Raw genomic sequence first — 62,315 nt, 5'->3', positions numbered from 1 at the left:
TTTTTCCTCCTTGATCCTCCTGGCAGATGTAGATATGCAGTTTGCCTCCAGGCATAAATTTGTTTAATGGGCCCTCCAAATGCCAGGTGACTTAAGGATTTGTGCTGGGGGTCAGAGGGCTGGCACAGCAGGGAGCAAAGCAGCCTCACCAGCAGGCCTGCGATTGGTCATGGGTTTGGCAGTAAAGCCAAAAGCTGCAAAACCCACACGGCCTATGTTTTTCCAAAATAGCCTATGAGACTGCTCCGGAGCAAACCCTCTTCACTCCTGCACTCTTCCCCACTGTCCCACATGGTACCCGTTACATCTCTCAGTGAAAAGAGAGTTTCTCATGAGAGAGTTGCTCACTGCCAGTTTCTTATCCTCCTGGAAGAGGAACTACACAGTTCAGAAAAAATCACTTTTCACCCCAAGATAACACTAACAGAAAGAGCTGCAGTCACACTTCATGTGAAAGTTGCAGGACATGCGTGATCCAACCGTGTAGTATCAGCAGCTTCTGACCTTACCTGCTCCCACCTGTGTGGGCAGTGACCTATGTGGGACATTTTCCACCTCTGGCTGCATTTCTAGAGGAGAATTATAGCCAGCTGCTATTGCAAATGCATTGCTTCTGCAGCTGGTTATTAAAACATATGTCTATTAACTATTACTTTCAAATATATTGTGTGTCTGCAGCTCATAAACACAGCTTTACTTTGGCAAGAGACAGCTTCCTTACCACTTCAGCATGCAGAAGTCCACCCAAATTTGCCAATTTTTGAGGCTTTGGAAGGACTTGCTCAGCAGTATCTCCTCTAGGAGCTTGCTGCAGGCATGAATCCAAACTGCACAGCGAAGGGGCTGTGGCATGAGGAAGCTGTATTTTAAGGGCAGTGGGAACCAGCAGACACATAGTCAATAGGGCAGGAAATGGCAAACCATTTTGGAATTGAAACAGCACACCATGAGGCTGAAAGATTCTCACTCTCACCACTGACTCTTTCTGGAGACTCAGTATATTACTTAACCTGTGGTTTTCACTAGTGCTCTGAGCTCCTTACTTTTTTTCTCAGTATTAGAAAACCTAATTTGCAGAAGCTCTAAGCATCCTCTGCTGCTGTGCAAAGCTACACACTGCTCACCTGCACTTCTGCATAAGCATTATGTTGGGAAACCATCATACATTGCTGTTGGAGCAGGTGCTGGGAAAGCTCCTCTGGCTCATAAGCAAGCTGCGGTCAGGCCACCCAGGAGCACGTGGCAAACCCCACATAAAGCCTCAGAGGAATGTAATGTTCATGTTGGCAGAACAGGACCCACAGGGCATGGGTCGCAATGGGTGGAGAACAACAAAAAAGGTTTCTTGCTGCTGCCACAGGCTGATGCTCCCCAGCCCCAGGGGTTTATAGGTAGCCTCACAGGTTTATAGGTGGCCCCACAGGCCAGAGCAACCTGGCCTTAGGTTGCTCCCTATTCCCAGGTCCTCAGAAAGAGCTGGGGAGCTGTCTAATGTAAAAGGGTAACTTATGAGCCCAACTCAACATATACTCATCGAAAAGTCAAAACGCGATTGCCCAGATGACCTTTGTGGAAATAACTGATAATTGCTGCAGCTTAATTGGCAATTATCTGAAGCCAATTCACAATTAAATATTTAACTTTGCACCTTTTTCTGTAACTTTATTTTTTTTTCCCCTGCATATACCTACATAAATAGGATTTCTCTCCTATCAGAGAGTGTGTTGACATGCTTATAACAAATAGCTTCCGCTAGAGCAAGCCCCAGGAAGGCTCGCTGCTTTGCAGGTGTTTCCTAGCCTGGCTGCTGGCTTGCATACCCAATGCTCAGCTCTATGCTCTTTTCCCAGCAAAATCTCTTTCTTGCTCCTCTCAACACTGTGTAAATCTTGGCACCACTTACTTGGGGTTTTGCTCTGGTTGCACAAGAGCTGCAGTTTGCCCCTAGCAAAGAGCAAATTAAGGACTAGTAAGTGTAAGAATACTCATTGTAGGACAGGGAATTTTTGTTGGCAGAAGTGTAAAAATACTGTTTAACACTTGTCTACCTTGCAGGTTCCATCCAGCCATCTCAAGGTGCTGCAACTTCTACAACTGTAAAAAATGTTATCATGGCACATTTCTGTAATGGATTTCTAAGACTTGAGGAGTTGAAGGTATCTGCTTTTCTGCTCCTGAAAATTACTGTGGGATACCACTGCGGGGTGGCAGGAACCCCTGCTGCTACATACAACACAAACTCTGGGTCAAGAACGTGTCCAGCTGGGCATGGCTCTGTCATCTGTTCACTGAAGGGGCTGCTCCTTGCAGGGGAACTCCAGCAGCCAGTGAAATGGGAATAAAGCTTACAAGATGGCCAGTGGCCACCATATACGTGCTACTCCGGTCCATAACTATCCCTTTAACATTAAAAACTGACCTGGGAAGGTGGCGCACCTAAAGCTTTAGCAATCCTGGTGGTGAAGTTGTAACAGAGATCTTTTCTATCAGATGAGACCTGTGCAGGTAACCCACACCAATAACAGTGACTCCACCAATTTGTCTGTTTCTGGTGTTTTTTGATAAGGCAGAATATCAGCAGTTAGATGGCCAACAAAGAGCAGTGGGCAAGACTTGACTTTTTTTAAAAACAAGTGAAACCATAAGGATTTCTTTCATTTAAATACTCTAGTCTTGATAGTGTAACCATGTCCTTAAGATTTTTTCCTCTCTCTGGGTGCAGTACTCCTTGAGAGGTACCTGCCTGCTGCCCTGTCAGCTGGCCAAGGGTAGGATAAGGCTGATGAGCTGCTCCTTTTCCTCCAAAGGACCAATGCAATCCTCTCCTCCAGCACACTGCTGGAACAGGCAAGTACTGTCTGCCTGGGGAATATCTCTTCCCAGCACTGAAAAAATTATGCATGCACTCTGTGATGCAAACCCCCCAAGAAAGGCAGACAGCCTCATGCACAGCAGAAAAAGAGAAGGAATAATGGCCTTTCCCAAGAAATTCATCTTTATTTAAGCAACTCTGAGTCACATGAGCTGCCAGCTGGCCTGAGAAATAACAATAGCAGTGGCCTGGACGGTACAAGCTGGAGCTCACAAGGGAGATTGTGTCTTTCCAAATATCAATATTAGAATCTATATAAGTGATTATTTCCCCACCACTACAAACTGCATATGCTATCAAGAGCATATCATCCTAAATCCCTTGCAGACTGAGGTTTGTTCGTGACTGCCAGGAGGTAGCTTGGGTACTACACTGGAGCAGTTTGAACTTCATCCTACTTCCAGTGAAGTCAATGGTGAAGCTCTGCTGGTTTCAAGGGAGTGGGATGTGAAGTGATAGCCCTCCCTCACCCCTTCACAATGCAATTCCTTCTAACACAGGGTATTTGCAGCCATGTTAAAATGCCAACCAGGTGCCATAGGCTCTACTGCTGTTCTTGCACGTGAAGCAGCCTCTGCCTGAGGGACAGAACCCATCTTGAACATCATCATGGGAGCTTCCATGTTCATCTCAATAAACACTTGCTACTTACCATTTTTCATGGCTGAAAGCCACTACACAGGAGAGGAGTGAAAGTTGTTGGTTCAACAGACATTTCACATAGCTGTATAATTCACAGCAAGTATTACCTCCATTGCAGTGATGGCTTTCAGCTCAGAAGTGGCTCTGACTACTCACAACAAGGGCAAGGCATGCCAGGAAGCTGTTTTTTCAGCTACACTGACAGCCTTTTAAAAGTTCTCTTTATTACTGGTAATGTGATGCAAAGAGTACATGGAATTGGACTTTGTATTTTTTTACCTGGCTGGAGATCACTCCTGTTCTCTTACAGATTTAAACTTTGCATTTATGTTTAATCTCAAAGTCCTTTGGCATTGCCCTGCAGCACAGTGGGTTATTGAAGCCAAATAAAACAGAGCTGGGGTTGGAAGTTGAACAACCCCCTGTGAATCAGGGTGTCATCAAGGTCGGGGAGGATGACTAAATTCTAAGAACCAAAAAATAATATTGTATTTTATTAGCAAGGAGGACTAACAGAGGAATATGTCCTTCTGCTGGTCAGTTGTTTCAAAGCTCATGTACTACTTTCTAATTTTTCTCCCAATTTCTACCAAAAGCTCTGTGAATCTGACAATGTTTGAAAATAGAGGAAAACTAATCAATGGTCACTGGATGCCTACGAACTCCAACAAGATCAGAAACATGTCTGAAGTGAATCATTGTGAGTGTCCACACTGGGAGAGCGTATTTCCCATTAGCAATGACACACTTTGTGTCTATTTATTTACAGATGGCACAAGATTGATCCTGGGCTGCGATCCAAAACCATCTTCCTAGAAACTGTGCATCCTTGGGGGTCACAGGGAACAGCTCAGATGACTGTGATTTTTGCTCGTCTTTTTTCTCCATTTTTGTCCTAGGGTGCTCTTTGTATTCTACTTGTGGAGCTACAGCCCGTACACCTCCTGACAGGGGCACCTGCATCTCTGAGCCCAGGTGCATATCTCAGTCCTTGTCTGTTTGAGGCAAAGATGTGGGATTTCTCCTCAGACCATCATCTGCTCTGACCATCTCAGAAATGCACAAAATCTGGTAGTGCAGGAAAGGGAAACGTGTGACACATCCCACTCCCTGATCCCTGCAATACCTTGCAGGTGATTTATGGGTGAATTCCAACATTTTCCTGTGCGTAGAGCTGGCTAGGTAGAGATGCCCAGGCATTGGGTTTCTACCTCTCTCGCAGGATGTATTTGCCTTTCCGCTCCAGATTGCTGCTGAAGTGGATGGAGAACCAAAGGAATGAAGTTAAGATCATCCCATAAACCTGAAAGGAAATAAATGAGATAGGCATACAATTAAGTGCGTATGTGATTATGATCCTCTACCTGTGAAAATAAGCAATCATAGATGTTGCATTTGGCCATTTGGCACTTCTGAATTATATATCAGGGTGGCACATTTTTCTTAAGAGAGGTGCTTTTCAGTAAAGTGAACTCCAATTCTGACATGGGAGAAAAAAAAAACAAAAACCAAACATGTGGTTAAAACATCTGATTGGAATTAGCACAGCAGAGCTAAACCTGCCCTAAAAATACCAAGAAATAAGATGAAAATAGGAAATTCAGATTTCAAATTCCTGCCATAAAACACTCCTCTGTGCAAAACAAACATACATCTCTCATAATAATAGCCTTTTGTAAAGATATCATGGGGGGAAAACAACACCCATGTATTGTTTGGAGTAAAAAAACAACATAACAAACAAATGAAACCATAAACCAAGTCTAAACCCCACCCCACACACCTGCATCGTTAGGAATGCAGATGACAGCATGGTCCCTCTCTATTGTGATATTCTGCCTGATATATCACACATCAGGATTTACACAGGGAACATATCAAAGGTAAGGCTTCAGTAGGAAGGATAATGAAGGCTTTAACAACATGCTCTTTCCTAAAGTATGCCCTAACGTGAAAGTGCCTTTACTTGCAGCTTGATCTGGGGATATGTGTACATTGTTAGATGAGGGATAGTGACATCAGAGCAGCTTATAACCCTCTTCACGTGCTTCCTTTGCATCCTGCCATCACAATAGTGAACCATGCAGTGAAGTTTCCTCTATCACAAGCTTCAAAGATAGCTGCCTTATCTGGCTATAGAATCAAGCTGTGAAAAAAGGATATATATAGTAAAAATGCTCCCGCTTTTATCTGAATACAGCTGCAGTGAAATTTTCCCTATACCTGAGAAAAACTGGAAAGTGATACCAAATATTCACACGTGATTTTACATTTATAGCTCCAGCCTGATGCTTTTCTTAATTTATTGATAGCAGTATAAAATAAAAAAAATGTTTGTTTCTCTGGGTTTTATTTAGTTGGAGAGGATCTTCTAATCCATAATTGCACTAAGGGGGACACAAGGAGTAAAAGGATCTTCAAATACACTTTTAGTCAGGAAAGGTCACGCCAGCTGGGGAGCAGCATGGAGATAATACAGCAGACCAAACTTTCTTCATGGTGAAGAAATGAGTCTCCTGACACGTTCTCTTTTCTGGTGTGCAACACCACATATGCAGAGCTCTTGTGTAGTGGTAATTCCAGTGATACACCTCTGCCAAGCAGTGCGTGGGCATACAAGCAGGCAGGTTTTAATTAGTGGTCCTCTCCAACTCCACAGAGACTGCCCCCATGTAGTCACTGAGCCCCCTCACCACTAAAAGATGTGCTCCTCTTGCAGCATTTTGTTTTTCCTTTTTTCCTCCCCCAAATAACAGTCACAAATTCAGTGCACACCCTTTCTACACAAGCCATCCTTCAAAGATTATTTTACCCCTCCTCTGCAAGATTTCCCTTCAAAGACCGAATCTGGAAGCCCAGCCAAAACACTGTTTCTTTCCTTTGCAGCCTGCTCCTTACAAGCCCATGATTTACCCACTCACTGCCCAAGATGAACCTTACTAGGTTCATTAGCGGTCGGTAATAGAAAGACATCTTCCCTTTCTGCCCAGCTCTCCAGCTCCACTGCCAGTGCCCAGTAGCTTTCAAGACCTTCCAGCTCTAGCTGCACAAAGTGACTTCCCAGACTGAGCTAGGAGGCAGTAGTTTTCCTAAAATATAGTGCTTTTACTGCATATCCTTTTCTACCACTTCTGCTGTCTTCCTACTTGATCCGCAAGCCTCCAGCAAGGTGACATGGACTCTCACTTGCACGAGAAGACACGCAGGCAAGTCTGAGTGAATGAAATGCAACTGCTGCTGCATCCTGCTCCCCATACCCAGCTGCCATGCCTCATTTCGGCAGAAAAACTGTGCCGTGAGCCTCTTCCTGTAGGAAAACCACTCCATCAATCAGCCTGGCAAAACAGATCCTGGCCCTTTCCTAATTTCAATAGTGGAGTCCACAACTGCTTGTTTCTCTGCTGCTGGCCTTCAAAAGCACCCAAAATCTTAGCTTTTGGGGGCTAATTTAGAATACACTTTTCCTGCTGGAGCCTGCCTTTCAGGGCCAAAATGCAAAAGTTCAGACACTGTTACCATGAAGCCAATGGTGATTCCCAGGAGCGAGAAGACTAAGTCCATGTGCTTCTTCAGAAAGAACTGGATCACTTGCAGGCAGTCCTGGGAAGAGAGAGACACCCCTTGCAGCACATCAGCAGCTTGGTGGGGGACTTTAAACCTCCAACACCACTTGCCACACTTCCAGACAGAAAGGAAGGCAAGAGAGGGGTGCAGCATTGCACAGCTGGACAGCTCTCCCTTTTTCTACTGCTGCTGCTGCAACTTGGAAAGACAAACATCTGTGTTACATTTTGTACTACTACAACATGCCTCTGCTTTTCTTGGTGTGATGAATTTTGGACTGTGAGGGATGTATGTTTAAGTGTGTTTATGTGAAAGCTTTTTTCTTTTCACCCACTGGAAAACAGAAAGAGGGAAATGAAAAGATGGAAAAGTAGAGCACACCATGATGCTAAATGCATTCCCCAAGGTTACTAATGAACAGCTCAATTTTGCAAGGTGCTGCAAACATTAATATACATTAGCCTTAACCATGCCAGTGGCCCCACAGAAATCCAGGAGGTGTTAGCCAAGAGAACCATTTCAGAAATGCAAGAGTGTGCCCTTGATGAAGTGATTTGCAGAGTGAGCTAAGAGAGCCCAAAGCCAGGAGTCCATGTAGTGCAGCCACCAAACTCTGTGGTTTCCTGTGTTATAAAGCACATCCTCCCACTCACTTCCCCAGCTCCCAAGCAAAGGAAATACAAACAACTAGATGGGAGGAATGGAGTCACCCATATGGTGCCCAGCTTTGTTCTACTCTCCCTTCCTGCTCTTTGAGCTGAGTTCAACCCTGACTCAAGATGTGACAGTCCTGGAGGCAGTGCTTTGAAATACTGCTCTGTGGGCTGACATGTGTCTGCACGTCATGGTGTCTTGTTAGAGCTTTACATTTTTATCTGACAACAGTGTGTTTGTATAGTTGTAGAAACATGGTTTTATTTTTCCTAGAGACAGCATATACTGATACTGGTGGCAGTAGCTACTTCAGATGATTTGGCTATTCCAGGGGAAGAAAAATAATTGTACAACAGATTTGCTCAGATAGTATGAAGTCTACATTGTGGCTTCAGTGTAGAACAATCTAATACTGGTGGCTTTTCTATCAGTCTCACTGAGATACTGGAAAAGAGGAGGAATGAAGTGTAGTTGATGAAGCATCATCAACCTGCTTCATGAGTTTCTCATTTCAATAACTCTTTAAGGCCCCAGAGAAAAGGAATTACATCAAATTCTACATTTGCTCTTAGTGGAACACATTTTAAGCCCCACAGACTCCTGCCTAGTGGAAAGTCAAACAGTTTTTTTGCGCTCAGATACATGCCCATGATATCACACTCTGCGTGCACAGATGAAGAGAAGGCTGGAGGGAAGTTACAGGCTGCAAACGTAAGCATTTTGAAGGCTTTCTAGAACTGCAAAGGAAACCGCATCTGCAAGTGTAAGACCAGCCCCACCAGGGCTCCTCCTCCTAAATCACAGAATCATAGAATGGTTTAGGTTGAAAGGAACCCTAAAGAGAATATAGTTGCAATTTTCCTGCCATGGGTGGGCCACCTTGCACTTGACCAGGTTTCTCAGAGCTTTACACAATCTAGTCTTGAATGCCTTCAGAGGCAGGGCATCCACAAATTCTCTGGGCAACCTGTTCCAGTGCCTCACCACCCTTACAGTAAACAATTTTTTCCCTAATGTTTAAAATAAACCTATTCTCTTTCAGTCTGAAGCCATTCCTCCTTGTCCTGTCACTACATGCTCTTCTGAAAAGTCTCTCTCCATCTTTCTTGTAGGCCCTTTCAGGTATTGAAAGGACACAATTAGGTCACCCTCTAAACCATTTCTTTTCCATGCTGAACAAACACAGTTCTCTCAGTCTTTCCTTGTAGGAGAGGTATTTCATCCCTCTAATCATCTTGGTGGCCAGCCCTCCTCTAGCCTCGCTCCAACAGGTCCATGTTCTTCCTGTGCTGGGGATCCCAGAGCTGAATGCAGCAATCCAGTGTTGTTACTGAAACAGAAAAACCTCAACAAAACAAATCCTAACCCATTTCAACCCCAAACCATGAAAAAGCCACAGTTCTCATCAACACTTTAACTTCAGTGAGGTTTTGACAGCCAGCAAGTTGTGGCACAATCCCACTGTTGGGTAGAAGAATCTTTTACCTTACCTGTCCCACATCGTGCGCCTGGCTGTGTGGGCACGTCTTGAGCTCAACGTTGGTTGTGTCCCCAAAAGGAGAGTGCTTCCCACAGCACAGGAACTGGAAGAGAGGGAGAAGTCTGCCAGCCACTTTCCAGGGCTATCCCCTTGCCATCAGCTGCTGGAGCAGGAGGTGCTGGCAATGGGCCACCCTTCCTCTGTGCTGCCGCATGCTGGGCTACCCAACTAGGGGGTCAAGATGCAAAGCACATAGGTGTAGAATCAACATCTGCAGCAAGAGAGGCTAAATTCATAGGAGGTAGATGGATGTGGCCCCAAACTTGCCCGTGTTCCTCCAAAACTGCTCCCTGGGACTGCCCTCGCTCCATGGGCATACCAATGCTCACAGTGACTGCTCTGGAAAACCCAGGGATGCACAGATTCGTGTTTCCAGTGATTGTTATGGGCTGGGGGAATCACACCCACTATGGAGCTGGTTTCCTATTGCCTTGGTGTGCTGCCCAGTTTGGAGGTCTGGCAGAAAGAAAGAAAATAATAGGAGTAGAAGGATTGTTTCTCCATCAAAGTGGCTAAAATAAGGAACTGATGAATCCAGGTATTGTGCCTGGTTCTCCTTGTCAAGTGACACTCTGGGTGTGCTGCTCCACAACCCTGAGAGCAAGCACCTTCATGCCTGGTCATGGGGCCACCACCATCACTGTAATGAGAAACATGTGCCCTTTTCTGTGTTTTGAGAAGCATGGATGGAAGCAGGTTTGGAAAGTACTAGTTACGATGATTTAAGAAAACACAGAATGATAAAGAGAGTTGCATGGGAGGTGTCTGGAAACTGGCAAGCAGAGCTGACCTTCCCATCCAGACAATGCTGAGTATCATGAATTCACTACCCAAACAGGCCCTGCTGTGCAAGAGGACAACATCTCCTGTACTCAGCAGGGACTTAAGAGTTTCTCACCATGGGGGACATCCTCACTCATCTCCTGAGGCTTCAAGGGCAAGTGTCTTCTCTATGCACTGAGTAACCACCCTTGCCCACATACTGAGCTAGAGAGAAGTCCCCTTCTCCAACAACATGCTGGGTGGTGATTTTTGGGAGCTTGATAACAGTCTCCAGTTCTGTAAGAAATAACCAAATCCAAATACTACTGCTAGGCTATGTAGGATTCCTGCCCCTCCTCTCTCCTTGACCAGGGGTATATCCATGTTTGTGTAACACAAATAGGGAGCAGGGCAAAGGGTGGGCTGAGACAGACAATATATATATCAGCTGCAGTGTGGAAATTTTATAGATCTTGCACCGCAGTGATGCTCAGATAGGTGACCCCTTCCTCCTGTTGATAATCTGTTTTGTCAGACCTGAGAAAGGAAGAACAGGAAGGAAGGAGCAGACTCCACAGCAGGCTGGAGGACTCAGTTCCTGAGGGAAAATGGTGTCTCAGCATCCACAAGGCAGAACACAGTTGTCAGCCCCAGCCTGCTGAAAATATCAGGAAGATATCCCAAGGCAAGGTTTTCTACTGCTGCTGAAAGATAACTTACTGCTTCATGGATGGCAGTTAATTCATCCCTCCTGAAGTTGGAGGAATTCCTCCTCACCTCCTCATACACAAAATCATACACATCCATCATGCTGTCTTCCACCTGCAATGAAAGCAGAGATCTGTACATGCAAAATACTGGTCACAGTTGTCTCTGGAGTGAATTATGCTGTTCTGGCATTCCCCCAGAAGCTCTCCCAGGTAAAGCAATATAAGCAGTGCAGCTACTAAATGACCTCCACACAGCAGCAGGAGCTGGTGTATGACCCACCATGCACCAAGGGGAAGTTATGGCATGGTGAGTTCCATGAGAGAGGCAGTGGCACTGCAGGCGTAACACCTGCTGCTATGTGTGGACCCTTCAGTGTCATGTTGGGGCCTCACTGGCTGATTGCTGGAGCTTTTGGCCAGTTTTGGATGTAGCATCAGAGAAGAACTCAGGTGCTTGTGACCACTGTGCCTCTGAGTCCCTCTTCCCCACAATCTGATGGGGGGACTGTGAGGACAGGCATACATGACCATGAGATGCTATAATACAAAGGCGAGAGGACCTCAGGGGGCTGGTGTTATCCCAGTGACAGAGTAGTTTTTCCAAACAGAGACAAAAAAATAGCATGAGTGATTCAGTGTTGAGTCAGACCTTAAATATTTCCCAGTCATGTGAGAACGTGCAGATTGACAGATCCCAGCCAACTCCTGCTCGGGTGTCAAAGGAAAAAAAATATGACAATCGCCTTCAGTGCCTGGAGTCAAAGCCTTATTTCTTCCTTTCATTTTCCCTTGCTTCCTCAAAAACACTGATCTGAGTGGGCCTACAGGCAGTGCTTGGCTTTCAGGAGGGAAAATCGATGGGTGAGACAGGCATAGCAAGTGGCTGCATGGGGAAGGATGGACACTCTGGGAACAGAGACACCACTCAGCAAGGCTTTGCAGCTCAGTCTTAAGGGCCTGCCCTTGGAAATTGCTCTAGGGAAAAAAAAAACCTCCAGCACTGTCTGCTCAGGGGTGAAACTAGGATTATTTGATGTGGTTACATCTATTACTGCATTACTGCTCTGCTCTGCTTGGCTGCCCAAAATGAAAGCAACAAATGGAGGGTGATAACCAGAGAGAGGGGAGAGGGAGGTTGAGAAGATGACTTGTATCAGACTTGACTCTGTGCCTCCAGGGACAGGGTCTAAAGCCACAGATCAGAATATTTTCCATGGCTATCAACATGTCATAAAAATGGAGGGGCTTGTGGGTTTCTCTGCATTTCTCTGCTGCAAAGCTACCATTGCCCCAGGGTGCTCCAGCATCCATCATGGAGCAATCAGAAGGTGAGGCAGGAGCAACACAGCTTCAATAAGAGATGTCCAATGACAGACAGGGTTCAGATATTCTGAGCCAAGGAAAAAGTCCTTTGCAGCAAAAGGAGTGACACTGAGCTCTCCCACACAGGTGAGGAAGGAGGATGTTCATTTTGTCCTGTCATATATCAGAGTGCATCAAGTGGGATGGGTGCAGCAGACTTCTGCGTCAACCTTCCTCTGAGCAAACCTTAAAACCCAACAAAAAGGAAAACATTCAGGCTTTTCTAACTTCTTGAGGGCCATGAAATAGCTTTCCAGCAGCAGTAATTAGATTAATGGATTCAATAAAAAGAACATCCATTTCCACTGAAGAATTGGATTAAGAATAACAAAAAAAGAATAATCTTTTGACCTCCTCTTGTGAAGGAAGGAAGAATAGAACAGGTGGCTTCTTAACCCAAGAGATTATTACCTTTTGAATATCAATCCCAGTCTAAGATTCAGGAATAAAAACTGGTTTGTGCTGTGACTACATACATATGCGTTTTTGCAAGGTAACAGTGCTACGTGTGCAATTTATGCCTTTTAATATTTATCATTAGGCTCAGGATGCTGAGCTTTTCTCCAAAAGGCCTAAATTTGGATAACTTAAAAAAAAAATTTAAAAGGGTGAAAGCAAGTTGCTGGTTCAAGCAGGAGTTCAAGGGTTAAAAGCTATCCAGAAGTTTAACTACTTCTAAAGGTCTCTGGAACTCTGGGACAGGAAATGTTGGGACAGGTAATTTTGTACCATTTCTGTGCTAGCTCATGAGCTGACTTCACAGTTACCTACTGATTTTTTTTAATTTTCATTTTGTCAAGCAGCCTCCAAGAACTGAAAACACAAGGGATTAAAAGGAAAATATGTAACAGCAATAATTTCCTCTTAGAAGGTGTGTCAGGGCAGGCCTAAGAGTAAAATTTGTTGATTAGTCATTCTCATCATTTCTATCTAGCAATTATATCAAGCATTTATATCCAGACATTATCTGAATATGCTGTAAGGGAATGTCAAGCTATAAAACCATTTTCTAAAGAGTGAATTGCTTGTAGTTCCTCCACATCATCTTTTTCATTTTCACTAGGATCATTTGATTTTGGAGGGGAAAACTGCTGTTTTTATACAACACAATGGTTTGTTTTCAAAGATTACTGCGGACAACTTTCTCATTTAAATACTTCAGAGGTAGGTATATAGTACTAAATCTCAGAATTTATCACTGTCTGTTTCTTTCTGCGCAGAAGACAGTGCCACAGAGCATGAGAGGTCTGGTTGAATAAGAGAAGACATATAAAAGCCACACATTGCACTTTGCTGCCTGGGATCTGTTTATGTTTATACTCAGAGCTGCAGCCAAGCTCTGAAACACCAGTGATGCATGGCAGCATCTATGCAGCCCAAAATGTGCTAACTCATGCATGCCTGATGATATAAAAAAAATAAAACCAGAAAGTGTGAGACAGTCGCCCAGTGGTTTCACGACCTATCCTCATTTGCAACATTGCTTCATCCAGCAGACACAAGTTCATCTCTATGTTTTCCTTTGATCCAGGACCTAACACAGTGAAGATCTAGACTGCAGCACTGCTTTGTACAAAGTTGTCATCCTCAATAGATTCCCACTGAACACTCCCTTGATGAGCAACTTCAAGTCTGTTGCCTCAAGACAATTTTCTTTTTCTGTATCTTACACCAGGTGTTGGAAGAAAAAATATTAAAAATAATCAGGGTTCTTTTTCTCATGGTGTCCTCCTTACAGCAGCCAGGACCAGTATATGACTGTGTGGGTGTAACCCAAACTGTGTATTCTACACCCTCTATGTCATTTCTCATGAACTGTTAATGACAGATTGTTGGCAGCAGTTGCCTAGGGCACACCTGACCCCTCAATCTGGGTGTTAAAGGACCCTGTGAGATAGAAGGGTGTTCTTGTCTTCACACCAATTACTCAGCTGTGATAACTCCGCTCATTAGCACCTTCACACCCAGCCTGAGGAGTTATGTCTGCTAATGGACTGTCAAGGATTCCAAAAATATCCCATGATTCACAGCATAAATCACCCATTGTGAAACTCCTGGTCCTGGGGGAAGTACTGGGCACTCCCCCAAGTGAACCTGAGCATATATAATACTCGAGTTTTGAGGGCTTCTAGTACTACTTGTCAGATTCAGAGGATGACCAGAATCCCCACAGGACTGCTACTGCCACTCTCAACCAGACTGCGACCATCATCCTCAACAACAGGTTTTCCTTTTATGTAAGTGTATTTTCCTGCTCCTAGTGACTTGCTGTGACCCATTGCTGGAGGAGTTCTGCTGGACCACCTCTCCCTTGGAAGGAGACTGCGTTTGCAATGCTGATCAGTAAGAAACATCAAGAGCTGAAGATAAAACCTCAGTTGGGCTTAAGAAAAATCTCCAGGTTAAGTGATATGGAGTTCACACCTTACAGTAATTCTTTTCCTGGAAGAAGTTGGGTGAAGTGTTCCAGGTCTAAATTAGTTAAATAAGCTGCCTACCATTTCTCTCTGCATTCCTTAATGCAATATTCATTTAGGGATGATATTGATGGGTTGCTGGATACAATAAATGGAAAATCTCCACTGATATTGATGCATCCGACTCCAACTAACTCAATAAGTAGCATTTTTCACTTAAAGTAAAATAAAAAAGGAATTTTGACATTGTTTATCATCCTCTAAATCTTTTATCCCCCAAGAAGCACGATTTATCATTGCTGGAAGACATGTGCTATAAGCTATTATTGTTCTTGCCCTTGGCTATTAAAAACTATAGCAAATTTCAGTCTTACCTCCTCTAAGAGGAAAACTGACATTTTTTACTTCAGTTATTTATCAAGGATAATTTTTACCTGTAACAGGACTTGGAACAGAAAGATGAGACAAGAAGGTCCATCTTCAATTCCCAATCCCTTTGGAGGCCAAAGGTGCCAATGAATCCCACTCCTGCTGCCAGTGAATACCCATACTTAGGCAACTTGAGAATGTTACTTAGGTTGAAACTGATGTAGGCTTGTACCAAGAACAATGATCTGAATCTCAGTGAACCATCATTGTAACTGCTGTTTGTAAAAAATCCCTCTACAAAGCTGAAGTTCAAGGGGAGTAATAGCAAAAGGACATGTCAGGATTACCTAAAGACAAGTCCACCTTCCTCCTTTCTGAAAAACAGGAATACTCATGATATGGCAGAGGAGGAAGACAAGCACAAAAAGCAGGAGGAGAATCCTTCTCTTCTGTGGGTCTTTGTGCCTTTGAGGTACCAAACCAAGCACATGCAGTGCAGCCTCAGAAGAATCTGCAACCTCAGCACTTCATGATCCTTGCGTGTTGCCAAAAAAGATGTACTCACTGGCATCACCCAGAAATGCCCCATCAGTGGTGACTACCGCAGACTCCCCCACTTAGCTATGAACTGCAAGTTAGTCAGTTAAGATGTGAAACTGAAATAAAGTGATTAGCTCACTCAAAATTCTTCCTTGCTCCAGCATGAAAAACACTTCTGCATTTTGCTGTCTCTGACCTTCCTTTCCTCCCTGGTGTCCAGAAGCGCACATGTTCACAGCATGTCAGAAACAGCAGGGAGGTAGATGCAACATCCTGGGTTTGGGCAAAGCAATACTGCAACTCCAATGAAACAGGAGAGAAAGCCACGCTGGTTTCATTAGCCAGGTTGCAGAGCAGCTCCCACCATATGGATTGAGCACATGGTAAGATGAGCTCCCCATCCGTGCTCAATGCACCCATCATTGCCATATCAAAGTCATACAGCTTGCTGAAAGTTTATATATCCTTTATTGCCTGTCAGCTTCCCTCTTCTCCTGCCTTCCTGCAGCCAGTCATTCCCAGATGCAGAATACAACCAGTGCTGCAAAACAGAGCAGCCTTTGAGGGCCCCCACAGAATATGGCACAAGATAGGAATGTGCTGCCCCTTTCTTTGACCAATAGTGGTCAATGGAGGCCGCCGATGTGAGGCTTTTAACCAAATGGTTTTCACCAGTTTTTTTTTCCAAAGTCTATATATAGATTTTATACCTATCTATATATACATATATAGGGTAGGGGAAGACACATGCATTCCCACCCACTTTCTAATATTGCCAGAGCACCAGGCAAACCTTGACCATTCTTTGCATCATCATTGAGGAAACACACAGAAGAAGAGAGACTAAAAACTATTGCAGAACAAAGAACATAGGAAAAGTGAAGCTTTACACAACCGTTTCTCTCCAGTCTCGGTACTTCCATCAGGTCCTTGCATAAAACACTTAAAACATGTGAAAGTGCTGAACCGTTACACCGCTAACCTCCTCCTCATTTCCTATCTCCACATCCTGAAGAGAACAGCAAAAATCTAGCTATGTAGGTGCTAAACAACCCTCCAGGCCAGTGGGCAGGGGGGCATCAGATCCTCATGCTCAACTAAGCTATAAACCCCTAAGGCCACTGCTCTGCTACTTGGATGCAGCCAGGAGCATTACTTTGTGTCTGTGGCAGACACCAGATGCTTTATAGGGAAGCACAGAAAACCTGGATGGGCAGTTAATCAATATTAACAAGGCTTTTTTCCTAAATCCTCCAAATCTGGGGCTGCACTCCTTGTGAGTGTCACAAGCCTCAGTGTGTCAAGGTCTCCTTGGTTTTTTTAATTAGGTTTTTAGGTTGTATCATCAACAGAACCAGACCCAGGGCAGCCCTGTCAGCCCTTGGAGCTGGTGGTGGCTGTCCTGCTGTGGTGAGCATCCCACAGGTGCATGAAGGTGGGATGGCAACCATCCAAGCAGCCTCAGGTACCATGGCTGATGCTGCTGTAGTGGGTGCTCCAGCTCGCGCTCTGCCACAGAAAGCAGCAGAAATGGGGCCGCGTGGGTTCAGCATCAGGGCAGCAATAAATTATATAACCTGTGAGTGCAAATGCCTGGGTGGAGGCTCAGACAAAGGAGAGCAGTGTCTGGCTCAGGGGAGTGGGCCGTTGCTGTGTAATGAGAACATAAACACTGGGAAAGAGTCACAATATTTAAAAACATTAAGGAAAAGGGAGGAGTTTCCCGCCTCTTTTGTTTTCCCCGTGTAGTTCAGAGACTGGGAAAAGCTTGGTCCTTACCTTAAAGTGATTATGCCTGGTAGATTAACAGCAAGAACAAGGAGCACATCAGATTATTCACAGTGTTCTCACAGCCAAACCACTGATTTTAGAAAATGCTCTTGAAAGACTCCTTCCTGTGAGCAGCTACAATCCTGATCCAGCCCCACTGAATCAAAAACTTGTTTTCTTTGGGTCTGGTTTCAGAAAGCACATGAACACAACTTCGGTTTGTTTTTAACTCCCATTAAAATCTCTAGAACTTCATCCTCCATTTAAACATTGCCCACAGATGAGACCAACTGGACCCTGCAAGACTTTCCCCCAACATACACCAGAGGCAGCAATGACAGACACAAACACACCATGGAAAATCCACTGACTTGATCTTCCACTAGAAGGACCTCTACAGTTCCACATAAGAAATTAACTGGGAAGTGCTGAGTCATTCCTTGCATACCTGCAGAAACAAGAAACTCCTGAGCTGTTTTCACACATGCAAACACTGATTTGCCAATTGGAGACCCAGGCCATGTTGTGTCTGTCTTTGCAAAAGTACTGGTTGAGAGACGGAGACAAGAAGACCAGTGCTGGTCCCATATGCCAGAAAGGGAGAAGGGAAGCTGCTCTGTTCCAGAACAAGTCCCAGGTGTGGAAATGTTTGTTATTTAACAGCGGCAAACTGTTAATTTCAGCTGTACACTCCAGGCCCTGTTAGAAAATCACCATCCTAAAAGGTATCCCCTTGCTTGCTAACAAAGTACAGAAGACTCTGTTTCTACTTCTAAGACCCAGAAGGGGAGACCAAATAGGTTCCTTTGGAAGAAGGAGAATTGGGGTGTACATGGATGGCTTATGTTCTCTACCCATAAAAAGCTAAATCCTCACATTTATTCTCTGAGTACTAGCAGTGTAACACGGAGGGGCTAATGCCTTTCCACTTATGTAGAGCCAAAAGCCACAGATGAAACATCCTTTTGAAAATATGTAGAAATACTAGAAACTATTTGATAACTAAGAGATCACCATATCATTGCAGCCAGTGCAAATTCAAGGAACTTCTTACTCCAAAGGATATGGCGAATCAGGCCTTTATGTCAGAAATAAGGGAAACAATTTTCACCAGTTTCAAAATTTCCCGAGTTGGGAAATCATAATTTAATCCATTTTATGCTTTTACATGTGATTTACCTGTAATTAAAATGCTCATTCTTGTTGCAAAACTTCTTTCCTATTGCAGCGATTTTACTGTTGGTGGCCTACCCTGCCATTCTGACTAGCTTAAGGGGCTGGCACCACAGAGGTGCTGGAAGGACTGTCTCAGCTGCTGCAGAGAAGAGGATCAGCAGAAGATGGCATGGCATAGAAACTTCTCTGGCCCCTTTCACAGGAGGGCCCAGAACAAAACCCCAAACCTCAGGTTGAACAAGGCAAAGTGCCTGGTCCTGCACTTTAGTCAAGTGAGGTCAACAACCTCATGCAGCTCTACAGACTTGGGGAACAGTGGCTAGAAAGGGCCCCAGTGGAAAAAAGACCCGAAGGTGCTGGTTGAAGGCTGAACACAAGCAAGCAGTGTGCCTATGTGGACAAGATGGCCAACGACACCCTGGTCTGTATCAAAAATAGTGGGGCCGGCAGGACAAGGGAAGTGATCGTCTCTCTGTACACAGCATTGGCGAGGCCACACCTCAAGTCCTGTGTCCAGTTCTGGGCCCCTCACTAGAAGAAAGGCATTGAGGTGCTGGAGAGATTCCAGAGAAGGGCAATAAAGCTTGTGAAGAGTCTGGAGAGTAAGTCCAATGAAGAGCAGCTGAGGGAGCTGAGGTTGCTTAGTCTAGAGAAAAAGAGGCTCAGAGAAGACCTTATCACTCTCTACAACTACTTGAAAGGAGGTTGTAGCAAGGTGGGGATTGGTCTCTTCTTTCAGGCAATTAGTGACAGAACAAGAGGACATAGCCTTTAGCTGTTCCTGGGGAGGTTCAGGCTGGACATCAGGAAGAACTTCATCAAAAGGGTGGTCAGGCATTGGAACAGGCTGCTCAGGAAGGTGATGGAGTCACTGTCCCTGGAGGTGTTCAAGAAATGACTGGACATGGCACTTAGAGCTATGGTCTAGTTGATTGGCTGGACTCAATGATCCTGGAGGTCTTTTCCAAACTTAATCATTCTGTGATTCTATTTTTGTGTCGGTTTTAAGCATACCAAGTCTTCTATATGGCAGCTGCAAGGACATCTTTGCTCCAGCCTCTGCAGACAGGTTTGTAAAGTAGCAGTTAACAAGTGAGGAGAGAAGGGAAACTGGGGAGGAGGAAGCAGCAGCCCTCCCAACCAGCTATGCCAGATGTGGCATGCCTTCCCTACATCCCTCTCTGCACCCCAGGTCCTAGCTGCTTTCAGCTACACTGTGAATGACTGAGAGATCACACTTGGACAGTGGTTTGTGGAAAAGGAACTGTCATAAAAATAGCTTTGGAAAACAAGACTCAGCTCTTCAGCTTCAGGAACCAAGACTTCATAATGTGGCTGAAAACCATCTGAAAACCACATAATTTCTGTGGTTACCACATCTGTTCCATCAAAGACACTTGCATAGAAGTCATCCTCTCTGCCCTCCCATGTGTGTTGGTCTCTCACTTGCTTTGCACCATCACTGTCCTTCCTCAGACAGATTTACAACACTTTCCTACGAAGACCATATCTCCCACTGAGAGAAGGAATAATTGCAATGCAACCTTTTAGAATAAAGCACGATAAATCTCAGGTTCATGGCTGCTACATGTCTGGCATACATTATTTTAAGAATAAAGACTATGGTGACATTGAGTCTATCTGGAATGCAGATAACTTGAAATGAAAACATTTGGCATCTGTATGAAAGAATCTGCTTAGAAGCTACAGAAGGTCACAATAGCAGAAAAGAATGAGAAAGGAAAAGTTTCACATTTTGTTTACAGTGCACAGGTCTGAGAATATCAAATATTTACAAATAATTTCTTCCTTTTTCCCTGCCCAGCTTCTCTGTAAGAAATACTGTAAACAGGTCGCTGAAAGAGCCACACAGGCAGAAAGGACAACTCACTTTCATCATGTTCAGACAAGGTTTCTATCTATTTTTGCTTGATAATAACTATCAAAATAATTTTTCAACTGAATATTGGAATTTTCTGTTTCAGGTGATTTTCTGCTTTATGAAGAAAATGTAGGTTGGAGGGGAGGGCTCTTCTTTCAGTGCTGCCTGTGATCGGCATCTTGGCCATGGGGAGAGAGGGGACAGAATCTATCACCAACAGCTCCCAGCTGGCATTTCCAAACAGAACAGGCTAATTTTCTGTCTGGCTTTTCACTGGAAACTCAATGTATTTTGCATTGGAAAAATACTGGTTTTGTTTTAGCCATGATTGGGATGGGCGGTAGCCCCTTGATGCTCTCAGGGTCAGTGATTCAGGCACAAGTAATGGGCATATTCTCATCCATATTTAGTTTTACATCCTCCAATTGTGTTTCTTTCTTGATAGTTGTCTACATCCCATCAGGCTTACAAGACATCCACCATCTTAGCTGCATTTGCCTTTCCCCCCCCAGATTACCTCAATTAACTACTTCTGAGAGTACTGACGTGAAGCAGGCAGTGGAGGACACCTGCTTTAATTTGGTTCTTTATTTTGAGAAAGTCAGGCAAACAAACAGCTCTATAATGAGACTTCAGAAGTCTTCCCCCCACTTAATTCAATTTTCTGTACCACTGCACTACCTGCCTTTCTGTCCTGGAGAGGCAGTCACATCTGCATTTCTCTGTCATCTGCCTTTCTCTCTCTAGTGAGACAGGCTTCTTTTCAATTGAAACTAAACTTCCATATGTTTTGCAAGTGATACTTCTAATTAAGTCAAACTCATTTATATGCCCTGTTTCTCTTTGCATTTTAGGAAGCAGAGAAACCTAAGATGGTCTCTAACAGTACTTTAATTTTTCTGTTGTCAGAAACACTGCTGGTTCTCCTTAGCCAGAAAATAAAACTTTTATAAAACCCCCTTGTTTTGCTTAGTGGAAACTGTTTTGCTGTTTTGCTCACAGAAGCCAAACCAATTACTAAAGCTAACCATAACCATGGGTGCATTTGTGGGCAGAGCACTCAAAGCAAAAAACCCCAAGAAAATAATTTTAAGTAAAAACAGATGTAGTGATTAAGAGATATACAAAGTAATTCTCCTTTAAATATTGTGAGCAAAATATTTTTGAATGTCATATCTCTGTATTAACCCAATGTACAGCTTTTTCTTACAGACTTTTTATGCCCTACTCTGCATATGTGGATTAAAGTATAACTAAATAGTCTATTTCAGTAATACACTTTCACAAGACCAACCAGACACAGTTTCTGGTGCCATTTCTCCTTTACTGACACAGCTTTTGTGTCAATCTATCATTTAACTTCTGCAGAAGAAGGAGGAAAGTGTGCTCAAGGCCTCCCTTCTGTGTTGATAATGAAAATAAAATTATTTCCATATTAAATTGTTAGTATGAATGTAATAAATTTTGATAGTTTTTCCTGAAAGGAAGAGAAAAAAATACAGAGGTTGTGGAAGTATTCTTTTTCATGGATGCCTCATCTCTGATTGAATCTGCTTCAGCCAGTTAAGTGTACAGATAAAAGGTGCTGCTGTGCCATCAGCACTCACCCTAACATTTCTAAAGCAGTTGGACAAATTTGCAGAGGAAAAATCCACTGAGAACATTATAGGCAAAGGCACTAGCAGGTGCCACCAGCAGACACCTGAGCCACAAGCTGTTGTCATTTGAAAAAGCATTGCTTTGTGCTTGCTGGGGTTTTATGCTGCTATGGTGGCCAACAGCAGGTTGGCCAACAACCTCCTTGGCCAACAGCTCCTACCTTGGTCAACAACTTTAGTCTGATCCAGCATTGCCACCTGCACATTTCAAAGGATTTTCAACTACTATGGCCATTGGTCAGCTCTGGACAAACTTTCTAGGGAAGCAGGACCTTGTCCATCATCTTAGTCTTGACTTTTGCTTTCGGAAGGACTGGATTTTAATTTATGCACAGCACAGTGAATGATTATGGGACAGGGCTCCTTTCCCTCAGGAAAAGCAATTGACACATTCCTAGTATAGACTGAGATTCCAGGATTTGATGAAGTCGTGCTACACCGTCACAAAGGAAAACTCACAGCCAGCCTTCTGGCACACTGGTCTTTGATTTTCCCAGTATCTGTAACCCTAAAGAGATGAGCTGGCAGCATCAATCCCTAATCCACTAGGATGATGTTTCACATCACTCACATCCCCACTGCTGTCTGGAACATTGCAGGTTACGGCACATGCCTGTGACTGGGGAGGAGCAAAATGGAGACAGGGATTGACTCACTTCATGACACATCTATCAAAGCCCCAAACACTTACAGGAGTTACTGTCAGATAATTTAGATTCTTGCCCAAAATATCAGTGTTCTGCTTTCAAAAGAAAGATTTCATGATTTTTTTTGCATTCCTGAGTCTCTTAAATCTTACATTTTTTGAATGCAGGAATGCAAAAAGGGGAATCAAGACCAAATAGCAACAAATCCCTCTGAATGGGAAGAGAAATAAGTATGCCAAATGCAAATTGTATCAGATTAGGAAAGGATTTTTTAAAAAATATAGAATTCTTTAGATTAGTAAATATTAAGTTCAATTTCTGCTTTCCCCAGCAGACTGATACCCTGGTCTTTGGGGCATCCCAGCCCCAAGGCATGCTTACCCACTGTGATGCACATCTCTGCATGCCTCAAGTCAACTTCCCTAGCACTTGCATCTCCCACACCATCCATCTGCCACAGCACCAGCAAGCTCTGGGTTAACAATTCAAATCCCAACTTTCTTCCAAATTCTCCTACAATCTTTTCTTTCTGATCCAGCATGATAGTGACCCAAAACACTGTTTTTCACTCTAGTGTTTTTCCTTCACCACTGCTGCTTGTTAATATACACATGTCCCAGTTGTTTCTCCTGGCCCCTGCCAGGGACAACCTGAACAGCCACAACCTGCCATTGCCTTTGAATAGAAGCTCCCAATTGACACTGGCAGGAATTAGAACCAGCTGGAAATTACTCGTCTGAAGTCAAGCATCTGATTTAAAACAAAACAAAACAAAACAAACATCCCCTGCAAAAAAATCCTAAAGCTAGTTACAATGAGACTTGCATTTTGTTTTGCCTTTAGGACAAAGAATTTGCCCTGCATGAGGGTTTCCATGGCTTCTCCCTTCAGATGATCCCGTTGAAGAGGCAGCTGATGAAGGCATCCCTGTTCTTGCAAAGGACAGATGAGACAGAGCCTGGATCTGATAGACCTCAGCATGGATAGCTTAATTACAACCAGATGTCCCTTTTATGGAAGAAATAGTTGCTACCAAAAAAAAAAAAAAAAAAAGCTCTGATGAGATGCTGGTGGTATTTTCTAGCAGCCAACATTTACCTCCATGCTGTGTGTGTATCTCCAGCAGGCAGCTGGGATCAATCCACAGAAGGCCAGAGCAAAACAGAAAAATCCCTGAGGATAAAGAGGAAAAATACCATCAGTTACAGCATAGGGAGAAAAATACCCATTAGCAAACACCATCAGGACATATTTAATATGCTTGTTTGAGCAAGTTTCATTAAAGTTTAAATATCATCTTCTTTTAATATCCCTCATAATGCTGGTTACTTAACAGAAATTAGATGGACAATAATGTGATTCTCCAGCAGAAGCCCTCTAATTACACTATGGCAAATTGAAGAGATTGACCAAAAAGGCAGGCAGCTTCCTGTGGAGCAGTTAATCTATACTGCCCATATTCCTCTTGGAAAAAGGAGGGGGATAAAAATATTGGATTTATGGTATGCTCCTTTTCTGCAGGACAACTGTGCCCCAGAATAGCATCTCCTTACTCATGGGATTCAATTCCTTGCATTTAAAACTTGGCTATTGGCTTCAAAGAGAGGAAAACCCACACAAATAGTCCATAAAGAAGTGAATAACCAGGATAGAGAGCAACCCGCTCTGGAAGAGGAGCTGAACTTAACTCAGTGAGCAAGGTAGCAGCTGTATGGCCGAACTGCCTTCCTTAAATCATCACCATCCTAGTTAGACAACAGGATGACAGATATAATCAAGGCCAGCAACTGACCATGAAGTGTCTAAACAATAACGGCAAGAACACAGGAGGTGTCTTGTGTCTTCTTTCCTAGGCTTGTAGAGCTGGCAGTTACATGCTTTGTCTCTTCCTTTAAAAACATATGGACTTAAAAAAACCCAAATCTTGATGTAAACAGCACTTGCCTGCTGTGACAGCTGGACCAAAGGAATTTTTCACATTAAAAAAAAGTGCCTATGAAGCATTTGAAGGCTAAATGGGCTCATCAAATGTGAATCCACAGCTTAGTCTTGGAATGACAAAAGATAGTGAATAAGTACAAGTGGAAAATTAATGCCCTTACAAGTTCCTCCATGAAACTGTACCTCTTCCAACACATACCATGGGAAGGGAAAATTACCCAACTGACTGCACATTATTTTGATTTCTATTTTTAGTATGACTGTTTTCATTGTATGATATAGCAGAAATAACTTGAAAAATATTAAATCTTACATGAACTTTTAACAAATTCAAGCTTAAGGGGAGGAAGAAAAGCATTGCTTCTTTCACAAATAAAAATTTGCCTAAAAGGTATAGCTTAAAATAAAAAAGCTCCAAATTCATCCATATGCAGCAAGAAAGGAAAATGTGTTACTTCAAAGCCTAGAAATAAAAGTGAACATGCCAATAAACTGCCTTTTGCTGGCTTTTGTCCATCTGCCATGCTTCTCTGCCTTGTCCACAGGCTTTGCTTGTGGAACAACACTACCATCGGCATTTCACCACTTTTTGGGGGGCACCTTGTTCAGGCTCTGCATCAGACACTGGATAAAACCCTGTTACAGTTCTTATGAAAAATCTTCAATTATGTATGGCCAGTCTCTCCCTTATTTTATTTTTTTGGCAGCTGCCTGGCTGTATAGCTGATGAGATCACTCGTTGTCTTGCTAGGAGCTGAAATGGAATTACAGAAGACCCTAAGGGGGATGAGAGGAAAAGTTTGATCAAACACTGACATGACAAGGGGAACACAAGTAGTGAAGAAAGGCTCGCAGGGCAAAATGTCACAGACTAAAACCCAGCTGGAGTGGGGATTCAACCCCTGAAGGTACAGCACAAACCAGAGGGAGGAGGTGAGGTTACACAGGCATTTCAGGTTGCTCCTCACTAGGACCAGAGGCTGCATTTTGCACTTCCTCCAACAAGTTCCCCACCAAACAAACACGATAACAAAGTCATCACTTGCACCAAAATTAAGTTCAAAACCAAGTAAATTAAAAAAAAAGTCAGATGAAAAAATCAGGACTGATAGCAATGTGAACATTCTGCTGCACATCGCTCAAGTAAGGTTATAGTTGAGAGGGTCCACCATGAACCTGGTGAATGTGAACAACAGCATGCCAGTGACATCACCCAGATTTCTTCCTCCGTGCTCTCCCTTCCTCCCCCCACCAGCTCCAGCACTTATGACATCTCTCTGGGACCAAAATCCTCACAGATTAAAATCCTCCTTCTCTTCTTCCTTTCCCTCAGCTGCACCGCACATCTCAGTCTTTCACATTCAGCATCAGCTCTCCCTTTATTTCTGTCTAGTTTCTCTGGGAATACCAACATGCCAGCCCCTTGGGAAGCTCCCCCTCCATCCAGCCGGTGCACAGCAATTACATGACTCCAAGAACATCTTATAAATAAATTATAGCCTGCTTTTTCCCTTCCCAGCCAAAAGGCTTTTGGAAGAGTAACTTTCTAATTACATTAGAAGACATTTGGAGGAACAAAGAAAAAGGCAACGTGCAGTTTGCATACAAAATGTGGAAGGGTTGAGGCTGGTTCACCGTCTCCCAGACCCTCGGAGCTCCTTGGAGACAGCCACAGGCTGCTGCCTGCTCTCTTTGTGGAAGGCAGCCACATCAGCCCTGTGGAGGGCTGTCACCAGCCAGATATCCATTACTCTTTTATGAATGACCTTGTTTCCATCCTTGTTGCAAGGAACAATTTATCACTGACAGACTTGGCAGAATCCACTGAAACAGCATCCTGTCTGTTGGCTGCTGTTTCTTTTAATTCACGTTTCTGGTACTTCCCCTTTGGTTAAGGGGGTCTGCTTTGGATGAGGGAAGGATCCTTTAGCTCAGACTGGGTTCGGTAGCTCTGCCAAACTCCCACATTCCCAGGAAAGGAGCTGACCTCTGCCCTGCTCATCTCCAGCTGCTTTTTGATGCTGCTGTGGTCATTGCAAGGGCCAGCTCCGTGCCAGACTGCACAGGCCAGGGGCAGGGAAAAGGGGGAGCTAATTTCAGATTGCATCCATCAGGTTGTGTTCCTCCCTCCCTGACCCAGTTGATCCAAAAGCACACAAGGTTTTTGCCTTTTGACACAGCAAACTCAAGTCAGTGATCTCAGCCTGAAATAGGAATCTCTCCTCAGCACCAGCTGAGCACCCAGATGCCTCACTCAGAAGTGTTCCACCATGAAGGAGAGAATAGGAGGCAGATTAACTGTGAAAGAAAGATGCTGATGTGCACTGCAGTGATATTAAGGACTCTGTACACACTTGCCTACAATGATACACCGGGGTACAGTAAAGCAACAAGCCTGTGTTGTATGCTGGCCTTACTGGCACATCATTCTTGATGAAAAACTGTGTTATATTGGATATTCTCTAAGGCTTTTTATGACAGAATTTTGGAAGAGCTGCTCCATCCTGAACACAAATTTTCCTCTAAACAAGTGGGTTTCTAAGCTGTAAAGTTCAGACATCAGAATTTCAGCTGGGTTATTATGGTTTGCATGTTGCTCCCTGCTTTTTTGTTCTTTCCCTTTTTATGCTTGACCAGGTAACAACACATGATTCCTTAAACCTTGACGGTGGGTCTGTTTTCTTTCCTTTTCCTCCCCTTCAATAGTGACATGGCCTCCAGGGCTGTGAGAACTGCAGGATGTTTACATTCAGCACTGACTGCATGACAGACCACTAAAAAGTAGAGTTTGCCTGAGATGGAGGACAGTCAATAAACCTGTTGATATTCTCCCTGTTTAAGAAGAGCTTCAAGGATAATATGCCTGGACTTTAGAACATAAATTTTTATCCTTAAATTCTCAGTTACTTTCTTGATACCAGCTTTTTTGCAAGCATCATTGGATGCACATTAGCATCTCTCTGGTCTGGTGTGCTGGTAATGCAGCTACAAGACAACTTCCTGAGATATGCAGGCTTAAATGAGTTTCAACTGTTCTGGTTTCTAAGCACTGTGCATCACTGTGTACTGTTATTAGAATGGCACCAGAAAGGTCTGCAAAGACCTGAGACCCCTCCACGGTATACACACAAACCTCCAGATAGCCAGGCAGCTAACTACAGCCATGCCACCCTGATGTCTGATCCCGTCAGTTCTTGGAAGGTAAGCAGGGTCGGGGCTGGTTAGTACTTGGATGGGAGACCTCCTGGGAATACCGAGTGCTGTAGACCTTAGTCCTGAGGACTTCACTGTCACTGTCCAAACCTGCTAGACCGTGGCAGATGAACCTCAGGAGCAAAGGATGGAGCCAGTTTCGCGCATGCTGTGCCTCACCTAAAATAAATCCACCGTTCAGGCTCGAAGGATAAACCCACGTGGGTAGAGCCCCTCCCAAAATCTTCATTCGTGAAGCCTAGCCATGATAATGATAAGCATTTATAATTCAAATGGACACAAAAATTACTCCTTTAAGCCCATCTGCATCCTGGTTAGCTTTTCCCCTGGGTGGCTGGTTTACCAAGTGTCATTGTGGTGGATTAGCCACATTGATACAGACATCCCCTGAGTCTGACTCGGTTTCATGTACAGCCACAGATGTCAGACCAATAGTCTGGTGTCTTCCCTCTTTGATTAGAGTGAATTAAATGCCCTTCAAAACAAGACACACTCTTTGCAGGGAAGAGAAGTCCTTTAAAAACAATAGCCGGGAAAAGTGAAAGATCATCTCTATTGCAGAAGGAGGAAAAAAGCTACAACCAGTGGGTCTGATCACTCCTGCGAGCTACAGCTCAGCAGGGATCAGCAGGGCTGGATGCGACACTGACAAGAAGTTTTGGAGCCCCACAAGGCTGACCCCTGCTCTGGCCTCCGATTACACCTCACCGCAGCTGTCAGGATCGGCTCTTCCTGCCTTTCCTTCTTCCTGGCAGATCAGAGATTAAATGTGCGCCTTGGGAGGGGGCAGGAGCTCGGGGGAACACAAGCAGCAGGCTGGCCCTTGGTGTAAGATACAGTTAGAAGTGGCGGGAGGCGATTCACAAGAATACGCAAAATTCCCGTGTGATTTAAGGTGCTGATAAGCTGCTATGAACAAATTGTAGCGGACACTACGGTTGCTGGTGGCCAGCTCTTGGGTATTTCCCACGTTCCCGTTAATTTCTGAAGGCCTGGGATGTTCCGCCACCCTACAGGGATTACGGGGACTCCTCCCGTTACCGGCGTGTTCCCCGGCACCTCCCGGTGCGAGTGGGGAGCGCGGAGCGGGTGGCTGGCGGTCCCACGGCCCCCTCCAGCGGCGGAGCGCGGCGGTGGAGCGGCTCCCCCCTCGGGTATCGCCCCTCGCCTCCTGCCCGGCGCTTTGACACATTTGCGGGCCCCTCACGCTACAGGACATGGTGGAAACGGAGCTTAAAGGCAACCAAGAGTCACCATGTTATCTCACGTGAGAGATGCGTGGGATGATGCCTCGTCTCCACAGTTTCTGGGAAGGCACCTCGCACCCTTCCCGTTATACAGTGTCTCCCTGCAACAGTGCCCGCAGGGATTCAAAATGAAAGTGGCCACATCTCCCAGATACCTCAAACTGAAAGCGAGAGCCAAGCCAACAGGATGCACAAGGAGCCACAAAAAAATAAATGGCCAGTTAGGGTGTTCTGACAGCCGGAGTTTTCTTTGGTAGCCAGAGCTTGGCTGTGATACACCAAACCAAACGGGCTAGAGGAGCTATGTGTGACTGGAGGAAAGGACCTGCTGGTCCCTGCCCACAATACAAAGGGAAGGGAGAGCAGCATCGTTTGGCAACTCTGGCGTTCGCTGGGTATGTGCTGGCACTCTTTAACTATCGCTTCAGTAAACGGCTATAATTTTAACAGCCTGTTCTAAATAGTTACATGGTCCAAACTATACCAGAGAGTAAGGCAACAAATAAACATTATAGGGAAGGTTGACTGTATTTTCAGGCAGCCATGACAATCTTCACTACTCTGTACATACCCACCTGTTGGTTTAGAGGTGGTAATTACAGCCACACATCAAATACACTTCAGCAAAAGAGAGGGGAGTTATACATATTCTGCTAGAGATATTCATGGGAATTGTGTCACTCAGGCCCCTGTGAGCATCTCTAACAGAGAAAGGAAGACTGCATATTGAGAAGACGAAAACATTAATCAGTAGTTGCTTTGCACTGAATTTTAAGGTTGCAGTGTCTCATTTCTGCCACTAGTATCATTTTCCCCAATTACATAGATTACATAAATCTCTTTAAAGTTAGTTTATTTATGACAGCAATGCAATTATTTTATATTAAGGCACAACTTCTTGCTCAACAGCCTGTTGACTCCTGCCCTTCACTCAGCATGGGAAAATATGCAGTAAGCAGTGCCTTTCCACTTATCCCTCCATCCCTGAGGCTGGCAGCTGCTCTGTGCAGACAAAGCCCTGTACGTAGGCCATGTTTTAAAACTGAGCTGAGCTCACAGTTTAGCTTACTACTGTTCATGTGGTCTAGGCCCAAATACATGCTTAACTGTGGATGATGGAAAGGAGAAACGGGAAATTTCAGCTACCTCTCCACCCTCTCCTTGTAGGCTGAAACTGAGGGTCCAGCCCAAATCCCCCATGGCTGTTGCCATGCTTTGTATTCCTCACACCACCACTGTGGTGGATGTTTGCAGTGAGGGCAGAAGAAGGGAGGCTAATTTTGCAGTCACAAGTCAGGAGAACAGATCTCAAAGTTGCACTGCTGAAATTTCCCCACATAAACCACTGTTGACTTTGTGAGAAAAAAGTGCCCTGGGAATTATCACTATAGTGGCTTTGGCAGATAAGCACCTTCCCTCTGAAAGCTGCATACACAGGACCTTGGCAAAAGAAACAAGGTGCAGAAGGATGCAGTCCTCAGCCTGAAGAGATCTGAAAGGTCATGCTTTTATAAAATGTCCCTTTGCAGTACTGGGTGGAACAACAGGGCCTCCTTCCCCAGGCATGCACGCTCCCAGGCATAAGCCAAAACAGCCCCCAGCACCATATTTATAGGGCACCAGCCCAAGGTCACAAAGGGCCCCTTCCAGCCAGTCCCTCTGGATACGCACCATGGCGGTGAGACACTGCGATTCACGCACCGTGGCAGCAGAGCTCAGCAGGGCTGCCAGGATCAGGGTCATGCTGAGGCAAATCCCAAAGTAGAAAGCTGGAAGGAAGTCAGACATAGGAGTTGCAGTCAGATGCTAAGTGCTAGCAGAGGCCTAGTGTGATGCTTTCACCCAGAGAGGGCCCCAAAAGTGCATTTAGGGTAGCTGGCCCAAAAGGACCAGGTTGCAGAACTGAAATTGTTTGGTAATTTGTTCAATGTCCCCCATCAGTGGGGATATGCTTTGCTTATCTGGCAGGATTGTAAAGCTCTGAGTGGTTCCCACAGCTCCAGAAGAGTGAAGCACTCTAAAAGGGTGTTGGTCCACCCAACAAACCACAAGCTGCCAATTATTTCAGCACTCTGATAAGGATCCCTCCAAACGGGGAGTGCTGGTGTGCAACAGCTGCCCCACAGTCCTTATCAGGACTCTGGGCACTGCTAATCTGGTGCAACACTTACACTCCAGTTTCCTCCTGGCTAAGGCAGGATCTCAGATGGTACCCTGGGCCAGGGCTCAGAGACCACAGCACTGCAAAGGGCTTTGCTACCCTAACCATGCAGAGGTAATGCTTGCAAGCAAGGCAAGTGGAAGCATTGCTGGAGATGAGTGGCTGTGATGGGAGAGCCTGCGAGGCTGCAGTCAGGGCCAATATATAACCACTATGTGTGTAGGAACAGGGGAGAACTGTACCTCAGCTTTGGACTAACTTAGTTCTTACACTTGACTTGTTAAACTGAAAATGAGAACCAGGATCTAGAAAGGGTATGAGCATGTTTAAGCCTAGAGTACAGCTTGGAAGAAGCAGCAGATACAAGTGCAGCAGAGGCAAGCAGGGTATTTCAGTATCTGGCCTATCTTTGCTCTAGCTGTATAGCTGAGACTCGGTTTATATTTGTCCCTTGTGAAAGGGAAAATACCCCATATTTCCTCAAAAAAAACCCCAGGTGTTTCCATGCATTTCTCCTCCCAGCCTCAATTTTCTGTGCTCTGCTTCAAATTCTGTAATAGTCCCTCTCCAGCCCTCTACCTTTAGGTTGTCTGTGCCTGAGGAGCTTCCCTTGAGCCCTCAGCACAGGGGGAAGATGAGAAGATGGTGAATAGAGGGACAGGCGCAAACAAAGAAGCACCTGAGCACTCTGTGCTCCCACAGCGGCCTTTGGTGCCAGGCATGCAGGTCTGATAAAGGGAAAAAAGTGACTGTGGGACTGTATTAGTCCTAACGCAACCTCCAAAAAACAGCCCCTTCCTCCTCTTGAGATACCTCTGCATTTCCTTCAATTGCTTTAGGGAATTTTTCAGCTCCTTGTATCACCAAAGATCTCACTGAGATGTAATCACAACATACCTTTGTAGTGGATAACTCTGTAGGAGTTGCCATCCAGGGAGATATCGCTGATGAGGGTGAAGTGGAGCCCATAGTGGGTAACTGTGCTCAGTGTGGCAATTGATAGCCCCAGCAGCTGGAAAATAAGGGTTTTAGAAAGGTATTTACAAGGCATCAGCTCTTGTTGAGTGCACACAAAGCTTTGAGGTGTATCTGGATTCTCCTGAGCCCCATTCAAATGCAGACAACCTGGTCATCCAGAGATCGCCAAGTATACCCCAAAGTACACATAAAAGGACAAACCCCGGACACTTAAGAATACTAACGCTCTTTTCCTCTCTTGCATAATGAGTGCATGTGACATTGTGCAGCCCACAGTCTCTTGGCCATTGCCTGTGGATTAAATTCCCACCATGTGAAGAACACCTAGAAGATCGATGCTCTTGCAACACACCTGTGCAGTGCCACCCCACTCTGCAGTCTACATACATGTGGTTGTGAGGGCTGCCAGCTTCAAGAGTGGTTTTGGGCAGGGATGACATTGTTTGCTTTGCTCTTTGAAATACTAGTCCCATTGCCTGCTGTTGGCTCTGTTTCCTATTGCAGAGTGCAAAGAGATGACTCTTGTACTTTTCTAAGTTATCTGTGCTGGGTTCTGTCTCTGTGTTATGTTGCTGGCCTATCTGTTTCTGTCCCATCGCTGAAAGCATAGGTATGCCTAAGGCATGGGGCAACTACTAGCACATCACCCTCCACATTGCCCAGGGTAAGTCCAGGTGATGGAGAGGGGACATTTCTGATGGCACCTGGCTATAGAGCAGAGCTCCTGCAGCATGACTAGTGGCAGAACTGGAGAAAGGCACCACCAGTGGGACAGTTAAAACCAGGTTCAAATCCACTATAATGAACTTAGAAAATACAAAATGCAAGCCCATTCCTAGCTCCTAAGATAAGACTTCATCTTCTTGTGCCTTTACAATAGGGAAACACAAGGGAACTATACCTGTGCCAAATGTGACAGTGTGGTAACAACATAACTGTGTGACATTTTATAGTAACTTTTGCTGGAGTATTACAGTTTCAGAGACTAACTACATCCAAACTGTAGCATTTTGTCCAACCTAATTTGTGGCACCTTCTGACCCTTCATACTGTGCATTACTGTGTGTATCTTGATCCATGCCCAGCAAAATGCTAAGTGCAACAATAGTTAGCTCAGATTTCTAAGAAACACCAGTCTAAAATCCTCAATACAGCAATAATGTGCTTCTAACCATCCATAGCAGCTGTGCCTTAAAGTTTCCTCTAATCATGCTTGGTACCAATCCCATTTGATTTTCTCCTAATGAAATATTTTGTTATTTGGAAGCGAGAATGACCTTACAACTGCTGCAGCCAATAGTCTTGGAATGTTGAAATTTGGACAAACTATGAAATTCATGTGTGGCTCAAAATAAGGTATTACACTCTTTCCAAGTCCTCAACCCTCTTTGAACTAAATACAGAATATTAGTAATAGTAGCACTAGTAGTAGGAGTAGTAATAGTGGTGATAGTAGTAATAGTAGTAGTAATAATTGTAGTACTAAGCTGGCAAGTTTCAATGAAGGGAGAAGGCAATAAGCACATACAAGTCCAAAACATCCAGAAGTATTCTCCAATTTCCACCATTTCTCATCAGCTCTAACAGCAGATGTCAAGAAACTCCCCTTGAATTTGATTAAAAGCTGATAAAAAGAATCCCTAGAATTGCTTTCGCTTTGCAGTGCTCATTCACAAGTTTCTCACATACACTTCCATCAAAGTCTTGCTGTTTCCACTGATCCCACCTGCAGCCAATCACCCTCCCAGCAACAAGCATGACTGTAGAAGGTCCATCGGCCTCTTTTGCCCTAGAGAGACAGGTGCAAATATATTTTTGCTGAAAACTACCCATTTTGCCAGCAGCAACCATTCCTTTCTCTTTTGAAGTGGCTGATGAGCTGTGAAAGAGCTGCAGTGTGGTGGCAGCCCTGAGAAACCAGAAGTCTATCACTGGAGCAAGAGGCAATGCTGCTGGCCAGCGATAACCACCCATGGTGCAATGATATCTCAGGCCGTTGTCTTTGCTTGCCCTCCACCCATGAAAAACAGAATGTGGGAAAACCTGACCCTCTTTGAGCAGGGATGGGAAAGGCAACAATTCACTTTGGCTCTGCAGAGATCCCCCCAAACATGCCTGCTCACCATGACACAGAGGCTGGTCACCAGCAGCTGGCATTTGGTAGTCCTCATCCCGCACTTCAGTCCCATGGTAGCTTGCCCCCAGAGAGAGCTGCAGTTGTTCCCTCCAGCTCTTGATAAAGCCTGGGTTTCCTCCAAAGGGAGGCATGGCCACAGCGGTCCTCTCAGGAAGCGTAGTCCCCACCACGTGCTGATGGACCTCCTCCTGCCTGATTATTAAATACTGTTTGGGGCAGTTACTTTCTGCACAAACTCTCAGTTGGCTGCTGTCAGCCAGCTAGGAAACAAGGAAAGGCATACAGGAAAATAATCTTTCATGAAGTTTGGAGTATGGATCCTTAAAAATATTTTTTTAACTGTTCAATTAAGAGTCTGTATCAAAATACGCTGTTTTTGACTTTCACTGGGATGCAGCTTTGCTTAATGAACACTGTCAGTAACTGTCTTTTTTTAATCTGTGTAAACAGTATCTTGGGGAAGGGTTTAGAAAAAATAATCTGTTGTTTAAAGAAGAGATTAAACCCCCAAAGAGATCTGCATAAGAGTCTTCTGTCCCTGTTTAAAACCACCACATGGCAATAAACTTTGACTGAGTCTCCGTTAAAACTTTTATTTGCAGACAAGAGAATAAACCACATTTGGTAGTATTTTATTCAGGAAATGGCTATGTGTAAATATAAACCTCTGCTCAGGAGACCCTCGCTGTCCATGGACATTTTAATTCTGTCCTTTCCCCTCTTCTATCACCGAAGGCTCCATGGATTCACAGCTACAGAAGACTCAGACTTCTTGTCTTCAAAACCAGCTGTCTCCTAATGCATGTTTCTCAAAAGTAATCACAAAGAAGCCTCAGGAACAATCTGGCCAAAGTGAGCCTGAAAGACTGAGTGCCTCAATCACCCTTAGTTTCAGAGCAAGACTGGTGGAAAACATGTGTAACAGAATAATGAAAAATAGTTGTCCTTCTCCCAGATGGCAAAGAAAGATAATAAAAAAGTAAAACCATCCCACATTAGTAACTGCAGTTACAGAAAGATGACAAAGAATGAGAGAAGTTGAAAAAAGGAAGGAAGATGCATTTTGTAGAGTAAAGAGAAGTAAGAGAAAGTGAGTTGCACAAAGCCATGTGCACAGGAAAAAGTGTGTCATGATTTTCTGACTACATCACTAGCCTTCTTGCAAGGTTTCTTGCAAAACGTCTTGGTTGCAACCTCCCGAGATGCCACTGAGAGCTGCCATGGCCGTTGCCAAAAAGAGGTGTCCCCATGGCTCACAGGTCCCCGCCCTAGGGGGGCGGTTCCTGGTGGCCAGCAGGAGAAACTGATGTACCCGTGTGCAGACAGAAATCTTCCTTCTCCAGACACCAGCTGGAGATCACCTGAGAAAAACCAACAGATGGACAACAGGGAAGGAGGGTAGTGGGGAGGGGACAACAGGCCAGTGAGGCAGCTGATGCCCAGACACCCGTGTTTAGCAGCAGGACCTCTGGGGACAGGCCAGGTAGGGAAAATGCCCTATAAAACAATGTCAGAGTTAGGACTGCATCTGAATGCAGAGCTGTGAGCACCTATCATTTCTTCTAGTACTAGGGGACAGATGGAGGTATTGCCACCTGCATTTTCAAGAGGAGGAATGACTGATATAAAGGCAGCACAGCCAGTCCACAGGTGAACTTACAGGCTAAATCTGGAAGGGCTGCAAGAAGGCCTGAGAACAATTCTGTGTTTAACACCAGCTAGGGCAGCCCAACCATGAGCAAGGGTCCAACCGTCTCACCTGCCCTGAGCACATCCGGGGCCTGTTTCACAGCGAGGGACAGGAGAAAAACCATGGAACCCATCTTTATTTCTCCCTAGACCCCAGTTCCTTTCCCCATCCTAAACGCCTGCCACCACAGCAAGACCTGTGCGAAGCCAGGTCTCACACTAGAGGTCCCCATAGGCCAGCATTCACGAAGGTTGGGATGATCGACGTGGGCTTCCTGGAGGGCAGTTCCCTCTCCAATTCCACAGAGATCTTCTCTGTCCCTACAGGAGCCTCGCACCTCACCTCCAGTCCACCTGACAGGTCACGAAATCCTCATCAACACTCCTTGGAAGGGCTCCTAGTTTTTCCACAAAATATGTTCTACCTCCTTTTGTCTCCAGCCATAAAAACAGGTATCTTTGCTTACTCACAGAGCTTTGAAAGCAGGTCTGTAACTTTAAACACTTGGTTTTAAACAGCTGTTTCCTCTGTTTTGGTTCAAAACACCTATTCCTGACTAGCTTGCCCATGTCTTCTGATGCTTCTCCCACCTCCAGTGCTTGGTGTCCTGCCTTTGTTCCCACTCCCTCCATTATAGCTGCTCTGCTTCGCTGGGCTTGGGGGTGGAGAGATTTTCTGCTGTTTCTCTTGTCTCTCTCTTACTCTCTATCACATACAGGTATGTATCCCATATAATTTTCTGTTTGGGGCAGCGCACATATGGATTTCTAACATTAGAAAAATAACAAGAGCACCCAAAAAAGAAAGCTAAAAAGAAAGTCAGTCCTTCACCCAAAAGAAAACAGGAGCATAAGTAGAGCTGGGATATTAAGAGGTTGGGATCTGATTGAGAGAGGCACATTTGGTACACAGAAGGGCACTACTGAAGGGAGCACAGTGGGAGTCCATGTGCTCATCTTACCTGTGTCCATCAAAATGGCAATCTGTACAACTTTGTGTGGGATTAAACTTCCTCTGGGTGCCCATCTGCCTCAGCAGCTCCCTATCCAGGGAGCAGTAGTGAGAAGCAGGGTGTCCCCCCAGCCTCATCCCATCGGGAAGAGAGGCAGGGCTGGTGGCATGCTGGGGAACCATTGTCACAGTCAGCATGTGAACTGGATGGGAGCATGGCTTTTCCAGCAAGACTCAGCCTCCCGCCCACCCTGCCAGGTTTTATCAATTGGTCTACTTTGCAAGAGCACAACTTAGCACTCTCAAATGCTGTGCAAAAACTACAGGTGACCACAGTTCCTGCCTGTGGCTTCCTCCCTTATCTCTGGTTATTAGCTGGACCATGGAAACACAGTAATGAGTCTGAAGATACTCCAGAGAGGACAGATGGCTCTCTTCTTCTAGCCTTGTGGCAGCTTGCAGATTACTGTTATGAATATATATACCAGCATCCCCAGTTGCACAGGTCTCAGGACATGCCACCTCATCCAGACGGGAAGGACTGATCTAAAAAAGGGAACAGAGCCAGGTCGTATTTTTTGCAAAGCTATAAACCTCCAACCCTCTTCTGAGCTAGGAGAAAATGATGGTCATTCCGTCAGAGGGATGTCCTGAAAGAACCAGGGGATTTGGTGCATTAATACTACATGGGGTGTACTTGGGACACTAAACACAAATGGAGGAGAAGAGGCTGAATTCATGGTAGTGCTTTGTCAACATCCACTTTTCTGGCTCTCTCTCTGTTGGTGCAGGCACCAGTGATGAAACAGCAGCACCCCAGCCTCAGTTGCTTGAACACTGTCAAGGCAGCAGGTAAGAGAAACTTGGCCTTTGGCTTTGGGACACTGCTACTCATGCTCCTGAGAAAGGATGGGCTGGAGGCAAGGAAGAGGATGTAATCCAGGAGTCAAAACTACACCCATCATCCAGACAGGATACATCTGTGCCAGCTCCCTGATGCCTCTAAGGAGCCTCTTTCTTTTCCAGCCCACAGCACCATTAGGGAAAATACCTCTCCTGCACAGTAGAAAACAACTCCAAATGTAGTAAATTTACAAGTGTCAGTGGATCTGCCCATTTGGTCCCTCAGCCCTAACATGGCTGTATTCACCCTACAGCTTGGTCATAAATAAAACATGTCCATATCAAACCACACCACAGCCATAGGAATGATGGGAAGTCAGGGAGACCTCACAGCCCATGTCTGCCTTCCCAGGCACATCACAAGGATGCATTGTAAAGGCTGCTTAGTATTCATACAGCACATACACACAATCAAAGCTAAAAATCAACTTTTAAACCCAGGGCAATCTCTTTTCAAAAAGGGAAGGAGAGGAGAAAAGGGGGAGGTGCTGGGCTTTGCCAAGCTTCAGATGCACCATACAACTCCACTGTGAATTGAAACAAGGCTGGCTGGAGGCTGCCCTGGAAGAGACAAAACCAGAGAGAAATCATAGTATCTCCAAAGAACTTTTTTACCTCTTATTTTCAACATGTGTGTATGAAATCCTGTAGTGATTCCCAGGCAATTTGAAATTATTATAGGTGATCAAATAAAATGTCAGAAGAGTTATTAAAAATAGTTCATCAATTCAATGAAAAATTATATTGGAAAAGAGCACGAGCTGAAGACGGGGAATTCCCTTCAAAGAATAAACTCAAATGAACTTTTTTCTCCACTGAAAGCAGAAGAAGTGTACTCATTTCCTAAAGCACATCCCCTACTCAAACTAAATTATTTTTTCTTTTCCACATGTTATCTAATTGCAGACTGCCCAGGAGCCAGCTGTGCAGATGATAGGCCTGAAGACACAACACAAGCCCTGCTCCATCTTGCCGTGCTCTCAGCAAAGCCAGCCTGAACACAGGCAAATGGGGGTTCACCTGTTCACCAAGAATAGGGGTGTTCAACTGCCCATCACCCTTTGTTTCTGGCATTCATCCTCTCATGCCTTATTGCAACAGGACATCTATTGTTTTCCACTGGGGTCCATAAAGTTTTAGCAAAAAAACCTTAAAAGCTCATGTCAGCTCATTTGTACTGACCAAGCACCCCATCTACAGCCTTTCCGCTGACACATGCCAAGTCAGGCAGGGGCAGCACTTTCCTTTCACACTTGGTACATGCAAGAACTAACATCAGGGCATGGCAGACCTTTATGGTCTCTCTCTCTGAGAATAGTTTGGGCACCTTGCAGCACAATGGCCAAAGCCACACAGGGCTACAAGTTGCCCACACCAACCATGCAGTTACCATTTTTGCTTTACCTGCTCCAGGTGAGGAGAATCTCTTCTTCCTACTCTCTGGAGATGGGTAGCACAATGCTGGATGCTCTCTCTTACCAGATTATGATCAGGAAGTTGATTGTGAACACAGACAGTGTTTATGATGTCTTGTTCTACTGTATCTTACATAGTCATTAACTTTATAAGGAGATTTCAAATAAGATTGCACTTCTCTGAGTATGAGATGTACCTATCCAGCTTCCTTCAGACTGTCAGGAAGCAAGCTGCATTGTTAAAAAAATGTAAGCAGTTGCTGTGTGTTGTACTTAGGCCCAGACCCGATGGCCACATCTGGCTGGAAATGTGTCGTGATCAGCAGCCCTGAAACCAGTTTGGACAAGTCAAGTTCATCCCTGGGCTGAGTGTGGAATCACTGTGGCTGGAGGCTGCACACTCTCCCTTGAGACTGGGTTTACTGGTGTTTGAACTGCACATTATTAATGAAAAAATTCCCTGTAGTTATTTTTGTATGATTAAAATCCAGTTATTACTCTTGAGTGTGGCTCTTCGATACAGAAGGTTTTCTGTTGAAAAGTTTCAAGGAAAGAAGCTTCCCCTTTTCTGTGAGAAAGACTTTCAGCAGAAATTAAAAGATGAGGTAATAAAATAACTTCGATATTATTCCACTGCAATAATGCCCTAACTGACTAAACTATGATTGACAGTGAGCACAAGGGAAGCCCCCCACACCAGCCAAGACAGCTTTGTGGATGCTGAAAACAAGTGCATTACATGGCCTGAGCTGAGCAAGTGCATTACATGGCCTGAGCTGAGCATGTTTGTGAATGCTCACACTCACAAACATGTTCATAGGCACAAGCAGCTCCCCTGTGCTGCTGGGAACCCCCAGCAGATTAAATGCTCCCATCTGCACCTCACTCCATGAGCTGCTTCTCTCGGGTTAAATTGTTCAGGGAAGCTCTATGAATGCTCATTGGTTTTCCCCCAGGCCTACAGCACGGCCAAGAATGTTTCAGAAGCCACTGAATTTGGGTGCTAAACCTTATGCATGCTTGAGTGGGATTGCAAGAAAATCTAAGGGTTGTAAGGCTCCTTCCTGTCACTTCAAGGAATTTCAGCCTGGCTGCCTGTGACACTGCAGTGGGGCTGGTTCCTTCAACCCACTGCCATTGCAACATATCCCTAGGAAAAATATTTATCTTTCAATGTGGTAGAGCCTTGCTACTCCCTAAATACCCACACAGGTACAAAAGAGCTTCCCTGTGTCACATCTAGAAATCATGGATAGCTCTTTGAATTCCCAGTTTTGGCTTAGATACACCCAAGGAACAGCACCAGGGAGGTTCAGGGTAGCCAGGGGAATACAGACTCTTACTTTGATACGCAAATCGTGCTGCAGAGCCTTGCTGTCACCTGTCTGTGCGATGACAGCTCTGCCACAGGCATGCATAGATCCCCGCCACCAAGTTGCTGCCAGCAACACCAGCTCTGAGCATTTTCCTGAGGCGGGGCTATGATCCCTCCCCAGAACTGAAGCCCCATAACTGAACTGCCTCCAACCTCTTGCCTGCCTGCCTTTGGGTGGAGGGAGACCTGCAGAAGACAATTTACACTCCAGTTACTCAATTAGCAGCTTATTTAACCCCTCAGTGGATGAGCACCCTCCACCTCCTGCTGAGTCACACGGAGGGGCCACACTAGCACCAGCTTGACAGCTGGTACAGGGGACATGGCTGGTTCCGCTGAAGCCAGTGAGAGGGGCTGTTTTAGCATCACATGGTTGGATTTGTTTGTTTCTTTGGAAGTTTTTTTAAAGCCTAGGCAGGATCAAAGGCCTGAGGACAGCACATCCTGAATTTGTACTGAATCTGAGAGTTGACAGAGCCCTTGGGCAGTGGGTTCACGTATCCCCCCCTCCATCCACTGTTTATTTAGCAAAATACTGTGCAAGTTACTCTTCATATCCACCTCTAGGACTCCAAGAGAAAGCTCCTTTCTCCTACCCGTTCAATGCAGCTATCCAAAAGCACCTTACCCAGCTGCTCTTCCCCCCAGAGCTGGAATCAAGGCTGGCTTGATGGAGAGCCAAGAGGGACTGCTTGGCATGGCAGAGGGAAGCTGGTGCGCAATCTCTGAGCCACAAAAGCTCTACATTTTCCTGCTCCTCTCCATGCCTTTATCCTTGAAACTCTCATTGAAGCCCAAAAAGCCGGCCTGTGAAAAACAGCCTTGATAAGATGACTCACACCCCTACTATAAATTTTTGTTATTATACTTTTTCGATGGATCTGACAGCAGAGCCTCTTTCCCTCTGTCACACAAAAGCCGACCTGCACTCACCGCTCCGCCGGGAAAGCCCTGGGGGCAGCCGCGCTGTTGGGCCACCGCCTTCCCGACACTGCCACCCGCAAGGCAACCGGTTTTGGGAGGGGGCAGGTTGGTGGGACATTTGAAGGCACAGGACCCGTTCTTCCACCTCAAGGAGGGCAGGGGGAATCCTGTCTGCTCGTGCGTGTCCTCTGAGGTGTGTGCAGGAGGCGGGGAGGGGGAGGGCGGAGCGCCTCCCACGAGTAATAATAAAAAATAAACTAAACTAAAATGTTAAAAATTCCAAGGGCAGAGGCGGTGATTCGAGGGAAAAGTTGCAGCAGTGGGGCAGGGAGAGCAGCCCGAGGGGCAGGGGCAGGGGCAGGGACAGGGACAGGGACAGGGGCAGGGCCAGGGCCAGGGACATGGACGGGGGCGGTGGAGGGGAGGAATTGTTGGGGCCGGCGGCGCCACGCGCCGGGCGCGCGCGGGGGCGGGGGCGCGCGCGGGGGAGGGCGCGGGCGGGGGCGCGGCGGCGGCGGGCGCGCGTGGCAAGGCGTGCGCGGCGCGTGCGGCCGGCGGGGGCTCGCGCGCGGCGGCGCGTTGATAAGGAGCCGTCCGGGCGCGGGAGCCGCCGCAGAGACGCGGAGCGGCGGCGGGAGAGCACGGGCATGGGAATAAGCCCTCGCTCCGCGCTGCCCACCCCCGCCTCTTTTTTCTCACTTTAAATTTCGTTTTTAATTTTTTTTTTTGCCCGCCGCCGTGGCCGTCCGGCGATGAACAGCGGGGCTCTGCCGCCTCTGTCCCCCGCCGCCCCCCGCGGCCGCCGGCGGCCCGCATCCCCCGAGCTGCTGCGCTGCAAGCGCCGCCTGGCCTTCGCCTCCCTGCCGGGCACCGGCGCGGCGGCGGCGGCGGCCGTGGCCCGTCGGAACGAGCGGGAGCGGAACCGCGTGCGGCTCGTCAACCTGGGCTTCGCCGCCCTCCGCCAGCACGTCCCCCACGGTGCCGCCAGCAAGAAGATGAGCAAGGTGGAGACCCTCCGCTCCGCCGTCGAGTACATCCGCGCCCTGCAGCGGCTCCTCGACGAGCACGACGCCGCCGCCTCTTTTCCCGACGGCCGCGGGCGGGTGGCCGTCGGGGAAGTAGGCGGCGGCGGCGGCGGCTACTCCTCTGCTTCGCCCTCTTTCGGCTCCTCCATGCCCGGCTCGCCGTGCTCCTCCGAGGAGAGCGGCTACGACGCGGCGCTTAGCCCCGAGGAGCGGGAGCTGCTGGACTTCACCAGCTGGCTGGGGAGCTACTGACCCGGCGGGAGGTGAGGGGGCAGCCGAAGGGGAAGGTGGGCTGCTTTCCCCTCCGGCGCTCGAGGAGCGGGGCACGGACCTACCGGGGCTCTCACATCTCTCCGCAGCCGCGCTCAGTTCGCAGCACCGCCGCGCCCGCAGTCTCCGCAGCAGCCAGCGTCCCCTCTGGAAGTACTGACCTCTTCCCTGGCGGGACCCCGCTGGCTGCTTTTCTCGCCGGGTTCACCTGTCGTCTTCGGGTCGTGGAAAGTGCAATGGTTGGTGTAACTCACTGCGGGGCCTCGCTCTCTGCGCCGGGGTAGCTTCTCCTCCTGGCCGCTTGGAGCTGCTGATCGACGGAGAGGATGCCCGAGCGAAACCATTTCCCCCCGCCGCCGCTGCTGTCTAGTGATGCTTTGGAGTGGTGGAAAGGAAAAGAAGAAATTAAAAACACTTGATGCTTCCTTGTTTCTGGAGGGGGAGGGAATTTTTTATCATGTCAGATTCTATTTTATATGTAACTTGAACCGCCTGTGGGGACACTGGTGTATGAAGACGTATTTTTGTACAAGAAACCTTAGGAAAAAAGGGTGAAGAGATGGTTCTATTTTTAGCAAGTCCTATTTACTTTTTCTTGAACACTGCCAGCTAGAATGTTTTGGGAACATACACGGTGTAGATAAAAAGGTGTTTGTTTGGGTTTTTTATTATTATTATTCTCTTCAAACACTTCAGTAAAAGACTGTAAAGTTATGTTTCAACGTGGTGTCTGAGTTTGCCTGCTGTGAAGGTCCATCTCTTTGAAAACTGAAGTTTGTTTTCTTTTTTAAATAAATGTATTGAAGGCATTTTTGTATGCACTTGCTAGGATTTCTTAAGTTGTACATATGCAGTTTTTAAGAGAATATCATATTTTATGGAAATTGACTTTATAAATAAAAATCTATTTATAAATGGCTTCAGGGCTATAATATATATGTATTTGCCAGAAATGCCCAAGGTAACTAACTGCTACCTGGAGGAAGAGGAGAGTAATGAGCGACAGCACAGAGAGGCAGTTCTCCTGGACCAGGTTTTATATGCAGAAGGGAATAAGGAGTAGCATAACAATCTCCAAGCTGGGGTTGTTTTTTTTTTCCATTCAAATTTTATAAACTCAGCACTTGGAGCAAGTACTGCAGAGATGATGTATGAGGAACTGCAGATCTGTGTAGGACACAAGGCAGGTTCAGAGCTGATAACTCCTTTCCTGAACATGCAGAAGGTGCTGCTGCAGGAGACTGTGTTGCCCTTGCCTACAGTGATGGGAGAGTCATGGAAAGGTAAAGAGGAAGTGGGTATCTGAAGTTTGTTTGTCTTGGCAGCTACTCTCAGGAGGTAGGTTGGGGTGCTTTTATTCAGGGGAGCAGCATCTCCAAGAACAGTGTTGTCATTCAAAACCACACATAACCAACAGTGTCCCACTCTGTTCTACTCTAACTTCAGTTGCATGTACATATTCTTTATCTAAAGGAAATAAGCAACCATGAATTCCTCCTTAGAAACTACTGTCAGAGACTCATAAGCTCTGTCCATTGCTTTTGGGCTCATGCTGAAGACCTTCTTCAGTGAAGGTGAGCCAGAGGTAAGACTGTGTGTTTAAGGTAAGACTACTGTGAAAAAAACCACGGTGGTGCTGGCTTGAAAAACCATGGCAGACATTGTTAATTCCCATAAATAGCTCTAGTGAATGTTACAAGCTGAATGGAGCAAAATGGTCTGGCCTGGAGAACATGCTGAACAAATATAAAGCAGAAAGGGTTATTAAAATTGACCTACTTTACAGGACTGTGTGTATAATCTCTGCTGTCTTCGTACTGGGAAGGTAAAACTTTTCAGGGGTATCACTGAGCAATCCAAGAGTCAGTAAATGCAGTGGATGCTCTGTAGTTCAGATCTGAAAGGGTATTGTACATACGTGATTCCATTTGAAGAGGGAAAAAAAATCCCTAAAACAAGCCATGGGAAAATGAAGGCTCTAACAGCAAGTAGCATTTAGGAGCTTGCAATCAAGAGCAGTAGTTATTGTGCTTCAAGTTCATTCCGTAATCAAAGTTGCTCTAATAAACAGTCCCTTTAAAAGGCACAGGGAATTAAGTGCTTAATAAATTGCTTGCAAAGATTTTACCCTTTATGGCTCTTCAACATTCCCACAGGTAGAAGTGAGAGCCGTGAGCTTACCTGGGGACTAAGTGATCAGCTATGCTTGGAAGCAGAGGTGGGGCTGGTGGAGTGGGGTAGTAATGTGGTACCTTTCTCCAGGGTGGGTTTAGGGGCTTTATCCTCACAGATGACCTCCAAAAATCAGTCAGACATAAACCCATGCAGATTCCCAAATACTTACTCTCAGCCTAGAACAACACCATGTCATCTTTTCCAAGCAGTTTAGAAATGAGGACTGCTGCATTCATCTGCACAAGTGTCCCACTATGGTGGGACACTTTGTTTGGAGCATGTTACTACTGCTTGGCAGGGTGTTTGTTTTCCTTCCTTAAGAGCACTGATCATTTTTGTCTTTCCAAAGCAATATTTGGCTGTCAGTCAAGTAACTCCTAACATTGTTACCATGTTCATCTAATCACCGAAGATACTGTTTCAGCTACATTGGAGCAGCACCATCTGTAACTGTATTGGCAAGAAATTAGCTGCAAACAGTTTTCACTTAAGCAATATTAATATTGGGGGGTGAGAAGAGCTTTGCCAGCATCACAAGTTACCTTAATGTTGTCAGCCTGTGTTTCAGTAGAAACTAAACGGAGAAATCAGGAGGGTATAATTCTCTTTAAAAAAACCCTCACAGTAGTCATGAATCTTCCAAACAGATGAGGGGAAAGAAGGTGCAGTGAGAAGGATGTATGCCTGTTTTATAAACAGATGGACGGAGGGACTCCTTCCCCCAAACCTGGTCATAGTGACAACTCTCCAGCAGATTCTCAGATCAAGCGGGTACACCAGAAAGAAGGGTATTGCATCATTCTGCCGTTTTAAGAAAGCATTAGGGAGGATGCAGGGGAGGTCCTTTGGCAGTGGCAGAGACAGCAGATACCTTCAGCCAGCCCAGCTCACTCCTCTTCAGTGGAAGAAGACTGCATGGACCCTATTGAGCAGACTTCTGATCCTAAAAAGTCACACCTAGATTTCTCTGCTGCCTTTATGCAAAATAGTGCCAGTGGACGTGGAGACAAAAGCCCTTAGACTAGGAGCAAGAGTAAGAGCAGACCTGTCTTCTCAGCCAGGTTCTTCCCCTGACTGGAGAAGCCACCTACACTTGACGATGAGACCTTCAGTATCTGAGTTAGCTGCCATCAACTAAGAGCTGCCATGAGGGCTTCCAGGAAGTCCGAGTCCCTGGCCAAACTGCTACCTGAAATGCTTGTGGCAGGGATGAGAAATGCCTCTGATGAGCACATAATTTCTCTTTAGATGTGTAACTAGAAGCTCAGTGCCTAAAATGGAAACTCCAGGTTCCCAGCAAGACACAAACCTAGGCCTATGGTACAGGGCTGCGTGAGTCTCAGATAGTCAGATTTAGGAAAATAAATATGCTGAGTTATTCTGAGAGTTAAGCCAAAAAAAGGACTGATGACATGAGGAGGCAAAGGCTTGTCTATGTACAGCTACAAAGCACATTTCTGTAAACCTCTCATATCTACATCCACCCATGGGTTCCTATTTTCCTAAGCAGCATTTCACAGGTCACAAACATATCTAATGAAGCAGAAACAAGTTGCAGGATGGTGTCAGCATTAGCTGCCCCCACCCCCAGGCTGAAAGAACCCTTCAATTTTCAAGCATGGTCCCCTCCTTAGCATTTTTTTGTTGCTCAGACTGAAGCTTTTCTTGTTACCCAAAGAAGGTCCAGCACATGCTAAAAATAGTTCCATGCGTTATTTCCCGGTACTGTTTAAATGATAATGTTGCCCCTCATGGGCAACCTCAGGTTCTGTTCCATGGCTACACTCCTTCCAAATTTCTTCACATGCTATTAAAAATAATTTCGAAGAAAAAGCCTACTCAGCCTGCTTGAAGGCTTGTGCACCATGGAAAAGGCCTAGGAAGCAGGCAGCATCTCCATGACAGGGTGGCATTGTTGGTCCTTTCAGGGAGAGTGGCTTCAGCAGAACCCCAGCACCACAGTACCCTCCAGGAGAGCCCAAGGGAAAAGGGCTTTCTCCTGTTCCTACCACCACAAGGTATCCCCAGCAAATACCTGCTTCACCACAGATTGTCCTGCAGAGAATAGCCCATGGTTGGTTTCAGTGTATAGAAACTGACTTTTACCTTAACACCTCATAAAGATCTTGTTAGAGACCAAGCAGGACAGACAGCGAGCGAGGTGAGCTCCTGCAGATCAGCTTGCTGCTGCCTCCCGTCCTGTCTGTGAGGAGCAGCTGCCAAGAAGATACTTGTCCTGCCCAGCCTTAGGTGTGTGTACCAAGGCTTTTCGCCTGGCACGGTTTGTGGGCAGATGGTTGTGTGCCGAGACTAGTCCTGAGGTCATTTCACTCTTTTAATGCAGGTCACAGAATAGCTGGCTAACCGTAACAATTTTCAGTCATTTCTTATCTGGATTGGATCTGGGCCAGAAGGCTGGGAGGATCTGTAGCTAAGAGTGAAAGGCAGCCCCTTGCACAGCTGATGGCAGGCAGAGCTGGCCTGGCTTTGCCCAGTTTGGGCATTGGCCAGCAAGGGTTCAATTTTCTTCCCAGAAACTACTATCAACAAAGCATTGGCCAAAGGCATACCTGGGAGTAATGGTACTAATAACATTAAAGTAGCACCACCTGTAATAACAAGTTAATGTCACACCCTTGAGAGGCTATCAGGCAGTATGACAAATGACTTAGAATTCCAGGGACACCATGAACCCCCAGCTCCTTTTGAGCTTGGTGTGCACCCTGGTACACATGAACAGAGAAGCTCTGCCAGGTGCTTTCAGAATAACCTTGGGACCTCACCAAGGTCTTCTCAAGCTGGGCCCTGGGGCTTGCTCTTTGGAGAAATGAATGGATGCTCCTGTCTGAGTCTGAAGACGTGGAAGGGCTTTAAACTTACAGGTGTTCAGTTTTTTTATCATATCCAACTACTTTCTTCCACCCATTATTTTCCCATGTTAAAGATCTACTCAGAATAATGGTAAAGCTAGTACAAGAAAGAGAGAGGTGGTGTAGTTAAGGCACTTCCCAGTGAGAGGGGTTGGTTTGCACCTCTGCTGCCACCATCATCAAGATGGGAAAATTGAAGGGGAGCATCAGCATCCTTAGCTTAGGGAAAGTGTTGCAAAACCATCAGAGACTGAAATTTCTGTTGTATTTTAAATTCAGAGTCTCCCCTGCTCTTGATAGCCTACAGTCAGACAGAGATCATTGTTCAGACCAGGATGACTAAATCCTCATTTTCTGCAGGGTACTGCATGCCCACTCACTCCTGTTGACACCACTCTTTTGTCCCAGAGAACAAACAGGTGGCAAAAGAATAAATCTGTTGAGCCCCACAAGTCCTATCATGGCTATGCTACATACAGGTAAAGCAGGAGAGAAATCCTCAGAGAAAGCCCAGCCCGATGGTAGGCTCCAACACCAGCATCCACACATGATGAGTGGGAAAAACCCAAGACAAGGCAGACATTTATTATCTGCCCAAGTTATCAGTGTTGTTATACAAAAGATGAGAAATAAAAAGTTATGCAGAGAAACAAAGAAATTAAAAGGAGAAGCAAGTGTAAGAAAGTGGCCATTAGTGGAAAGCATAGTGTATTAAATCAGAGCAAGAAGCACTGAGAAATTACTTCAAGTATTAGTCTGTGACACTCTCACTCCCCTTTATAAATGCTTTTGTTTATGTGTAGATGGTAATAACATCAGAGCTATAAACATCAGAAAAGGAGAAACTTGTGGTAAAGCAATTGTTTGGCTGCAGGGACCAGGGCAGTGCTTCAGGCTTTGACCTGTAAGCATCCACCTTGCTGCTGGAAAAGCCTCAGTTCTCTCCTTTCTTGATCTCCTTTCATCTCCTGGCCTCAGCCCCAGCACTTAAAGCCTGCAGTACAACAGTGATGCAGTCACCAGACCCAGTAAATTGTGCTTGCTTTTTAAGTTGTTTGTTTTTTTGGGTTTGTTGTTCTTTTAAAGTGAAGAAAAACCAACAAAGAGGCATGATAGCCCCAAGGGGAATTTTCTGTTAGTCACTGCTAAAAGAATGACCAATTTTTAAGTGAAATGTTGACACTTTTATAACACAGCAAATATCATTGCCTTGAGTGAAGCACTTCAAGATTTTTTTGTAAAAAAGATGAATTTTGTCAGAATGTTATACACTAGTAGGAAGTGTTGCAATACTGTAACACATTTTCCCTTTCACTCTGTTTCCTGCATACAATTCCTTCAAGGCTCCACAAAGGAGCCACAGTCACTTTAGAAGAACTATACACAGAAAGAGCAGGTGAAGCCCACTCGGTAAATAAAAATCTAGCTTAGAAGCAGAAGTAAATACCATGGTCCTTTTACCAGCAGAGAACCTGCAAAGCCCTCTGTGCAGGCTGCTGACTCCCACATCACTTGCACCAGCCTGCCTTCAGCATGGGCTCACTTATATTGAAGGGAAGCCAGCTGGTGTCAGTGGAAGCAACTGGTCCCCTCAGTGAAGCACCTGCATGTGATTCTGTGCCAAGGGTACTTCTGTGTCTTCTACTTCTCCTCACCCAGGAAACACCTGGCACCTGAGAAAAGTGGCCAGTGGAGATGGTGAGATGTGATTTAAGGAGCTTGAAGTTTGCAACACACACTGTCTTTGGGTCTGATTTGAATGGAGATGAGGGTGGGGACCAGGTCTGGGTGCACCCTGGCACAGCTCAGCACTGTCTCCTTGCCTGATTCCCGCTAAGCCTCTCTCCAGCAGCCTCCATGCCTGTCCCACAGGCTGCATCCCTGCATGCTGCATGGACCTGCAGTGCTGCTGAGATAGTTTATACCCTTTGGTCTTTGGTCTTTCTAGAGGACAGCCAGTAAAGAGAGGTGAGAGCAGAGATGCTTTTGAAGTGGGTAGACCACAAAGTTCATTTAGGATGCATACATCACCGAAAAAAAAAAAAAGAACCCAACCACCAGACAGTAATAACTTCAAAACAGTGCTGACTGGAGTTGAAAACAGCGATGTACTGGCAGAAAAACTAGAGCTTACGCCAAGTTCAGATGTGATCTAAACTAAATTTGACTGTTTATGATGCTGAAGAGAGCAAATTGTTGCCAGCAGGGAAATCTTGCTGTTAAAGAGAAGCACACGACTTGTTAAAGGGACCTCCGAACACTCTTTCAGACCCAGCAAAAATCATAACCAACCCCCTCTCTGATGGAGAAAGCAAGGGCTGTGTCATGTTTTGCACATCCCATGGATGGTTGGGCCTGAGCTACATGGACAGGACCTTTGGTGGGATCTGGGATATAGGACACTGGCTGCACTTGGTGTGCACATTGCAGAAATCATGCAGAGAAGGAGCAGAGAGGTGGAGAGGGTGCAGAGGAAGTGGGCTTCTGAGGCTGCTGGGGATGCAGACTGGGGCAGGAGGCCAGACAGATTGCCTGCAAGTTTTTCTTCTGCTGCATTTGAGGGGACAGGATTTGGGACCTTTCCTTGTGAGTAAACCATACAGCCATCCACACTATGCTGCTGCCTTGCCATCCCAACTTTTCACCACTGTCAGTTTTGGCTTGATAAAGTAGCATCACCACCACGTTGGTGCACCACTGTCTCATTGCATCCTTGTATGGGATACAATATTCAGGACTTGCAGCTGCTCTTTTCAGGCACTGTGGAGACCACTCAGGACACAGACAGAAAGGAGCAGCTTAGGCATCATGAAGATGCTGGGTGTAGGCAGCTTCGTCCTGCTAGAAAGCCATGCTGCATGGCTGGATTAGCCCTCTCTCTAGAGTGAGCTTCTGCATAGCCAGGTCATGGTTTGTGGTGCACACTGGCTTGGACACAAACAATCCTAACAGCTGTATAGCTCTTTTCCAGCAAATTGTTATCATCCAGAAGAGTTAAGCACAAAGTGAATTTCTTGTGTTAATCTATTTGGGCCCATTTAGATTTGTTTTATTCTATTTTAGTAAGAGAAGTGAGTTGAGATGCCTGTTGGAGAGTTAAAATAACTCACTTGAAGCATTGCTTGTTAGTGCATGACAAAGAAAGTTACAAATTTCCAATAAGTTCTGAACTGAACATTATAGAAACTATTATTTTGTCAGAGCTGGTGAAGTTATTTATTGAAAATAAATTTAAAGTGGAGAATTTGTTTCTGCTTTTTTTCCCCTGATAATTTATTGCCTGAATTGAATTTTTTCCCATATAGCTTTTTTTTTTTCAGTACAAAAGCAGGTGGAGTTAAGAAGAAGGATTTTAGAAGTGCAGCATTTGTGTTATGAAATAGTCCATTTTAGAAGTTGTTGAATGGAATTTCATTCCAAAATGTTGAACATGTTATTGAGACTGCCAAAGTTCTTCATGGTCAAAACCTACAGCAGACCATTTGCTGAAGTAGAGACTCCGCTTTGGGTGAACTTTGTTTAAAGTTTTGCTTTTCTGGAAATTTTGAGGCACCTCTAAATTACAGATACAAAAAAGTATAGTGATGAAATTGGAGCTAACATTAAAATTCTGGTCTCTGCTTCTATCTTAAAGAAGTGCTAGCAAGTCTGTGTGAGAAAAAGTCAGGTGTTAGCTGGAAAACAGCAGGTTGGAAGAAATAACAGCTGGGGCATTTGTGGAGGTATGGATATGTGGGACAGCTTGCCCCCAAACTCCTCCAGCCATGGGGGTAGCCTTGATGCTCCAACTTTATGCTCAAAGCATCTCAAAGGGCAAAATCTGTATGATGTTAACAGCCCTGAACACTCTGCCTAAGATCCAGTCCTGCCACAGGATTTGCAACATACAGGTTAGGGACCAGAAAACTGCTGAAACACAGATGCCATGGCTTACGTGTAGGGAGGGCTTCTCCTCAGAGTCTCCACCGCAAGCCCATTTTTCTCCACTGCCTTTGGTCTTCCCCTGTCCACTTCTACTTAAAATTAACTTTGCTTCATATATCACCTCACTTTCTTTCTCAGTGTTGTCACCTAGGGGAAAGCTGGAAGTGGGAGGTGGAGCATGGCGAGCAAAGAAAAAAAAGAAAATGGAAAATATAGAAGAAAGTGAGGGGCTGGAGAGGGAGGGGAGGAGAGGGGAGGAAGGGTTTAAAAGGATTAGTGAGGGACAGTGGCAGAGTGGCCCCCTGCTGCCTCACATTGTGACTGGCTCTACCATCTACATAAAGGGACCATCCTGACTTGTGTCTCAGCTAGGAGGGGTTTTGTTGCCTTTTAGGTTTTGGTATCGTCCCCTCCCCCTCCTCTCTTCCTTTCCTTTCCCTTCCCTCCCCACTTTTATCCAGACTTCATCAAAGTGCCCCGTCTCCATCTCCTCAGGCCTTTCCACCCCCTTCCTGGAGGCATAATGCCCCCTTTTGTGGCCACCACCCAGACGACCTTTTCTAGCTTCTTATCCCCATTTATCCCTGTGCCTCCGTGTAAATAAATCCTGAGCTGAGGGGAGAGTGGAAGCTGGGAAGCAGAGTGCTGGCCCTGAGGCAGGTGCTTCCTTTTGCAGCCCCACTAGCCCCCATGAGGCAGGGGTGACACCAGAGGAATGGGCATGGGAAAGTTATTAGGGGGTGGCATGTGTGCCAGGGAGAATCAGCCTGCCCAGCATCCCACAGCAAGGTGGAGATTCAGAAAGCTTTTGCAGATTTGGCCCCAAAAGAGAGTGCATCCTCTTTCCTACCTTGTATAAATGTCCATGGCATCCAGGAGGGACAGAGCCAGGCTTGGGTTGGGGTAGCCAAGGGCATTTGCACATGGGTGCAGGGGCCTTTGAGAAGCAAATGTCCAGCCACAGCCTGCACTGGGGATGTTGGCTAGAGGAATAAAAAAAAACATTTTCTGGTGCAGCTCATCCTGTTGTGCCTGGGGGCTGCTCACGTTTCTCCTGGCTTTTCTCTCCCCTGCATGTTTTCCTTCAGTTCCTGCTGGTTTATCCATCTTTATTAGTCTCTGCTCACTTCGGCAGAGCTCAGTCACCTGCCAGGGCTGTTGCCGTGCAATGGGGACTTCAGCTCTGCTGGATGGAAGGGATGGTGGTGCAGTGGGGTCCCTTCAACGAGCACCACAAGCACTCCCACCACTCTACTTTTTCTTCCTCAGGTCACTAGAAAAACACCTCTCTGCCCTGCAGGCAGGCAGGCAATGAAGTAGCACAGGTCTCCTTGCTTTCCCTCTTGCCACGCACGAACACATCTGCCCACTGGAAGCTGAATCTGCATTAGGACTGATGGATTTGGACAGAGTGAGGAAGATGGTAATATTCACAAACATTTCTCGTGGGGTTATTTTCCTCTTGAAAGCAGGCATCTGTTGCTCTGGGCTTTCCTTGCATATGACTTTTGAGGTATTGAAGGTATTTGGAAATGTTGCCCTGTGCCTGGTGTAGCTGTGCTAGAAGAGCAAGAGGCTCACAGCTCTGATCCACTCACCACTGCTGAGGCAGCAGGACTGGGGCTAAAGCTCTGTGTTAAATGGAGCCAGCCTTTTCCTCTAGGGTACTTAGCAGGCATCAGGACCTCCAAGAGAAGGAAAACATCTATGCCTTGAAGTTTTTACAGTGATATTTCCTTTTAGAAAATCATGAGCAGCTCTCTGCTGTGAGTCCTGTATTTCCCAGTTCCCCTGCCTGGCACATGTTCCTGAGCCCTCACAAACTGCACAGAAAAAGGATATGGCACTTCACCTATGAAATACCTGTAAAAGCCTTTATTCTACATGTTTGCTGCTTTCAGGCCTTGACATTCAAATGGACATGCCTGTGACAAGCTCTGCTCCAGCTGTGCACGCTGGCTGCCCTGGAAAAGCAGGGCCAGGATGAACATATGAACACTCCCTGTCCCCCTGGGCAGATGGGAATATCAGAGTGGGCTTGAGTGGCTCTGCCTGGCTCAGAATCTGGCTAGTATTACTTCACTATCTTTATTTGTAATAGGAGAGGTCAGATCCACACAATGTCCCAGGTTCTCCAAAATGGAGAATTCTCCACCCCAAAGTCCTAGTCTCCATGTGTTTCAGATCCTATTTTGACTGCCCAAGGTCAAATCCTAAATTAGCTCTTATAATCTAGGTTGAGTTTAGACCCAGAAAATCCCCATCTTTCAGATGTTTTTGGTTACACAATAACCCTGGCTCTTCTTCTCAGGGGAGTGAAATGGCAAGATTTTGAAATTCCTTGTTGGTTCATGTTTGCATATAAATGCTGATTTTATCTTTTCTGTACACAAGGTAAACACAAAGCTGTTTAACAATAATGTTGCCGTTGAAACATGCACCTAGGATGGCAAAACAACCCTGACTTAGAGATGTTTCCAAACCGAAAGACCATGCTTCCCTTCACACAATCACACAAAGAAGCCACCCATTCCAAGATGCCCAGCCCACCCTCATCCCTATTTATGCAGATTGACAGGCAGGTTTCATTAGGCAGTAGTACGATCCAGAAGTAAAAGTCAGGTGGTGATGACAAAAGATGTCGATTCACCTAGGCAGACTAAGCCAGTGAACAAGCCTAAGTACAAGTTCCTGATGGAGCTGATTTTTATTGTAGACCCTCAGGAGCTGTGAACCATGCTGGAAATGTCCAGACCCACTACAAGTGAGCAATAGTGGCACTTACTTTAACTGGGACTTATATCTCTTACAATGCTGGTCTACATAGTGAATGTAATTCAGATTAAAATAAAAATATAAAGTAATGTAGCTATTCATGATTAACTCTCTAGGGAAAATTCCTTTGCTAAGAGATGCTCTTTTTTAAACAACTAAATGCAGTCATGGCCAGGAGCAGAGAAAGAAAGACATGCTATTGGGAGGAGATAGCTGTCATAGAGTAAGTTAATTCAGCATAATTCTGAATTTACAGAACCCTGCTGGAGGATCACAGGTGGTTATACTTAGAAAAGCAACCCTGTCCACAAAGCTTGACAAACCTTAGTTATGGAAAGAATAACGTAAAATCAAACAAAAGCACATTTTCTGATGATTTCTTCTTTGTCAGTGGATGTTGCAGAAGCTCCCTTTGAAAGTCAACAGTCTCTGGTGAAAGAGACACTTTTGAGGGTAGTGGGTGGGGATAAAAATCTGGCCCAAATATCTCCCTTCAGCCATCTAGGAATGTGGTGTCTACCTTAAGTTAGTCATTTGACTAGTCATCTTCTTTAGCAGCCCATGAAGACAGAGGCATTTTCTGAGAGCAATTCATTCTGCTTGCTGTAAGATGGTTACTTGACATAGAATCAACTGCCCCTGAGTGATGCCTGACACTCCCAACACCCATAGGTGGGTCTATGGTGAGTAGATGTGTCAGTCATAGCCAGCTTTAGGTGGTCACAATTAGAGGAGTTGCCTCTTGCCCTATATACCTGAGTGTTCATGAAGGCTGAGGCACTTTCCCTCATCCAAAAAGTTGTCTCTGAAATAATACCTATTCACCCTAAATTTCACTGAAGTCCAGGTTGCTGTAGATTCCAGTGGCCTTTGCATTGTGTCTGTACTATCTGAGGCAGTATCAGAAATGGACCCACTTCACTGTTGGTGGTCACTATACTTGACCTACAACATGGATCAGACTGAAAAAGCCCACAGCCTTTTACAATGGACATCAGCCCTTCATCTTTAAATGCTAAATGCATCCAGCAAAAGCTGGATAGTATGTTTTTCATGTCCTAGTAGTCATACAAGTTTCAAATGCTATTGCCTTTGACATCGCAAGAGCAAAATTTAAAATGTCACACAGCTGTTTAATGGGAAACAATGAAAAAAGTGAACTTGCAGCATATTCCTATTAGAGACCACACTTTCCTTCTCATTGCTTTGGAAAAGAGGCTTAGGAGAAGGACTGGTATGTGCACATGTTCTCGAGGCAGTAACTCCTGTGTCCAAAGCAAGGGACATGAGAAGGTGGGATGAAGAAAACTGAGAAATGTCACATCATTTAGTAACATGAGTTGTTCCACAGCCCATGTCAGAAGCAGTTGAACTGGGACTAGCACATCACCCCAAGCCTCCTGACACAGCTGCTTGAGCCAGGCACATACCTCTACAGTGGAAAGCACAGCAGGCTTCCATAATGCAGTAGGTTCCATTGCTGTGTATGAAGCCCTGCTGCAAGCCCCAACTATCACTTGTAGCCAGGCAGGCAACACTCACACAAATTTCATTACTACAGAGAGAGCCTCAGCCTATTTAGAAATGTGAGCAACAGGTAGGATCAGTATGATAGAAAAAATAAATTAAATTGTCAGTAATGATAGAAAATGCACATGCTAGTATCTTGTCTCTAAATGGAGTCACCCACATAAGCTCCTCATTAACCTCACTTGTGTGGCTTTTGCTGCCTTCATTGTTTCTATAAAAACCTCAGAGTGATTTCAGTCCATAAAGAGGATGGAGACTGTTAATTGCCCTACAGTTGCAAGACAAGTCCACCCCTACCTTGCCCTCCTCTTTGCCACAATCTCCTCAGTCCTTATGCCCTACTGAAAGCCATGAGCAATTTTAAAAGGCTGGAGAGATCTTCTTCCCTCTGCATTGCAGGAGGGCATGTATATACGGCACAATGAGTGAAGAGACAAATACTTCTTTAAAGCAACTTCTCTTCCTTTAAAGAAGCCCTATCATGTATATTTTCTGTAGGTGAGCAGATGTGGCCGTTCTATGTCTCCCAACCCTCGTTGGTCTGGTGTCACTGCTCGTGTCCTGGCACCCTTTCCCTGTCCCCACAGCTCTGCCCTCCCCCTCCTTAACCCTCCACCCCAATCTCGTGCCTTCTCCTTTACCTCCAGCCTCTCTGGGCAGTGATTAATGGTGCCCATCAATCAGGCACCACTGCGATGAACGCGGCAGGCAGTTTGCGATTAACCTCGGAAAACCTTGTCCCCAGTCTCCGGCTCCATTCCCCTTCAGAGCCCCCCACTGAGATTATCGGGTGAAATGAGTCGGTATGCCTATGTACTGGCGGTGGGCCCTGGAAAACAGGTGCCCTGGTCCTTTCATATTGAAATGGAGAGGTCTCAATTGCTCCTTTGAACTTTGTTCGAAGGGGTAAAAAGAAACCCAAATCCCTGTGTTCTCCAACAATGCAGGAGGAAACCAGGACTGGGACAGTCAGAGTTAGTAATAACAGTTGTGCCAAAAGGAGTTGGCTCACCTGCCTTATGCAAGAAGAGAAAGTGTAAAACCATGGGGCAGTTACAAAGGGGGACAGTTTCACTTGACCTCCCCCCTGTTTTATCTCCTGTTTGAGTAGCAAACCCTGCCTTTGTTAGTGCTGTACCAACACGGAACAGAGTACAGTCCTTGCTTTCAAGAAGTGATGGCAATGATTTCTTAGCTTATTATTATGTCATTGTAATGGCTTTAACCAGGATTGTTCATCCTTACCACTGAAGGAGGGTGGAAAGGGAAGATGCTCCCATTTATGCCTGTGCCAGGTCCTTATATCTGCTGAACCAGACCAACTTCCTTGCAAACACCAGTGTGGCTTGACCCAGTGCAGCATGGCACACCTCATGTTGCAGTTTGGCAGCAGGCTGAGGAGGAAGAGCCAAGGAGACCACTTGAACTACACCTGCACTGAAAACACAGTGTTTCACTGCCATGTTCTGTGTTGACACAGGATGTTTTTGATTTGAAGGTGTCCAAGGCCAAAGTTTACCTCTGGTTGTGAGGCTTGCCTGCCTGTGTGGTGGTGGCTCATTGCTGGGGTTGATATTTCTTAGACAGGCAAGACTCTGAGTTCAAGGCCAGCATCCAATGGGTCACACACCAGCTACAGCAGCAAGGTAGGATGTGAAACAGCCAACATCTTAAGTAGAGGCTGACTAGATACCAACCCAGGGCTTGTAATACCAGAAGGGAAGCTCTGGTGAGGAACATCAGGCTCTGACAGGTGGGATACATTTCTGCTTTCCCTCTTCCAACAGTCCTGAGTGCTCCCTCATTTGCTTATAATCATCAAGAGGCTTTGTTTGTAAGAAATAAAGCTGCATGTGCTCCCACAAGAGCCCATGGGGCCCTTTTTACTTTTGTCCCTTGCAGATAAGGCTGCAAATTAACAAGACAACTTCAATTAATAGCCAAATTCCTTTCAAGAAACTGCATCATACTCAAGCAATTCTGAAAGGGTGTTTTACCCAATATTTGTCTCTTATTTGAATGGACATTATGAACATTCTGAAATCTGTTGTTCGTACATATATATGCACACACATATACATGCAGTCCTGTGTGTATGCAAATATTTGTGTATCCAGCCAGTTTTTCAAGTTCAGGAAGAGGAAAGTCTGCTTTGCTCATGGATTTGGGGGAAACTAATTGGGTTACCTTCAGTTCAGGGGTTGATGTTTCCTCAGCATTAGCCTGTTTCATCTTCTTCAGTGATCCCATCCCTCCTCATCCCAGATTGCGAGTGCTTGAAGGGTGCCATGGGGCTGCCCCTTGCAGGTGAGCTCTGGGAGGGAGTATACTGACTGGTCCCCTGAAGAGCCTGCCAGAAATGCTGGAAAAGCAAGGCGGAGCTTCACCACAGCACACGGGGAGGTGGGGGGAGGTAGGGAGCACACATGACTATTAAGATCTCCCTTCAAATGTTATTAAATAATGTTTTGCTGCTGCAGCACGACAGGTGTGGAGGGACAAGCAGGTAAACACAGCCCAGAGCAGGGCCGCCTGCCAAGTCTGTTTCCTTACATAAATCTCTCCGCTTAAGGTATGCAATTAATCCTGGCTCCAGCCTCCGTTCACCACAGACCTTCTTTGTACACATGATGTATTAATCACCAGAAAGGACTTTTGCACTTCTGCTATCATTCTTGCATTGCAGGCTGCTGCAAACAACTTTGAGAACCCACAGAGACCAAAGGACATGGTGGCAGAGGTGGTTTGGCGATGGCATCTTACGCCATACAGTCAGGGGACAAGTGGGTACACACATGTGGGTGTGTATACCCCTGCCATACTACAGTATGCTCTAGCTCATCTGACACTGATTTTGTCCAGCAGATTTCCTGTTCCACTTTCCCTGGAGACTGAGGATGTTAATCCACAACTGCTCCCCACATTGAGTTTTACAGGGGCAATTACAAGAAAAGCTCATTAAAAAGCCAGGAGGACAGCAGATCCCCATCAGAAAGCCTGATCCTGCAAGAGGCTGCATGTGTATCTTTATTCCTGGTGTGGGCAGGCAGGCGAGCAAGCTGCAGCCCTATCTTCTGCATCTCAACAGGGGGAGAGGACATGGCTGGCTGACTGGTGGAGCCTGCCCACACCACGCTGGTCCACAGCAACCCCATCCTGACCGTGTTTTGACAAGCCCAAACCCTTTGTGCTGCCCAGGTTGAACTCTGCTGGAAACTGAGTCTGCAGCCCCCAGTGTCCAGTTTGGATCAAGAGCCCAATGCAGCTGGGCAGCTCAGAAGTCAAGAGCCCTCTGTTTTCTCTTATACTTCCTATTTTGCATTCCATGATACACACTGTGTATATTTTACATACCTCTCAGAACCAGCAGCAACAAGACCCCTGAAGTTACACACTTGCCCAGACCCTGGCACCAGCTCTGATGGCCTTTCTGGTCCATACTTATCCAAAAGCCCTGCAGCAGAGCAGGGCATTTGTTGGAGGCACAAAGCATTAAGGCAATGGCAGACTGAGGTGAGCAGGACACACCAGAATGCCAGCCTTTCTCGTCTGCTTGTTTTGCCATCCTTTCGGATGCAGATGCTGCCCAGGCTCCCAGTACAGCCATCCTTCCACTGTTCTCTTTTACCTCCTTCCCAATTGACTTAGGAAGGAGCCCCAGAATCTGGATTTACCTGGTTCACTGTTGCCCTATAAATCTCCACTGAGACAGCAATGGCTGCAGCTTGGACTGGGTTCAGTGGGGAGGGATTTGGGGGAAAGCAGAAAATGAGGGGAGGAGATGGCCAGTGTGGTTCACCATGTGCCTGGAATGCTCCTATCTCCAAGGCCTCATAAACATTATAGATTCGCTTCTTCAAAGCAGCAGAGATTGCAGAATGGGGCAGGAGAACACCCACCCTACTCCCACTGGGGCCATCTGAACCCATGGGGATGCCTTTCTACCCCATCTGCTTATGAGAGGTCAAGGGCTGAGCCTTCAGCCTGCATGATAAGTGGGGTGGGAGGGAACTGTGAGCAAGGCTGGAACTCGCTGCCAGCTTCCAGCTGCCTCAACTTGGCGTTCAGTGTGGCCAGTCCCATGTCCCTGACTGGGAATACACGTGCACGGGGTGGCTGAGTGGAAAAGCTCCTGCTCTGGAAACTTTACCCAAGTGGTGCTCAACGGCCTTCAGAAACCTAGCTGTCACCTCAGGGTGATGGGTGGGTACTTAGCACCTAATGCTTGTGGCTCTCCAGGTATACCTGAAGGAACCTGAGAAGGTTCTGCAGCCTACAGGTAACCAACTCCTGAACCTGTAGTGCTGTGTTGCTTCAGAGAACCACATACAGCATACAGATATGTGTCCCTTGCTCCAGGAGGCTGACAGGTCCCTATTTCAAGCCATGTATTACTTTGTAAGCCTGACCACACAAAAGCTTTCTGCTTCTTGTTTTCCTTTGGCTCTAATGCTTATCCCTGGATGTACTCTGACTCTATTCTCAGCAAGGTGAAAATAGCTACTGGGCTTCTCTGGCTGTTTCCTTGGCTGTAGCCTTACTCTCAGGTGAGATGCAGTCTGTAAGATGCTAGTTTAGTCATTTGGAAGGAGCTTGAGCAAAAAAGAGACTCCCATTTGCACAGTGAAGACTTGCTTGCCCCAGTCACAGAGGGCAAGGCATGGTGTGAAGGCAGGGTGCCAATAAAGTAGCCACTCACTCCAAGATAAAGCTGCTGAAGTCTGATGTTAATTAAAGAAAGAGAACATCTTTGTTTCAGCATGCTTATTAATTATTATTATGACTATTCTCAGTTTACATTGCACTAATGCCTACAGGTCTGAATTAGCAGCCTGAACTCACTGTACTGTCCAGCAAGCAAACATACAGGTGGGCAGAGTCCCAGTCTAAGAAGCTTACCCACAAAAACACCACAAGCTCCAGCTAGCTTTTCAGCTCAGATCCCAACAAAACTGTCCTTTGCTTCTTGGGGTGTATCTGATGCTTGCCACCTTCCTCCTCTCTCCCGGGCAAGCCTTCCTGCCCCAGGACCTCTTGGCTCTACGGGGTCCCTTCACCCTCTTCAGCTGACTCTACATCAAATCTAGGATTGAAAAGTTATAAACCTTTAGCTTGAGCTGGCAAGCTTTAGACAATTGTCTAGTGCAGCTATCTTGAAAAAAACAATGCCTGAAAATGGGAATTTTCCTGGGTTTTGGTGCTTTGTGTTTCCTCTAAGACTAGGAAGGAGAATAAAACTGTTCCTGTGTCCTGGCTTTTGGATGACATCCCTGCAACTGGGGCACTGCTGAGGAAGGAATGGATGCTGTGTGTAATATTAGCTGGGATATATGGAGGATAAGGCCAAGGAGAAGCCCCAAGATTCCCTGGGCACAGGGCTACTGAGCAGATCTGTGCTCACTCATGGCACATCTCTGCATCCTCAGGTGCCCCAGTGAGACAGCTGATCCCAGCAAGAGGGGTACTCACTAGAGCTGGAGACCTCAGGAGCAAGCAGAGTAAGAGCATGCCTGCCTTATCTCTTTCATTTGCTTCCTTTTGTCACGCTAATGAAGAATTAATTGGGTTTTTTGGAAGTCTCCCTTCTCCAACCCCAAATAAACTGCCTTGTCCCCCCTCTCCCACCACCTGACCTTTTCAAGCATGGCTTCTTGAACCATGGCTGGCTTTGCACTGCCAGCCAGGAGCTGGAGGATCACTCCTGCTGCCTCCTTTGCACTGCTATCAGGTTCAACCTGTCCAATTAGTGGTGCCCCAGGCACTATAGGTTCCAGCTTTCTCTTTCTGCTTCATTTAATTTGAACACACGCACCTCTCCTTCCCTCCTCCTCCCTGCTGGCTTCAAGGCCCCAGGCTCTGCACTGTGAAAGGCACAAGGCAGGGCATCACTTACACACCTGGAATATGTTACAACAAGCCCAACAGCCTTTTACAAGGAAGTCTTGGGCCCAGACAATGAGTTAGAAAGTCCTTTGCAAAACCGCCTTTCTTGGATAACAAAATGCACAGCTAAAACCCATCCACCAATTTCCACTGCTCCTTAGGAGACTCTTTTTCTGACCTGCTCTCTTCTGTTTAGGGGGAACTTAACATGGGAAGCCAACCAGCTGTGCTTGGACATGAACAACATGCATACTAAGGAATTAGCTGAAAATGCTCACTGGCTTTTATTCTGGTTTCAAAAGGAAGCTGCTGTTGGAACACTTCAGTTGCTTGCCTGGTTGTGGAGAGCCTTGCAATGAGCAC

General features: G+C 45.9%; 2 protein-coding genes and 1 pseudogene across 3 annotated transcripts; 2 read left to right on the top strand and 1 right to left on the bottom strand.

The window, feature by feature from the left end:
* Positions 1-3,044: 3,044 nt before the first annotated feature.
* Positions 3,045-43,170, bottom strand: TSPAN32 (tetraspanin 32). Of its 2 annotated transcripts, none has more exons than XM_071559491.1 (8): positions 42,957-43,170; positions 32,025-32,139; positions 30,638-30,735; positions 23,664-23,738; positions 10,755-10,856; positions 9,223-9,315; positions 7,031-7,114; positions 3,045-4,817 (listed from the first exon to the last, which is right to left on the bottom strand). In XM_071559491.1, the coding sequence occupies exons 1-8, from the start codon at positions 43,137-43,139 to the stop codon at positions 4,722-4,724; spliced, it is 846 nt and encodes a 281-aa protein (XP_071415592.1). In that variant the 5' UTR covers positions 43,140-43,170; the 3' UTR covers positions 3,045-4,721. The 2 variants fall into 2 exon arrangements, with proteins under 2 accessions (XP_071415592.1, XP_071415593.1); XM_071559492.1 differs by lacking the exon at positions 42,957-43,170 and adding an exon at positions 34,229-34,294.
* Positions 27,660-27,775, top strand: LOC139673767 (5S ribosomal RNA; annotated as a pseudogene).
* Positions 42,063-43,604, top strand: ASCL2 (achaete-scute family bHLH transcription factor 2). Its single transcript, XM_071559493.1, has 2 exons — positions 42,063-42,788; positions 42,885-43,604. Exon 1 carries the CDS (start codon positions 42,253-42,255, stop codon positions 42,775-42,777), a length of 525 nt encoding a protein of 174 aa, XP_071415594.1. The 5' UTR covers positions 42,063-42,252; the 3' UTR covers positions 42,778-42,788; positions 42,885-43,604.
* Positions 43,605-62,315: the final 18,711 nt, after the last annotated feature.

This window comes from Pithys albifrons, chromosome 6, assembly GCF_047495875.1.
Source record: "Pithys albifrons albifrons isolate INPA30051 chromosome 6, PitAlb_v1, whole genome shotgun sequence".
NCBI classification, from domain to species: domain Eukaryota; kingdom Metazoa; phylum Chordata; class Aves; order Passeriformes; family Thamnophilidae; genus Pithys; species Pithys albifrons.
This window is presented reverse-complemented; position numbering and strand designations above follow the sequence as displayed.

Coding starts and splice junctions, on each gene's coding strand:
- TSPAN32 (XM_071559491.1), bottom strand. CDS start 43,139: ATGGTTTCGCTCGGGCATCCTCTCCGTCGATCAGCAGCTCCAAGCGGC. Junction 30,736..32,024: donor CAGAGTTATCCACTACAAAG/GTATGTTGTGAT, acceptor ACTTCCTTCCAG/CTTTCTACTTTGGGATTTGC. Junction 7,115..9,222: donor AGGCGCACGATGTGGGACAG/GTAAGGTAAAAG, acceptor CTCTCTTCCCAG/GACTGCCTGCAAGTGATCCA.
- ASCL2 (XM_071559493.1), top strand. CDS start 42,253: ATGAACAGCGGGGCTCTGCCGCCTCTGTCCCCCGCCGCCCCCCGCGGC.